Here is a 72,089-nt window from a genome sequence, read left to right on the forward strand (position 1 = left end):
TCCATGAAAATTATGTTATACCAGAATAATATGATTTTTTTTTCTAGAATAAGCGTGTTATGACAATTTTTAGAAAAAACCATGAAAGCAGTACAAAAACTATGGTTTTAAATATTATGTTAAATAGTGCAGAAAGTTCATGTTCAGTAAGTTAATGTATGGCCGATGTAGATGTCATGATTTATATATTATGACATGACCGGCGTAGATGTCATAATTTTTGATCGGCGTAGATGCCATAATTATGTATGATATGTTAGAATTCATGAAAATATGATCATGTCAGACATTACGCAGAAATATGAAACAGTTATGTATCAAAAATATGAATTATACTCTATGTTATCAGAACCAGGATGTCTTAGTTTAGTATTTTAGAGCACGCTACCGTAGCTATACGTATAAGTTCAAGTTTATGTTAGTGCTATCACACATCTCACATAGAGTGTGGGAGATGGCAGTCGATGTGGCTTCAGTGTAGTGCAGATGTTCCCCTAGTAGTTTGGAACAGGTGGGACAAGTCCATCATACTTACAGACGTATATTGACTTAGCGTGGTTAGGTAGCCTTTGTTTGGTCCTACCTTCGGGCTGCACAACCTTGTCTTGTGGGGTTAAGACATGGCACTAGCTATCTATCCATCCTGGGTATTATTTCTGTATTGTACAGTTATAGAAGATCTTTTACATGATTATAGAAATTAGTACAATATTTATTATGAAATTTATGATGATATGATGAATCATGTTTTGCTTAGAGTTTGTACAGCTAGTTTTTATCAGATATGCATATTATGTATAGTTCATATTTAAGCATGATAATACTCATGTTGTCACGTACTGATATTAGTTTATTTCCCTTACTAAGAGGTGTCCGGCCCCAACATTACAAACATTTTAGAAAATCTAGATAGAAAGGCATATAAAGCTCTACAGCAGTAGAGGTTGTCCGAACTACCCTATCAGAAGGGTAAGTAGTTGAGTTACGGTCAGAATGATTGTTTTTGTTATGATCCTAGGGCACTTTTCGATCCTTTTATGGATGATTGTACCTATATGAAAATTTGAGTAGAATTTTGGAATTGTACTTGTTGTTGTATGTAATTTATGTTTTCCGCTGCTCAGGTATCAGAGATGTATCACATGTATATCCTCATTACCCATGGGTTCAATTTGATCATGACTATATTACTTTAGAAGGATATCAGAGTTATTATGTGTGTGGTTATGTTGAAAAAAATTTTATATAGTAAAATAGGCAGTTCATTACAGTTTGGTATTAGAGCCTAGGTTATTAGATTCTATAGACTTTAGAGTGCAGACTATACCAGAATATAGGAAAAAAGATTCGAGGTTTTGTTCTGCAGTGTTGAGGTAGGAATTTTGTGGTGGTTTTTGTGTCTTTCCTGGGATGACGATTTTAGGAAAACCACAGTAAACTAATGCCGAGTTATGGTTCTATAGTGTAGGACTGAATCTTGATTTAAGATAAGGATTCCAAGATAGTGCTTAGATACGTAAATTTTAAGGATAGGGTCCCTAAGCTATGTTTATTGTCTTTTCAGGATGGACCTTGGGGGTGGCAATGCTCATGCGAGTAGTTATGAGGGTGCAGGGTCCTCGAGTGCAAACGGGGCTGATTTAGATGCAATATTACACAATGTAGCTCAGTAGTTCATGAATGAGATTGTACGAAGCTCCTGAGAACATGGAGGTTCGTCTGCAAGCCGCGGATGTACGATAGAGAAAATGACCAAGATGAATCCTCCGGCATTTTCAAGAGGAGCTGATCCTGCAGTTGCTGAAAATTGGATGTAGGAAATTGAGAAAGTGTTGGTGGTGTTGCAGTGCACGAAAGAGCAAAGAGTCTTATTTGCCACCTATAAGCTGACAGGAGAGGCCGAGAGATGGTGGAATGTTGTAAGACTATTGGAGGAATGGAGGGCAGTACTTATAGCTATGACCTGGTGCTGGTTCGGAAAGTTGTTCTTTGACAAATATTTTCTGACCACCACTAGAAAGGCCAAAGTAGAGGAGTTTTTTAATTTGAAGCAGGGACAGCAAACGGTCTAGTGGTACGTGGCAAGGTTTATAGAGTTGTCCTGCTTCACCCTGTATATCATTTCCAATGAGGCAAACAAGCGAGACAGTTTGAAAGAGGTTTGAGGCAAGCAATATATAAACAGGTAGCAGTGCTGAATGTGCAGGACTTTGCAAAGTTGGTAGACAGAGTAGCTGTGGTAGAGGCCAGTGAGTGGATGGGTGCGATGGAGCAGGGACAGAAGAAGAGGTCCACACCTTCAGGTTTTTAGTAGAGATATACTCATGGCTGATGGAGGAGAGGTAATTATGGCAAGGGATAGAGGTAGGAAATGAAGGGTTGTGAAGCTCAGGGTATGCAAATCTACCCAGTTTGTCAGACATGTAGAAAAAAACATATGGGAGAGTGCCGAACGAGGAAAGGCGTATGCTATCATTGTGGTGGACCAAGACATTTAGCACGAGATTGCCCTACACCACTTGATACTGCTCCTGCTCCCAGACCTTACTGGGGAGGTTATGAAGCCCCCCATGGAGGTCAGCAAAGGAATGTAGCCCTGACGAGGGTTTATGCACTGGCGGCGGGAGACGCTGAGACCGCAGGTGACATCGTGACAAGTACCCTTACTACTTTATCATGTCAAGCTATTTTTTTATTTGATTAGGGTGCCACCCACTCTTTTGTGTCTGCAGGATATGTTAAATTGTTTGGTGTTGAGACACAGATATTAGATGTTGACTTGTTTGTAACTACACTGACAGGGTTAGTGGTGAAGTGTTGTAGGGTGCTCAAAGGCTATCTAGTGGATATTCAGGGGAGAGTATTACCAGCTGACCTAATTGTGTCAGACATGCACAAATTCAATGTAATAATGGGTATGGACTGGTTGGCAGCTAACTATGCTAGTATCGACTGTCATTTGAAAGAAGTGATATTCAGACCATCGGGAAAGCAAGAATTCATATTTTTGGGGTCGCGAGTGCATTCCCCACCTCAGTTAGTGTTAGCAATATGAGGGAGAAGACTACTCCTAGACGAATGTTAGGAGTTTATAGCCTATGTAAAGGAGGTGATATAAAATGAATTGAAGCTTGTCAGTACACCAGTAGTGAAGGAATTTCGAGACGTTTTTCTACCCGGGTTGCCTCCCGGCCACGAGGTAGATTTTGCTATTGAATTACTTCTAGGGGCGGCACCGATCTCTAAAGCTCCTTATCAAATAGCTCCAGCGAAATTGGGAGAATTAAAGGATCAGTTACAAGATTTATTGAATAAAGGGTTTATTAGGCCTATTGTATTGCCCTGGGGAGCTCCAGTCTTATTTGTGAAAAAGAAAGACAGGACTATAAGGATGTGCATAGATTACATGGAGATAAACAAAGTAACAATTAAGAACAGGTATCATCTACCATGTATAGATGATTTATTTGATTAGCTTTAGGGTACATGGGTTTATTCAAAGATTGATCTACGCTCTAAGTACCATCAGGTAAAAGTCAGGGTAAAGAAGATCTCTAAGACAATGTTCCATACTTGGTATAGCTATTATGAATTTTCGGTTATGTCATTCAGACTGACGAATGCTCCTGTTGTATTTATGAAATTAATGAACAGAGTCTTTCATCAATTTTTAGATCAGTTCGTTATGGTTTTCATTGATGACATACTAGTCTACTCAAGAAGTTTTGAGGAGCATGAGATGCACTTAAGGCTAGTACTTCAAATTCTTAAAGAAAAGAAATTCTATACCAAGTTTAGAAAATGTGAATTCTGGTTAGAGAAAGTTGCATTTTTAGGGCATATTGTATCCGGAGATGGAATCTTAGTAGATCCCAACAAGATAGAGGCCGTGGGAAATTGGGCTATGCCGAGGAATGTTTAGGAAATCAGTAGTTTCTTGGGACTAACAAGTTATTATCATCGGTTTGTAGAAGGATTTCCAGGATTGTCAAGGCCTTTGACGCGATTAATGCAGAAAAATGTTAGGTTTGAATGGGACATCGAATGTGAGAAGATCTTTCAGGAATTGAAAGAGAGACTCGTCACTGCACTTGTAATGACCATTCCATTAGAAGGTGATGGATATGTAATCTACAGTGACCCTTCTTTGAAAGGGCTCGAATGTGTGTTGATGCAGCGGGGTAAAGTTGTAGCATATGCTTCCAGACAGTTGAAAGAATATGAAAAGAATTATCTTACCCATGATCTAGAATTGGTTGCAGTGGTTAACACATTAAATTTGGAGGCATTATCTGTATGGAGAGAGATGTGAAATATTTTTAGACCATAAAAGTCTAAAGTACTTCTTCATGTAGAAGGAGTTGAATATGAGACATAGAAGATGGCTGGAACTTATTAAAGATTATAACTACACCATCAGTTACCACCCAGTGAAAGCGAATGTGGTGGCTGATGCTCTGAGCTAGAAATCAAGGGAAGCCGCGCAGTTGGCAGTAGTAATTCAACACCCAATCCTGATGGATTTGGAGAGGCTCGATGTGAAGCTAGTAAAGAGTGATCCTCAAGCATTTATTGCCCACTTAGTGGTACAATCTACTCTACAGGAAATGATTAAAGCTGCTTAGAGAGATGATGTAGAATTAGCAGAGCTGATAGCTAAAGTGTAGGATGGATAAAGAGAGGAATTTAGTATTTTCAATGACGGAGCTCTGAGGTTTCATACCAATTTGTGTGTACCTGTAGATGTAGATATCAGAAGGACGATCCTGAAGAAGGCTCACAGGTTTCTGTATACAGTTCATCCTTGCAGTACTAAAATGTATAGGGATCTTTGAGAGTCTTTTTGGTGGAGCGATATGAAGAGGGAGATAGCTAAATTTGTGTAGTATTATTTGATGTGCTAGCAGGTGAAGGTTGAGCATCAGAGATCGACGGGACATGACTCACTCGAAAAATGAGCAGCTCGGAAGTTATCCCAAGTATAGGAGTTCTATCGTGTAATATTTAGCCCAATGGCCAGATCGTCTCCTCAAGGAATGCAGTTTAAATCCAAATTTTATGTAATCTATAAAAAAAACAAGAAAAGAAAAAGTTTACTAAACACAGTTCAGATTCAGTTCCTGGGATGTTTGAGATTTTTTTTTTTTTTTAACGAAATTAAAACAACATGAAATTTAATTTATGAATCCTAACTAAAAGATTAACATGCATAAAAATAACTAAATAGATGTCAGACTCAATACCAGAATAACGAAGTAAATAAACCCTACAATCATCTGACTGGAAAAAAAAAAAAAAAAGCAAACTAAACTAATTAATAAATAAAACTCAACTAAATAAAAATACTGAATTTAATAACAAGCCCAAACAAGATTAAACAAAATAAAAATGCCGACTTTAATAAAAAGGATACTTAAAGTGAATATTCAAATCCTACAAAGATGTTTAAATAAAAAAAAACAAACAAACAAATTATTGAATAAGCCAACCACAATTTGAAGTTCAATAATTATTTTAAAGCAAGAAAGAACAAATTGAAATTAACAATACTCCAATAAATATTTAAGTAACATAGAGAGAGAGAGAGAGAGAGAGAGAGAGAGAGAGATTAAATAAAAATTAGTCTACTAAAAGGATTCTCCAACAATAAATTAAAATAAACACAATAATTTTAAAATAAACACTGTTATTCAATCCCAACTTTAACTTTAAATAAAAAAAAAAAAAAACTAAAAGCTTAAACACAAGATTAAATTCAAGGAGAGAGAGAGAGAGAGAGAGAGAGAGAGAGAGAGAGAGAGAGAGAAAGAGAGAGAGAGAATAACAACCCGTAGCTGCCTCCCCCCCCCCCCCCCCCCTCTCCTAGCAAAGCCTCCTTTTCCTAAAGAGAACTAAAAAAAGAAGAAAGAAAAAAACTAAAGAAAACCTTACTTTTTTACCTTACCTCCGTTTAACTTTTCAAAATTGTTTTTCAATCCAATTAGGCACTTAACTTGCACACACACACACATGGCCTAGCACATGGGAGAGGACGAGGACCCAGCTGCATGGCCAAGTCAAATCAACTTATTTTATTAGTTTTTTTCTTCTTTCTTCCTGTTGTTAACACATAATCGGTTCTAAACTTTCAAGACTAATTTTGACCTAGTAAACGTTCATATCTCTCAAAGCTCAAAATACAAAAGTTCTAGATCTCTTTCTTGGCTTTCCCTATAATTTTGAATCGTCTCGATCAGAGCTTAGACCAGAAATTTACGCTTAGATTACAGAGTAATGCTGAAATAGTCCATAAAAACAGCTTATGGTAAATTTACATCTGATTTCAACCTTGATGCAGCCAGTATTTCTCAAAACGAAAAACATGCAAATTGTAAAGTGTTTTCTTATCTTTCTACATCATCTTGAATCATCAAAATTAGAGGTCGGATGAGAGATTTACATATAGATTACGATGTACCATCGGTTTTTAGCTTCTAATAGTTGCCCTATAATAAAAAATACCAAAAATTTATAAATTACTCAATAAAACCTAGATATTATAAATAGGACACAATGTTAAAATATTTAGAGTAATTAGCCATTTAATTAAAAATATAATTCATAATGCATGAATTAAAACACCTAATTATGCAATTTAAGCTCATAATCACACCCCCTAACTAAAGTTTTGCTAGTCCCTAGTAAAATAAAAAAGATGAGAAAGCTACCAAATCCTATCTACCTCCTCTTTCGCAGGAAACACGGTTGCATTTACCAAATGCAACAAAGCTTTAAACCCCTAGGTTGATCCTAGTGGACGAGTTGTAGTCTCATAAGGGTTTCCAGGGCGACACCCACAAACACCAATTCCAGTAAATATTAAATGAATTCACATGTAACACAAATATATCATTTCACATGCATGAATATTACCAGATTACGCATAAGCTCATATACAATTCACACAATTCCAAAAAAATTCATTCATGCAAGTTTCATTATTATATAGTCGTTAAGAACAGTATACTCGCGTACAATTAACTAACAATTACAATTCAAAGTTAATGTAGCCACATAAACAGACAAAATCTCGAGGTATGTGTAATGTGTATGACTCGTTACACCCAGGATACTAGTGGACACCTATAGAATGGTCATTTTGACTCAACCTAATTAGTATACCCTAAAAAATACTAAAAAAAAAAATGGGTTCACTCATCATATGTGAGGAGGAGTGTCGCGATCAAACATCCCACATATTGCAAGGAACAAACGCTAAATGTATGGAGTAGACTAGTCTGAAAAGGATCCAGCCTATTTGTGAGGTGTCAGGTCCTTCACCTTAGCATCTCCTTACCCACTCGCCATATCCAACGAAACCCACCCTAGATCAACTTATTCACAAACCAAGCACGAATATATCTAAAGCATTAAGCGGTTGAAGAGTCTTTATATGTGGAGAACATGTGTCGTGTCCCTGAATTTTTTGTGCATTTCTATGGAGTAGGTATTAATTTTTCACCTCATTCTGGTGCATTTCTATTTTTCTTATTATTTTTTTTCTGCTCATTCTTCAAAATTTCTTCATTTTCTTGGTCAATTAGGACAATCATTACACTTCTTTTGTTGTCTTCATACCACCAACAGGAATAAAGCTTGAACAGTAATCCATGAACTAAGTCTATTTCTAGCAGTGGCTCAGCCTTCACATCTTGAGTAGGCTACAAGACCTAAGTTTCTATCTCCCCACTAAATGTTACCTCTATACTAGTAAGTCAAAAACCAAGACTAGTGTACAAAGAGTATCCCGAAAAAAAAAAAAAAGTTGAGTTTCATGAACTCTGAACTGACGTAAAAAACTCAAAAGAATGATAAATGGCTCAACAGTACCTCACAAGGTGTCATAGTCGCCACGGACGCTCTCTTAGTGCTCACAAGGAACCCTAAGTGCTACAAGTCATGTGAACGTGTACTTTCAGCCTCATTAGATACCATGTAAATATAAGAGTTTATATAGTCAAACTAAAACAAATGAACTACTGGTCAACCTACATAGAGTTATAATTCCTAGATTAGCCATATAAAAAGAAACTACACATAAATAACCCACTATACAGCTTAAGTGTGTAACTCTTAGGTTATATGCAAGTATGTAAAGGGTATAAGTCAGTGTTAATCATGGCATAATCATCCATATTCAATTTTTTTTAATGTAATTTATCACCCCCCCCCCTAACTAAAGTGGAACATTGTCCTCAATATGAAAGCATAGGAGATATAGAAAAGATGTGCATGAGGGAAGTGGAGTGTATCTGGGTGGAGAAGTAAGGGGAAAGAAAAACTGAAACTAAGGAAAAATGTACTTGAAAATTAACTAAAAATAAAATGAGGTAAAAAAAATGAAAATAAAGGAAAGAAAAACATCACAGTCTGTCTGGCGGAGGCTCTAAAGGAATTTCATCTAGTGGGTGCAGGTCTATAAATTGAACAGGCGAGTCTCCAAATTTGAGTCGCCAAAGTAAATATGTCTTGTAACATGCACAAAAGTTAATCTCAAATAAATCAATATGTTCTAAGGTACCAGACAAAACATGTGCAGATTGTTTTCCTTGTTTTAACAAGAAAGGATCTTCATTCAGCATATTTTCTAGGAAATTCACTTCTTTAAGAGTGGGTCTTTGAGGTGCAAGTGTCAGAATAGTTACTTTTGGTTCGTAAGAAGCATTAAAATTAAAAGTTTTACCTAGTTCCTTGAAATTTAAATTTTCACCAGTTTGCTCACCCTCTTTATCAGGTGTACCTATCACCATATGACTGGGGGATTCGCTTTGACATTGTACTCCTTAACATTTACTCCAGTAAGGAATGATGGTTCCACGGCTGTTGGTACTCTTTACTAGTCTCGGTCTCCATGTTAACTGACTTTGTCAATTATGGGCTCGCTTCCTCTGATTTTTCTTTGACCTCATCTATCTCAATTGTAACTTCAAGTGTCGAGACAACTGTTGGTCTGTCGATGAGTATCTCAAGTTGGAAAGCTTTTTTTCCACTTCTCGAAGTAATAACGACCTTCGCTGTCTCAAGAGAAACATTATGTATTTGTTGTTGTTGGCGCTGGTATTCTTGAGGATTAGGCTGAGTTTCTACTGAAAATTCCCCTTTTTCTAAGATATTCAACTGCGTGCTCATCTCATTAATGGTGTCCCGAAATTCATTTATGGCATGAGTATACTGATTGTTAGTTGTGATGTGAATCTATATGAATTGTTGAAACATATTTGCCATCTGCCTCATGCTATCATCAGGAGATTTCTTTTTTGGAATAGGAGCTAAATTTGGTTGAAATGTTGGAGGTGCGTAGCTTTGAGAAATCTTTTGCGGCTGATATTGTAACTACTATGGAGGGGCTGCATAAGATTGAGGAACTTGCTGATACTGTGAGGAAGATTGACCAGACTGATCATTCCTCCACGAGAGGTTAGAGTGATTTCTCCATCTAGGATTATAAGTGTTCAAGAATGGTTGATTTTGGGATTTGTTGACCCAATTTTCTGATTGTACCCAATCATATCTACTCTCCTTCCAAACTTGTAGTAAATGACAATCCTGAATTTTGTGGTCTGATTTCTCATATATAAAGCAATCCTCAGCTTTCACCTTTTTTTATTCCATAACCTCTATTTTCTTAGACAACACAGCAACAAAAGCCTATAGACTAGTTTCCTCTTTGACTTCGTATCTGCCTCCACCACTGATCTCTCTGAGAGGTTGTGCTACCATTGGTTCCTATTCATGTCTTGTATTCCATTGTTGGGCACTCTCAGCTAAATAATTGAAGAATGACAAAGTCTCATCTGATTCCTTGCTAAAGAACTCCACGTTGCACATAGTTTGGACAAACTGTTTACATTTAGGGGTTAAAGAAGTATAAAAATAATTCACTAACCTCCATGATTCAAATCCATGATGTAGACATATATTCACTAAGTCATTGAATATCTTCCAGTAAGCATGGAACGTCTCGTCACCTTTTTGCATGAATCGACTATTCTGTTCCTGTAAAAATTGAATTCTCTATAAGGAAAAAAATTTATACAAAAATTCATTTTGCATATCAACCCAACTAGAGATAGAATTAGGCCTAAGAGAATTAAACCACGTCTTAGCCTTGTCTTTCAACAAAAAAGGAAATAGACGCAATCTAATTACCTAATTAGTAGCAGTCTCATCTATGAATGTAACACATGCAAGCTCAAAATCAAACAAATGTTGATACAGATTTTCACACTACATCCCATAAAATTGAGGTATCACAGATATCATTCCAGGCTTAATGTTAAAATTCTACGCATTCTCATCCAAAATAATGCAAGATGGTTATGAGGTTTGTATGGGTTGTAAGAAATCTATAAGCGTATGTGGTGCAAGTGCAGGCATATATTTTTTTTTTCAAAACATAATTTTTTTTCTTTTTTTTTCTTTTTCTTTTTCATGAGAAAAATTAAAATAACGGTAAAAATAGTAGTTTGGAACTAAAACTAACATTCTCCAGTAACGTTGCCAAAAACTTGACTCACTTGAAAAATGAGCAGCTTAGAAGCTATCCTAAGTATAGGAGTTCTGTCATATAATATTTAGCCCAAGGGTCAGATCGCCTCCTCAAGGAATGCAGTTTAATTCTAAATTTGGTGTAATCCAGAAAAAAAAAATAAGAAAAGAAAAATTTTAATGAACACAGTTCAGATTCAGTTCCCTGGGATGTTTGAGATTTTTTTTTATGAAATTAAAACAACGTGAAATTTAATTTATGAATCTTAACTAAAAGATTAACATGCATAAAAATAATTAAATAGATGCTAGACTTAATACCAGAATAATGAAGCAGATAAACCCTCTAATCATCCAACTGAAAAAAAAAAAAAAAAAAACTAACGAAACTAATTAATAAATAAAACTCAATTAAATACAAATATTGAATTTAATAACAAGCCCAAACAAGATTAAACAAAATAAAAATGCTAACTTTAATAAAAAGGATACTCAAAGTGAATATTCAAATCCTACAAAGATGTTTAAATAAAATAAAAATAAATAAACAAACTACTGAATAAGTCGACCACAACTTGAAGTTCAATAATTATTTTAAAGCAAGAAAGAACAAATTGAAATTAACAATACTCCAATAAATATTAAAGTAACATGAAAAGAGAGAGAGAGAGATTAAATAAAAATTAATCTACTAAAAGGATTCTCCAACAACAAATTAAAATAAACACAGTAGTTTTAAAATAAACACTATTATTCAATCTCAACTTTAACTTTAAATAAAAAAAATAACTAAAAGTTTTACCATAGGATTAAATTCAAGGAGAGAGAGAGAGAGAGAACAGTAGCCCATAGCTACCCCCCAGCCAAGCCTCCTTTTCCCAAAGAGAACTAAAAAAAGAAGAAAGAAAAAAACTAAAGAAAACCCTACTTTTTTACCTTACCTCAAGCCCCCTCCCTTTGACTTTTCAAAATTGTTTTTCAATCCAATTGGGCAACCAACTTGCACACACACACAAGGCCCAGAGCATGGGAGAGGACGTGGACCCATTTGCATGGTTGAGTCAAATCAACTTATTTTTATTATTATTTTTTCTTCTTTCTTCCTTTTGTTAACACATAATTGGTTCTGAACTTTCAAAGTCGATTTGGACCTAGTAAATGTCTGTATCTCTCAAGGCTTGAAACATGAAAGTTGTAGATCTCTTTCTCAAATTTTGTCATAATTTTGAATCCTCTAGATCAGAGCTCTTATGAGAAAGCTACGCCTAGATTACAGAGTAATTCTGAAACATCCATAAAAACAGCATATGGTAAATTCACTTCTAATTTCAACCTTGATATAACTAGTATTTACTAAAATGCAAAACATAAAAATTGTAGAACATTTTCTTATCTTTCTATAGCATTTTAAATCATCAAAATCAGAGGTTGGATGAGAGAGTTATGCATAGATTACTAAGTACCATTAGTTTTTAGCTTCTAATAGTTGCCCTACAATAAAAAATACCAAAAATTCATAAATTACTCAATAAACCCCAAATATTATAAATAAGATACAATGTTAAAATATTGAGAGTAATTAGGAATTTAATTAAAAATATAATTCTTAATGCATGAATTAAAACACCTAATTACGCAATTTAAGCGCGTAATCAGGACAGTTGCAGCCTCTTCACAACCCTGAGTGGAAGTGGGACCACATTTCTATAGATTTTGTTACAAGTTTACCGTCAATGTTGCATGGGCAGAATGCGATTTGAGTAATTGTAGATAAACTAATGAAGACTTCTCATTTTATTCTTATTAAAGTAAACTATTCCATGGACAGGCTGGCAAATTATACATTCAAGAGATAGTACGATCACATGGTGTGTCAATGTCTATAGTATCAGACCAAGACCCACGTTTAACGTCACAGTTTTGGAGGAACTTGCAGGAAGCTATGGGGACTCAGTTATCATTCAGTATGGCATTCCATCCATTTACTAATGGGCAGACAGAGAGGACGATCTAGATCCTTAAGGATATGATATGCGCGTGTGTGCTAGATTTCGGGGGTAGTTCAACCCAGTATATGCCGCTGGTTGAGTTTGCATATAATAACAACTATCAAGCCAGCATTGGTATGGCACCTTATGAGGTGTTATATGGTAGGAGGTGCCATTCTCCATTATACTTGGATGAGATGGGTGAGAGGTAAGTTTTGGGATGAGAGTTAGTGCAGTAGGCGTACGATAAAGTCCAACTTATTAGAGACAGAATTAGTGCAGCTTAGAGTCTGTAGAAAAGTTATGCTAATACTCACCTCCATAAATTGGAGTTTGATACAGGAGATCATGTGTTTCTAAAAGTAGTACCACTGAAAGAAGCTATGAGGTTTAGGAGGATGGGTAAGTTGAGCCCTAAGTTTATTGGCCCATTTGAGATACTTGAGAGAGTGGGGTCAGTTGCCTATCGGCTAACTTTACCACCATTTTTATCCAAAATACATGACGTATTTCATGTTTCCATGTTAAAGAAATATATCTCAGATCCCTCCCATGTGATCAGTTATGTGGGATAAAACTCAGTTATACTTTGACATATGAGGAAACACAAGTACAGATTTTGGATAGGAAAGAACAAGAATTGCGCAATAAAAAAATTCCATTAGTAAAAGTCCTATAAAGAAATCACGCAGTGGAAGAAGCTTCATGAGAACTTGAGGAGTAAATAAGACAAAAATACTTATACCTTTTCTGTAGGAACCAGCGGTAATCAAAAAAGATCAAGTAAGTAAGTAATATTTCTTTTATAGGTTAATTAGTGCATGCATAGTTTTTATTTTGGTTGGGTATAGGAGAATTTTTGTTCAATTATTGTAATCTCCCATAACCAAATATATAACCACAATATTCCTCCACCATAAGTGAGGGTAAGTAATAAAATAAGAAGCCAATTTTTCCTCAAGAGATGGTGTATAGTATGGATAGCAAATTTCGACGATGAAATTTTTATAAGGAGGGGAGAATGTAGAGACCCTGAGAGTTATAGCAATTTAATAATAAAGGAAAAGAGAGAAAAAAGATTTTTCCAGGGGGGCTCAGCAAGGACTCGTCGATGAGCACAGAATATTCATCGACGAGTGGCCTTTTGGGAACGTCGATAAGGACATGAGTCTCGTTGACGAAGAGAAACTGAAAGGGGTTATATTAGAGGTTGAAGTTCGTCGATGAAGGTTATGAGCTCATCTACAAACTCCCTTCTTGGACTCGTCAACGAGGTGATGTGTCTTTTTGATGAGGCCGCACTTTATAAATATCCTAAAATCAGGATTCAATGAAATTATTTCATGCAACCTCAGTTTCTCTCTCTAAAAATCGCCCCTCTGACTTCTCTCTAGGTTTCTAGCTTTGATTCTCACCATTTCGACGATCGGAAGCCGTCACATTACTCTTAGGAAGATTTTCTACAATACTGCCGAATCAGAATTTTAATTTGGAGTATTTGGACACCATCCCAAATTTTGGGTAAGTTGGTTATTTTAAGTTTTATAAGTTATTGGGTATTTCTGGACTAAGAGGAATGTGTTTGAAGGTGTTATACTGGTATATGTTGATTTGTTGGAAAATGTAAATTTCAGGGTGTTGAGTTGGGAACACACACAGAAGTAGGTTTATTTAGATTTGTGGACTTCTCAGTAAGCCGGGTAAGGGGCTAAACCAAGTCAGCATTTTTTTGTGAAATTATTTATGAATATATAGCATTTAATTTCAAAAATTATATATGTATAGTATAGGGTTTGAAAATACTGTTGTTGAACAGGAAATTAGATTTAGTACATTTTATCAGGAAATATGATTTTAGATTAGATTTTATGTTGCGAATATTATTCATATTTGTGTGGCATTGGTATAGATTTCCATGAAAATTATGTTATACTAGAATAATATGATTCTTTTTTTTCTAGAATAAGCATGTTATGATAGTTTTCAGAAAAACCATGAAAGCAGTACAAAAACTATGGTTTTAAATATTATGTTAAACAGTGTAGAAAATTCATGTTCAGTAACTGATGATATGGCCGGCGTAGATGCTGTGATTTATATGCTATAACATAACCAGCGTAGATGTCATGATTTATATGTTATGATATGGCCAGCGTAGATGTCGTGATTTATGATCGGCGTAGATGTCGTAATTATACATGATATGTTAGAATTCATGAAAATATAATCATGTCAGATATTATACAGAAATACAAAACAGTTATGTATCAGAAATATGATTTGTATGATATGTTATCAGAACCAGGATGGCTTAGTTTAGTATTTCAGAACATGGTACCATAGCTATACGTATAAGTTCAAGTTTATGTTAGTGCTACCACACATCTCAGATATAATATGGGAGATGGCAGTCGATGTGGCTTCAGTGTAGTACAGATGTTCCCTTGGTAGTCCAGAAAAGGTGGGACAAGCCCATCATACTTACAGACTTATGTTGAGTTAGCGTGATCGACCAACCATTTCTAGGTCCTGCCTTCGGGCCGCACAACCCTATCATGTGGGGGGTAAGACATGACATCAACTAGCTATCAATCCTAGGTATTATTTTAGTATTGTACACTTATAGAAGATTTTTTACATGATTACAGAAATTAGTACGATATTTATTATGAAATTTATGATGATATAATGAATCATGTTTTGTTTAGAATTTATACAGCCATTTTTTATCAGATATGCATATTATGTATAGTTTATGTTTAAGCATAATATATTCATGTTGCCACACACTGATATTAGTTTATTTCCCTTATTGAGAGGTGTCTCACCCCAACATTGAAAATATTTCAGGAAATCCGTATAAAAGGGTGGATAGGGCTCCGAAGCAGTAGAGGTTGACCTAACTACCATGTCAGAAGAGTGAGTAGTTGAGTTAGGGTCAGAATGATTTTTGGGTTATGACCCTAGGGTACTTTTCAGTCCTTTTGTGGATGATTGTACCCATATGATAGGTTCAGTAGAATTCTGGTATTGTGCCTATTGTTGTATGTAATTTATGTTTTCCGCTGCTTAAGTATAAGAGATGTACGACAAGTATATCCTAGGTATCCAAAGGTCCAAGTTGATCATGACTATATCAGTTTAACAAGATATCGGAGTTATTATATATGTGGTTATGTTGAAAAAAAAAATTATATAGTAAAATAGGCAGATCGTTACATGATGCATTGTGGAAGCCAAGATAGAACTTAAAGATCACATTAACTTGGGCATTCCATGGACATACAGCGAGCAAGTACTGAAGACTTTACCATGTTTAAGTTGTAATAGTAAAATAGGCTTGTTTGTGCATGCATTTCCTTTGGTTTTGAAATTGGAATAGCTTTCCCAAAAGGGGGGTGAATTGGGATTTATAAATTTTATTTCTCCTTTTTAATACATTTTGTGTTATAACAATAATCAATGCTCAAATACAATCAAAATTAATTCAGAGTAATCACAATCAAAGTAAAATTATCAACCACTCAATTCTTATAATAATAGCCTTGTATCAATATGAAAATTTGTTGAACTAGTATAAGCCTTGTATCACAATTACACTTCTTCCCAATGTTCAGCTTTCTAAATAAACTTTCAATATAATAAGTTAAGGAAGATCAACCAACGTAGTCCCTTTCGGTTTTTACAATCAATGCTGATCAAACCAAAACAAATTACCTTCTGGTCTATTTAATAACCAAACACTCAGAATTTATTAATTTTGAAGCAACCACACAGATTGTAACTTTGGCTGAAAAATAAAGAGTGGGGAAGAGAAAAAAGAACACAGGGTCTTACGAGGTTCGGCTTCAACACAACCTATGTCCTCGCCCTTGGCAAAACCACTAAAAGATTCACTATCACCGTTCCTTTACCAGGCGGAACAATACCAATTACAACACTCCTTGGGTAAGGCTAGAGCCCATCTTGTCCAAACAATATCCCCTTGTTTGGTCCAAAGATTTAGCACTCAAACCGTCAATCAATCTATTACAAAGATTCAAAACAAGGCATACAAGAACTTGCTCCTCAAAGAGCTGATTAGTACAAATTGAAAAACTATATACTTTAGTAAATTCAAAATATGAAAATTCAATATGAAGCTCTAAAGATTTTTCACCGTAAGTATCTTTCAATAGATGAAAGAATCAACAATTGATGCACAATCATAGTGATAAACTCGGCAAGACTTTAGAGATTTTTGTGAGTGATGAGAGCAATAGAAAGCTTTCAGAATTTCAGTAAGCTTTGAGAGAGCATGAGCGTTGAATTGATTTCTTGGTATCTAAATTAATGAAACTTGAGGGTATTTATAGATGTAGAAACGCTTCTTACTTGTTCCCCAAGTTTACTTGGAGTAGGGTCCAAGTTTTAAAATAATTTGGGATTCAAGTAATTAAAATTTTAAAAATATGCCCGTTGAAAATTTTGAATTGTTTCGCGAGCCAGATGACCATGTAGTCACTGGCAGTCGGCTGTCCATGTATTACAACTACAAAATTCATAAACAGAGAGGTGGCAGTCGCCTATCCTTAGGTTGGCAGTCGTCTGTCACCAGAACAACTCAGTTTTAAAACACTCAGAAGGTTGGCAGTCGGTTGGCTAAACATACTCAGTTGTCTCAGTTTTCACTAGCAGTCATCTATCAGTTGGTTGGCAATCGTCTATCAGGCTTCTGTCTTATTTCTTCAGGTTCCTTAACTTGCCAATCGTCTATATATTGATGGAAAATCAGCTGTCAATTAATTGTTTCTCAATTTAAGTCATTTTTTATTTCTCTCTCTTTTGTTTAATTAACCTTGGAATTTTAACTTGTTTTAACTTTGAAAAACATATTTCAAGACTTTAAAACTTCATAATTTTTAGTATGTCGTTTCCTAATGAGCTTCAAAATGGAAAATCATATTTGAATAAACTTTGAACTACTTACAAAGCTTGTTCTATAAATACATTTGACACTTCTTTGCTTTGAGTCCTTTTGATGTTGATCTTGGATCTTTCATACTTCTCTAAACTTTCATTATAGATCACTCGAATTAATGTAAAGTTTTCCTTATTCTTTGATCCTTGAGAGCTTTCATGCTAGGGTATGTGAATTTTGAGCAAATCATCTTTGCGTGAAATAATATCATTTGGAAACATATTAGATAACTTTACTTTGTTATCATCAAAATCAAAAGTTTGTAAGCCTAACTAGGCCAACAGGTTTCAATTGAAGCTCTACTAAGACCATAGATTGACCATAGGAACCCTAAAGTTTAAACACTTTCCCAAAATGCTGAAACTATTTTTGGAATCAAAATATTGGCCAAAATTCATTTTTGCTAAGGTCAGCTAACCAGCCAGTAAAGGTTAGTCGACCGACGTGTCCTTAAAGGCTAAAATAACATTTTTCATATTAGGTCAATCATTGTTCACTTAGTCAACCAACCATTTTGCTCAACTGATTGACTATTACAAATTTTGAAATCGCCTGAGGGTCAGTCGACCGGCCCTTTTGGTCAGTTGACTGTACCTCGAGGAAGTTCAAAATTTTGGGCATTTAATTGTCAAAAAGTTCAAATATTAATATTATTTTAATGCCCAATGGTCAAATAACGGCCACATTCTGAAAAAGTCTATAAATACTTGGCTAAAATATCTTTTTACGATTAGAAAAATAGATTGAAAGTTATATTACTTATTGTTTAATTCTTTCTCATTTTCTACTCCTTATCAAAAGATCGAATCCATTTTTTCCATACTAACTTTTTGAAAAATATTTTTGGGAAATCTTGAGATTCATACAAGTTGACTTTGAGCATTTATTCAAGTTATATATCTTTCTTGAAAAGCCTCTTGTTCTTAAGATTTTAAAGAGCAAATCTTTTCTCCAAATTTCTTTGATTTGAAAAATACTTTCTTGGAGGAAATTTCTTTTGGGTTCTTGAAAAAGACTTGAGCATGTATTCAAAGTTTCACATACTTAGCTCGAAAGTCTTTATTGCATTTTGTGGTTAACCTTAAAAATCAAAATCTCCTATATGCTTCATCATTGAAAATTCATTGTGGAGATAATCTTTAAGTAAATCAAGAGTGCTTGAGCAATATATGAACTTATATATTCTTTGCTTGAAAAGCCTCTTGTATTTTGGTTTTATACAAGGTCAATCTTAAGGAAAGGCATCTTCCAAGACTCTCAGTCTTTATTTGACAAATATTTTTGAGAGAGAAATTACATACTCTACAAAGCTTCATTTGTAAATCATCTTAGAGTGCATATTAGTGCTTTAGATTGCACACACTAGCTTATCTTGAGAAGCATCTTGTTGTATACAGAGCTCTACTTTTACCATTGTATTCTCGACGTGTGGTAGGAAGAGGAAGTCACCATCCTGTAAGGTGTACTAGTTTGGCTCAACCTAGTAATTGAGTTGAGTTGACTCTGCCTAGTAAGGAGAACTGGTTTAGTTTCATCTGGTAAGTGAACTAAGGAGACTTCATCTCATAAGGAGTACTAGTTGTGGCTCAACCCCGTAATTAAGCTAGGGAGTCTTCGCCCCGTAAGGAGAGTTTGTAAATGGCGTCGCTCCGCCCGATTAAGTGAGCATTTAGTGGAATCCTCAAGTGGGTTGGCTTGAGGCAAGGATGTATGCAGTATTGGCCGAACCTCGATAAAAACCTTGTGTCACTCTTTCCCTATTCTCTTTACATTCTTGTATTTGCATGCTTATATTTATCTGTTGATACAAATGCTTAAGTACTTAAGTATTACATTGTGATTGATTTAAAATACTGGAACAGTGACACTTGTATAAATTGTTTAAATATTCATTTATCTGCTAGATTAATTTTTGGATTAGAAATACTCTAGGTTGGGTAATACTGATCTTAATTTTTGTGTCACCTAGAAATTTTAAAATATCCAATTTAGCCCCCCTCCTCTTGGGATTCACCTAAAAGCACAATTCTATTCTTATTAGGAATTTTTATTTTATTTTATTTTTTTTAGTTTATTCATTCACTTTTCTAGAATTTCATTCCATTCTTAGTCATTATAAATGTTTTAAAAATCCAAAAAGACCTCAAGAAATTTTCAATAAAGTTAAAAAATTTTCCATTTGTTTATCATTAGTTTATTTGGGTTTTGGGACTATCTTCGGCTTAAAGTGACTTTGAAATGGGTTAAAAGGATTGAATAGTGTCGAAAAAGAGTATTTTAGGATAAATATATCCTCAAAATTTTTACATAATGCCAATTATTCTTACTTCGTGGGCATGGGGCCTTAGAGCTAGTGGTGAGCTTTATTTCATTCGTGTTATATAAAGTTGAATTGCATTGATTAAATAGTATTCATGCTTTCTCAGTCGATCTTGTATTGCTTTGATAAGATGTGTCATTTCATGTATATGCGTCGTGCTTGGTTTTGTGGTGGCATAACTATTGAAATTTCATTTGAACTAAGGTTGAATTAATCAAATGAAATCCTAAGCTTGAATAAACGAATCCAACAAGGGAACCTTAAAGCAACATGATATTTTTCTTTATAGGATTTGTGAGGTGAAGGAAGTCTTAAAAATCTAATGAGGTACCGGATGATTGAAAGATTGAACAATATTTAAAGGAAATTAAATCTAACTCACTAAAGAATCAAAGACCAACTTGACTAATGTTTGAACATCCCAAGTTTACCATGACACCATTCAAAGGAATAGTTATGTAGGAGGTCATATTACCTTCCCCTCACATAACTGAACTCTCGAAATCAACTTTAGTATGTAGACTATGGACTATCAATTCCTTGAACCCTAGGATTGGCTAAAGACCAATTAAGTGATGGTTAATAGGTAAACTTAGCCATACCTAGGTAAGAAAAATGTTAGTGGAATTCCATAAACCCATAAAATGCAAGAAAAAAGTTCATAAGCACATTTTTGTGTTGTTATCATTGTCGAGACATTGGATCTTGGTCCGCATGCATTGACACCATGACCTTCATATTTATAGAGAATTACTTTCACATTACAATTTTAGAAATAAGTACAAATAAATTAAATAAAATCTTGTCTCAAATCTTCAACTTGAATAGCTTAATCTTGTCATAACAACTTAAGTACAAAACCATTAGTACCAAATTATTTATTATCATAAAAAATAGGATAACAAAACAGTGGGGTTAATAGGCTAGACATTTTTTATAGGTATATACTTCTACAAAACTGTGCACATTGTTGCCTAGTAATATCTATGCATTGTAGCCACCACGTCATAGATATGCCATTTTGATGCGCATTACATATACCTTCATGAATCTCGTTCATCATCATAAATGCTTCATGTGGACTGAGGCATCCTAATGAGATGCCACACTTATTAACTCCAAGGTTTCATCAACGTAGTTTTGATGATAAAAACTACTATGTACTAAATGGCTTTGTGTTCAAGTTGTTTTTATTAAGATTAAGCCATTGAAGTTGAAGATTTTAGAGAAAATTTAATGACTTTATTTCCTTTTATTGTACTTATTTCTCTTAAATTGTAATGTGTTTTATCTTGTATATTGTCAATAGTCATTTCTTGCCCCACCAAAAAAAAATCAATTTGAATTTATGAAAAAAATAATCTAAGACAAAATGAAAAAGAAAGAAAGAATAGCCATGACAATTAATTGACCACTTTTCCCACCAAATTAGCTTAGTGCCCCAATAGGTGGCTAATTGGCTCCTTCTTTCGGTTGGCTATCCTCTCCAAAATTCAAAAAAATTGAGTCTTTAAACTTGATTTTAATCTCAATTTTGCATAGCATTCATTGAAAAATCAATTTTCTAGTCAACAAATAAATGATTTTTTAGTAAGGTTTCAAACCTGTATAAAACGGTTTCAAAGTGAGCCCAAGAGATTCTTTCATAAATTTTCAACAAAATTATTTTCTAAAACTTGTTTTGAAAACGTTTATGAAATGACAAGTGGCTTGATTAATCTATTAGAGGATATGTAGGCAATCTATCTTGGTAGATTCAGCCACAAATAAACTCCATGTTTTTCCTCACTTATGTCATTGTCCCTTTTCCATGTTTGTTTTGTGATTTTGTTTGAGGATTTTTTGAGGTATAAGTAGTGAAATTTCATAGGACTTTATTCCTTTAAATTAATTCAATGAAAGGAATTTCATTTTTTAAGGGAACACACACAAACTCACATAGGGTAGGTGCTGCAACTATTTGTAGAATGAGGGCTTGAGGGTGCTAGGTCTTGCAAATCTCAAATGGAAGAAATTTGAAAGCCTACTTTCCCTATTCAAAATGGTACTCCCAAACCAAAACATTGGAAACAAAAATGTTTTCCTTTACTTTATGTTTCTAGAAACAAAATTAAGTGGCAACTCCATTTCAAATAAAATCGGTAAGTAAGATAACCAAAAAAGGTTATGCTACTTTGGTTTATTATAAGTTACCATATGGCAACCCAAATTAGGTCTTCATAACATGATGTTGACAAATATCTCTAAGAATATAAATATCATGGCACTAAGGCACTTAAACATGGAAAAACACAATTTAAGAGACTACTTGAGGATGCTTTGCTAGAGGGTGCAATCGAATGGTCCCCACGGTTGACCAGTGTAGGCAGTAGCTAGGAGTGGTCAACTTGTCTCGAGGAAGCAATCAACGATCCACTCTAATTTGGCTACAACAATTTAATTTTCTCTCGCAGCTAGTGCTAGGTCAACCAGCCTCTATAAATGATCAATCAGCCTAACATATAAGATGTTAGGACCAGAGGAACACATGGGTGGGCTTGATACACATAGGTAAATACCAACTTGACCCAAAAGATTAAACTTATTGAGTCTTGATCTCAACCATGTATATAAGCACCCATCATCCACTCAAATTTTAAATGTGGGACAAACTCACAAGTTGAACTCTCAGTAATCTCCTCCTCACTTATGAGTTCCAACTGCTCCCCCTTGAATGGAAATTGTCTCCTTTATAGGAGTAAGCCCAATTCTCCAACAATTGCTCAAGTAGACCTTACCACTAGCATATTACGTGTGTCAGATTGCATTCTATGTGCCTCCGAACCAATCCTACTTCTCACGTCTTGATCCTATTCGGATCCATCCTTAGCCTAGGTTATCCTTATTGGCCTCGGCTACATACTTCGTCCTCTAACTATTATCATGTCAAGAGAATTAGCTTCACATCTCAACTTTTTACGATATCGCTCACCTAGAGTTACAAACCGTCAGCTCTGATACCACTTGTTAGGACCAGAGAAGCCCATGCGTGGGCTTGATACACATGGGTAAACACCAACTTGACCCAAAAGCTTAAGTGTATTAGGTCTTGGGCCCAACCATTTATATAAGCACCTATCATTCACTCAAATTTTTCAATGTGGGACAAACTCACAAGTGCAATTCTCATCATATGAAACCCCCCAATGAGTATAAACTTATTTGTTTTACCCAAATATATATATACATGCGTATACATACATGGCTTTAAAGCTTAAGGAACATTAAAGAACATGTTCATACTGAATTGCCAAATATCTAAGCTTCTAATTATCTCTTAATCGTTTTTATGATTCAATTTTATCACTATTATGAGATCATATACAAGACTTTTGGTAGGCTTGCCAAGGCTTGGGTTCTGCACTACCAAAGATAATATTTATAAACCTAACTAATCCCTAGCTCAGTAGAACAATGAGTAAGTCGGGTATCGATCCTTAGGGACTCCAATGCAGTTATTTGTTACTTCTAACCTAATTTACTACACTTTGTGTAAAATAAAAAAGGATGAGATTGTTGATTTTTCTATCAACTACGAAAGCATGTAAATTATATTAATACTACTCCTACAAAGCAAATCTTAAATCATAAATCAAGCTTAGGTTGACGCTTGTGATAGCTATGTCAAGTCATCTATCCGTACTAGGCTAAACGGTTAAGTGAACCATTCGAGTGGTATAGAATAATGAAGGTGCACCAATTGTCTGGAGCACGATTGGGAACTAGGGTATAACCCATCCAGCAATCACAAGAACACCCATTAATGAACCATAACCTATTAAGTATATGTGATTGAATCCCTAGCTATGCTGTCCTATACTCAGAGGGTCTCATCACAATCAGAGAAATAAAAGTGCATGGAAATTAAATACATGAAATTTAATGTGCAGGTATTTAAATGAAAGCAAAGTAAAAGAACATGTACTAAAAAATGGCTTCAATTGCAGCTCGAAGGCCTGTCACTAGCGATTAGGAATACAATTAAAAGCTGGCTAATCTATGCACTAGAACCTAGAACTCTAAGGTTGTCATAGGTCTTTGAATAACCCAAGCACAAACCAGTACAAGGAATTGAAAAGAAAGTAATAAATCTACTCTAAATGGCACCCAAAGACACTCTAAGTCTGTCACTAACCAAATAGGGGCCAAAGGGGAACCCTAGGCACATAGTCAAAGCTAGGTTTTATATTCAGAAGGGTTTAGAAGCGTTCAAATTCAAATCAAGAAACTTTTAAATAAAATCTCAAAATAAGATTGTTTGGCTTGCGTTTGTCAAGCAAGTCGCACCTCTATCTTCCCATGGTCGCGCTCTGGTCGAGACTCTCTGGAATTATGAGGTTTAGTATTTAGGATTTCTTAACCTCGTCACATCTATATGTGCTCATGGTCGCGTTGATGGTGGAGACTCTTATGATCTCTAGGTTAGTCAATCTCAATTCAGCCAGCTTGGTCACACCTCAGGGTCACCTAGTCGAGTTGTTGGTTGAACCCTGCAGCATCTCACTTTCAATCTGAACCTTGGACTCTTCCTTCTATGACTTAATCGTCCCTTGCGCTTTCTGGTCGCACCACATGGTCAAACCAAGTCTTTTTTGCTTTAATGAATTAAGGCCTTGAGGGCTTGGTTGAGCATCTGATTGAGCCTTTTGCTTCCCAATTACTCCTTTGGCTTCTTATTGCCTAACTCCTTGGTTTTAATCTGATTTTTCTAAAACGTGAACAAACCATGCATAACTCCGAACTATGATAAGAAAGGGTAAATACATGACAAATGAGGAGAAAACATAGGTAAATGGGGGCCTAAATTAGTGTATTTTAGGGACACATCACAACTCCCAACTTACACTTTGCTAGTCCTCGAGCAATGTAAAACTAAGAAACTATAAAAGATAACCCCTAGGTGACCCAAGTGGATGAGTAATAGTCTCGTGAGGGTTCTTAAGGTAGTACCAACAAACATCAATCTCAGTGGATATTAAATAAAATCAACATGTAACACAATCATGCCATTTCACGTATTGGAATATAACCTAATTACAAGCAAGGTCCTCCATACATAACTTTATTATGCAAACACCTTCGAAGCAAATCACTCACACGAGTCTCAACAGTGTATAGTCATCAATGAAATCATAACTCATAGAGAATCAGCCAGCAATTACAATTTAGAGTTAATATCATCATATAAATCCAAGTATAAATCTGAAAAGTCACAAGGCATGTGTAAAGTGAATGATTCATCACACTTAGGTCACCCTCGAACACCTACAAATTGGTCATCTTGACTCAGCCTCACCAGTATATTCTAAAAACCACTCAAGAAGATGGGTTCACTCTTATATGTGAGGAAAAACATGCATAATCAAACATATCACATATTTCGAAGAACTAATGCTAAAAATGGAGTGAACTAGTCTCATAAGAATGGGATCCAACCTATTATTGAAGTGTCGGGTCTTTCGCCCTAGAATGATAATTCACAAACCATGTGTGAATACATCATGTGCACTGGAGCACCTAAAGAAGCTTCATACATGTAGGGATATGGTGTGTTGTGTCCCTAACTTGAACCTTTTGTATTTGGAGCAGGTATTCTATGCATTTTTCATTTCTTTTTCATCTATTCATTCTTTTCATTACACATTTTTCTTTTGCGATTAGCTAGGACAATCATCACAAGTTTTGTCATCTTCATGCTACTAATAGGAAACTAAGCTCGAAAACAGGTTCATGAATTATGTTCATCTCTAGGGGTGGCTTAATTTTCACGTCTTGAGTAGGCTACAAGACCTAGGTTTATATCTTCCCACTAGACATCACCTCTAGGCCAGCAAATGAAAATATAGAGACTAGCATGCAAATAATATCCAGAGAAGGAAAGTTGAGTTCCATGAACTCATAGTTCATGTAAATGACTCTCTTAAAAAAAGAAAAAAAAAAAGGGTTCAACAGAACCGCACAAGGTGTCATAGTCGCCATGGTAATTCTCTCAATATTCTTAAAGGACCCTAAGTGCTACAGATCATGTGAAAGTGCGTCCTAGCATTGTGAAATGCCATGTGAATACAAGAACTTATACAATAATATTAAAATGAATGAAGTCCTAGTAAATCCCTATTAAGTGGCAAAATAAGGAATTTTGTTATATCATGTGAAACTACGCACAAGCAACTCACTACATTGTTGGTGAGCATAACAAAGTCATCTAAATGATACAACCTAAGAATGTAACATACAAACTATATAAAAGTATGTAAAGGGCATCACATGTGTTGACATGGCATGAAATAAGCAATGTTCACTAAAAATTTTAAAAATTCTGTCATTTTTGTACCTCAAATCTAAAAATGTGTCGTTTAGTGCTTTCCTAACCCCCTAACCCCAATTTAAAACTTTAGTGTCCCTACTAAAGTATGGACATAAAGAACCTAGAAAGCATAAGAAGGAAGCCCTGTACAGTGACTAATAATCTAATTAGTGTACCTACAACAGTAACATCCACATAAAATCAAGAAATATAAAGAAAAGAGCAATGGAACACTGAGCACAAAAGACAGGTAGAAACAAAACACCATGAATTCATTAAGCACGGAGGTAGTACAACTGAAAATAGATACATGATAAGCACAACTACAACCACGCATAAGCATGGTGATACAAAATAAAATTAAAATACAAATAAAAAATAAAAAAAGAAAGAAAAAAGTGTGCATGAGCATAGTACAATGACAAAAGAGAGCGCATTAAAGGATCCCTAATAGCCAGCCCTAATCAGAATCAGAATCAGAATCGCCGTCGATGGGGGCAGACAAGGAGGCAGCTACCACGGCGGCCATCTTTCGTAATAGGTCCACCACCAAGCAGTGCAAAGAAAGGGTAGGAGGGGAGGGGAGGGTGATCATTTGGAGTGGCATCGGCTAGGTAGACGTGACATTCAGAGGTGCTATGGTAGCATCCAAGGATGCCAAAGTATCGACTTGCTCCGTGGATGGCTGATCTGAAGTAGGTGGCACAATAGATCACGCCGAAGGCAACTGAATATCCTCCAAGGTCATCCTCAGTGCCCTATTTTCCCTAAAAATTCATGCCCGCTCTCTCAAGGTTGCTTGACCCCTCGATCAAGACTCGTCCCTTGGCAGGTCCTAAACCCTCTTTCACTTGGCAGCGGATCGTGACGATTAGGCTTGCTTTGAGGCAGCCCAAGACTTTGATTGACGAGGTATCTTTGAGGGAGGTCGAATGAGGTGGAGAGATATAAAGACAAGAATGAAGATGGAGGGTGGAGAAATTGAAGAGACACAGACACAAGGAATGTGAATGTCCAAAACCCTAAAGTGGGCTAGGGTAAAGCATCACATAAAAAGGGGATCAACTGGAGCTAGGGCAGGTTACCAAGGAGTCACTAGAGCTTTAGAGAGGTGGAGGAGGCTCGTGCGACTAGGTCAGAAGGGGGTACGATGAAGGAGGTACAAAGGAACAATAGAAAGTGGGGTTCAAGCTTCGCAGGAGTACGGGTTTAAAAATAATTTTTTATAGGTTTGACCCGGTCGCACTAGCTTTGTGTTGGTCGCACTTGATCACACCCACAACTGAAATAGGAAAACCAGCTGTCGACTAGGTTGCACGAAAATGGAGTGTTGGTTGCACGCTATTCGAACTCCTTAGGAATTTTGAAATTCATAAGTTTTAGAGGCTCAGCTAGGTCATGCCAAGGTAGTTCTAGTTGCACCCCTGGTCGAGCTTCTCAAGACTTTAGAAGTTCAAAAGGTTCAGGGATTCGGCCAAGTTGAACCTGTGACTACTGATCACGCCTTAGTCGCACCTTAACTGACCTATAACCTATTCTACGGACCCTAAACCCTATCTACTCCATAGTATACAACCTATGGACTTAAAGAAGAAAGAAAATAAGAAATACAATTGGGTTTCCTCTAGAAAGCGCTAAGTTTATCGTCTTCAGCAAGAAGCAAAGAAAGCTCAAGGTGGATACACCAGGTCATAGAGGAAAACTTTCTCGATGAGTCCGTCACTAACCCCCTCTACTTATGGCTTTAGGCGCTGACCATTGACCTTGAAAAGGGAGTTAGTCATTAGATCCTTAATTTCAACCGCACCATGGGAAAACACATGGTTCATAACATAGGGACCATGCCATCTAGATCGCAACTTACCTAGAAATAATTTCAATCTCGAATTTAAGAGCCATACATTTTTTGTGAGGCTCGAAAGATTTCACAACAATGTGCTTGTCATGAAAGGCTTTCATCCTATCTTTATAGACCTTGGCATTCTCATACGAGGTATTCCGAATCTCCTCCAAGTCATTGAGTTTGAGGCAACGATGAGCACCAGCAGCAACCATGTTGAAAGTGAACTTCTTAATTGCCTTATAAGCCTGATGCTCTAACTCAACCAAGAGGCGACGGGCCTTACCATAGACTAATCAATATAGGGACATACGATAGGGGTCTTGTAGGCCATCCTATATGCCCACACAATATCATCTAACGGAGATGACCAATCTTTTCTATCCGGTCTCATAATTTTCTCAAGGATGCTTTTGATCTCACTGTTTGAAACCTCAACCTACCCACTAGTTTGTGGATGATACTGTGTGGCGACTTTATGAGTGATGGAGTATTTTCGAAGGAGGGTTGCAAAATGACGATTGAGGAAATGAGTTCCCTCATCACTAATGATGGCTCGGGGACAACTGAAGCGACTAAGAAGACCCTTAAGAAATCGAAAGACCACTCAATGGTCATTGGTCTTAGCCGCAACCGACTCTACCCATTTCGAAACATAATCCACAGCAACAAGTATGTACATGTATCCATAAGGAGGGAATGGACCCATAAAGTCAATCCCCCACACATCAAAGGCATCATGTCATGCCGAGAGATGCTCCCTAGTATGCTAACACTATAATCATGCTTTGCAAAAATCTTGAGCATCCTGAAAATGTGTGGGCCAAAAGAATCCACTTTGAAGCACCTTGGCTGCTGTTTTCATCCCACTAAAGTGACCACCACACTCTAGGGTATTAAAAAACTCCAATATATTGTGATACTCACTCTCAGGGACACATCGTTGAATGATTGAATTCGGGCTGATTTTGATAAGATTCGGATCTTCCCATATGTAATGGCAGTCTTAGGAGAAGAACTTGTCCTTCTCCCACCGTGTCCAATCATAAGGAATGCCTCCCATGACTAAGTATTTAGCAATCATAACAAACCATAGGAACTGAAAAGACATGGCAAAAAGCTACTCATCGGGAAAGGAATCATGAACTGGATAGGGGTCGGTAGATTGCTCAACTAGAATGTGGGGCAAATGATCAGCTAGGTGATTTTTCATCCCTTTCCTATCCCAGATCTCATAATCTAACTCTTGTAAAAACAAAATCCACCTAATGAACCTAAGTTTGGTCTTTTTTTTTTTTTGTAAGAAGGTGCTGCAAAGAAGTGTGATCGGAATACACAATGACCTTTGACCTTAAGAGGTGGGAGCGGAATTTATCAACTGTGAAAACTACTGCAAGAAGATCCTTTTTAGTGGTAGTATAATTCAATTGAGCTCCTTGAAGAATCTTAATAGCGTAGTAAATCACATGAGACAATTTGTAAACCCGTTGTCCAAACACAGTCCCTACAGCGTAATCCGATGCATCGCATATGATTTCAAAATGGAGGGACCAATCGGGTGGCTGCATGATCAAGGCAGAAAAGAGCAACATCCTAAGAGTTTCAAATGTAGTGAGACCATTTTTATCAAACTCAAATGGTGCATCTTTTATTAACAAGTTAATCAAGGCTGAGAAATTTTGCTAAAGTGTTTGATGAATTTCCGATAAAAACCAGTGTGCCCTAGGAATGACCTCACCTATTTAACATAAGTAAGGGGAGGAAGTTTGGAAATTAGCTCTACCTTAGCCCTATCTACTTTGATTCTCATAGCGGAGACAATATGCCCCAACACTATTCCCTCTTGAACTATAAAATGGTCTTCTTCGAGCTTAACACTAAATTCGTGTCCACACATCTTTCAAGGACTTTGGACATGTTTTCCAAGCATACGTCAAAGGAGGATCTGAACACAGAAAAATCTTCCATAAATACCTTAAGGAATTTTTTAACCATGTTGAAAAATATGGCCAGCATGCACCTTTGAAAGGTCGTCGATGCATTGCATAGCCCAAAAGGCATCCTCCTATAAACAAAGGTCCAAAATGGGCAGGTGAAGGTAGTCTTCTCCTAATCATCTGAGTGGACTACAACCTGATTATACCCAGAATACCTATCCAAAAAGCAATAAAAATTATGTCCCACTAGCCTCTTTAATATTTAATCTATGAATGGTAATGGGAAATGGTCCTTATGAGTGAGGTTATTAAGTTTTTGATAATCATTGCACACCTACCACCCACTAGTCACATGTGTCGGGATACCTTCACCCTTATCATTTTCAACAATCATGATTTTCGATTTCTTGGGAACCACTTGTGTGGGGCTTACAAGCTCACTATCAAAAATGGGAAATATTATCCTAGCATCTAAGATTTTGACCACTTCCTTCAATACCACCTCCTTCATATTGGGCTTTAACCTCCTATACATCTCACGAATAGGCTTAGGATTTGGCTCGAGGTGAATCTGATGCATACAAACGGATGGATTTATACCCCTAAGGTCCGCCACTGACCACCCTATAGCTCACATATGTTTTCTTAGGACATGAAGAAGCATAGACTCCTGTGAACTATCCGGGTTAGATTATATGATAACAAGTAGGGTCTCTTGGGGGCCTAAAAATGCATACTTAAGAGAAGTTGGCAAGGGCTTGAACTCAAGTGATGGTGGGGCCTTAATGGAGGGATGTTCGGGAACACTAGAGAGAGTAAGAACATTTTTGAACTTAGCTTTCCAGGACCTTTTTTCTAGGTTAAAGGGTGATTCACAAACTTCGGAGACATGCGCACAAGGATCCTCTAGACCTAAATAGAAGGCTAGTCAAATGGAGGCCTAGCCTCGAGAGAATTTCCCAAAGAGTCGAAAGGGCATCCTTCCCAACACCCATATCAATCATGTCTACTTCCTCAAATGGAATGTCATAGGATGGGTGTTGGGAGGTGTGAAACACATTCAGCCGAAGCTACATGATGCCGAAGGATATATCCATAACACTGGTCCTACGCTAGATGCATGCATTAGCCGTGGCTAAGAATGGTCAACCCAGAAGGACCAAAATTTGTTTCTTGGTCGAGTCAATAGGTTCGATGTCTAAGATAATGAAATCAATGGGGTAAAAGAACCTATCGACCTTTACTAAGACATCCTCGACAACACCTTAGGGCTTTTTTATGGATCGGTCGGCTAAACTCAAGGTTACCGGGGCGGGCTTCATTTTTCCCAAACCAATTTTTTTGTAAACCGAGTAAGGAAGCAGGTTCACACACAGTCCCAAATCTAAAAGAGCCTTATCAATAGTGTAGTCAGCAATTACACATGAGATGGTGGTAGCATCGGGGTTCTTAAGTTTGGGGGAAATAGAACCTAAAGGAATTTAGCTCACATTCTCGGTCAATCTGACTCTTTTGTTCAAATGCACCTTAGATTTGTGCTTTTGGGTGCATAATTCTTTAAGGAACTTAGCATAAGCAGACATTTGCTTAATGGCATCTAAGAGAGGAAGATTAATCTTTACTTGCCTAAAGGTGTTCATTATGGACTCTTCAATTTCTTCCTTCTTAGGCTTAAAATTTCCTTAAAGGGCTGTAGCCTACGGCACTTGAGGGACATAATGGGGTAATGCTCCTTCAACAAAGGGAGTGAGAATCTTGGGATTACTCACCACATTAGAGGAGAAGGGGATGCAAGATTCAACATTGGGCTCTACCCTCACCTTCTCGTTATCCTTACCCTGGCTTAATGTTTCCCCAACCCTATTATTTACCTCCCTACCACTCTGAAGAATGGTTACAACTTGGGCTTGCTCAGGGTACGATGAAGGTCCAATAGTCGGCTTGCAATCTACCCCATAATGACCCTTAGGATTCACTAGAGGCAAACTTGGCAACTTACCCCCATCTCTCCTACTCAAAGAGGTAGCTAGTTGGCCCATGGTGGCTTCTAGCTTAGCAATATACTAGGAGTGGGAGTGGAGTAATTGTTGATCCACTTGGCTATCAGCCTCAATGCCCTTAAGAGATTTCAACACTGTCTCCTGAAAAGATCCATCATAATGGAGCTTAGAAGGAAATGGCTGCTGAAATGCTAATTGTCTAGGGGCAAACATAGGAGGATTTTGAGGGTTTTGGAATGGGTGAGGAGGTAAAGCAGTGCGTGATTTTTTAGGTGTTTGAGCTTGGAAACCTAGAGCTTGTGGCCTCCATGAGAAGTTAGGATGTTTACTTTACCCAAGATTGTACTTGTTAGAGTAAGGATCATTGGTTGGCATGTCTAACCAATTATGGGTGGCCTTAACTTCCTCCTGCACAAACTCATGCGGGGGAGGCGCATGGGGGCAATTATAACAAGTGTGTGAGGGATCAAAGCAGATGACACACACCTTTGCACACACCACAAGTTGAGGTTTCTGCTCTAAGGACAAGAACTGATTTAATTTCTTCACAATGGTGTGAAGTGTGGGCACAAGGCCATGGCTTGTGGCTAACTTATAAACGCCCTTAGGATGGGAAGAGGAAGGTTGGGATGGTCTACGAGCAGCAATAACATATTGCTGAGAATTCTCGGCGAGGTCCTCAAAGAGAGCCCATACCTCATTCTCGTGTTTCGTAAGGAAAGTACCTCCACAAGATGCGTCTACCATGACTCTATCACACTCAGCTAATCCTTCATAAATGGTCTGAGCTAATTGCCACCTAGGGACTGGATGGTAAGGGCATTTATGCAAGAAGTCCCTAAAGCGCTCCCATGTCTTGAAAAATTGTTCCCTATCCAATTGGAAGAAACTAGTGATTGCCTTCTTTAGCTGGTTAGTCTACCTAATAAGGAAATAATTTTTCAAGAACTCATATTGCATGTTGGCCCAATTGGTCACCAACTTTGGCTCTAAGGAATTCAACCAATATTTGGCTTTGTCCTTCAGAGAGAATGGGAATAGCCTTAATCGGAGGGCACCATCACCAAAGTTAGGTATACGAATAGTGGAACAGATTTCAAGAAACTCATTTAGATGATTGTATGAATTTCCAGTCGAATTCCCAAATAAGTTGAAAAGCATCGAGATGATAGAAGTCTTCATTTCAAATTGTGAGGCATCGACCTCTGGAAATTGGATACAAGATGATGAGGTGTATGTGTTGGATGTAAAGAAGTCTCTAAGAGGATGTAGAGATTGCTTTTCAACCACAAGTTTGCGAGGAGCTTGGGTTTCCAGGTTTTGAAAGGCGGGAATCGGTTGACATTCAGCCATGACTTTGGGTTCAGAAGAGTTGGCTAACTTGGGACTAGAGGTAGACTTATTAATTGACCTATGGAATCTCTCAATCTTAGGGTCTATAGGTACTCACTCAGGATCCAAAGAGCGCAAACCTAGCATATACAGGTGCAACACACAATCAAGACTTTGGAGTATCAAATAAAAATAAAACCAAAAGAAAACAAAGAAAAAAAAGCACATAATAATCTAAACTAGAAATTGGCTTACTATCGTAACAGAGTCCCTAACAACGGCGCCAAAATTTGGTAGGCTCGCCAAGGCTTGGGTCCTTAATTACCAAAGATAATATTTATAAATCTAACTAACCCCAAGTTAAGTAGAACAATGAGTAAGTCGGGTGTCGATCCTCAGGGACTCCAGTGCAGTTGTTTGCCACTTCTAGCCTAATTTACTACACTTTATGTAAAAGGAAAAAGGATAAGATTATTCATTTTTCTATCAATTACGGAAGCATGCAAATTATATTAACACTACTCTTACAAAGAAAAACTCAAATCATGAATCAAGCTTAGGATGTCATTTGTGTTAGCTATGTCCGGTCAGCTATCTGTACTAGGCTAAATGGTTTAGTAAACCATTCGAGTGGTATAAAGTAGCGAAGGTGCACCAATCGTCCAGAGCACGATCGGGAACCACAGTATACGCTACCCAGAGATTACAAGAACACCTACACATGAATCGTAGCTTATTACATATAAGTATCCTATACCCTAGGGTCTCACCACAATAAGAGAAGTAAAAGTGCATGGAAATTAAAGGCATGAAATTTAAAGTGCATGTATTTAAATGAAAGCATAGTAAAAGAACATGTATTGAAAAATGGCTTTAATTGCAGCTTGAATTCCTATCACTAGCGATTGGGAATACAATCAATAGCTGGCTAATCTATGCAGCTGCACCTGGAACTCGAAGGTTGTCATAGGTCTTCGAAGAATCCAAGCACGAACCAATACAAGGAATTGAAAAGAAAGCAAAATCTACTCTGAGTGGCACCCAAATACACTCTAGGTCTATCATTAATCAAAGAGGGGCCGAGGGGAATCCCAGGCACATAGTCGAAGCTAGGTTTTATGACCAAAAGGGTTTACAAGCATTCAAATTCAAATCAAGAAACTTTTTGCAGAAAATCTCGCAACGAAGATTGCTGGGCTCACGTCTGTTGACTAGGTCACACCCTATCTTCCCATGGTCGCGCCCTGGTTGAGACTCTTGAGAATTCTCAGGTTTAGTCTTCAGGATTTCTTCTCGACCTCGTCGCACTGATGGTCGAGACTCTTAGGACTTTTGGCTTAGTCAGTCTCAGCTCAGCCGACTTAGTCGCACCTCAGGGTCACCTAGTCGAGCAGTTGGTCGAACCTTGCAGCATCTCACTTTCAGTATGAACCTTGGAGTCTACCTTTTCTGAGTTGGTCGCCCCTTGTACTTACTGATCACACCACATGTCAAACCAAGTCTTTTTTGTTCTGATGAATTAAGCCATTGGGGGCTTGGTTGAGCATATGATTGAGCCTTTTACTTCCCAATTACTCCCTTGCCTTCTTACATTGCTTAACTCCTCGATTTTAACTTGATTTTCCTGAAACATAAACAAACCATGCATAACTCTAAACTATGATAAGAAAGGGCAAATACATGATAAATGAGGACAAAACATAGGTAAATGGGGGCCTTAAATAATGCATTTTAGGGACACATCAGCTTTTATGCCATCTTTTGAATATTCTTTGAGAGTTTTGAGCTTCAAACTATATATCATTTCTTGTGAGGAAATTTTCTATTGTAAGCATTCTTGTAAATTGTTTGTCTTATTTTTGAAAAATAATGAGTTGTAAATTGGTTGCTTTGTCTTTAAAACAACAAGAAGTGTATTTGTTTCCTTAGACTTTTTAAAACAAGGGGAACAGTGAAGCTTCAAGGTGTTTAGCCTTGAGAGAGTAGATGTAGGCTAGTTTTTGAATGACTATAAAGGAGGTTCGGAATTTCTTTTCCCTTCTTTAATTTGTTTTTATTGCTTTATTAGTGTGTATTTTCTTAGGGTTTTTTTTTATGTACTTTCAATTTGGTACCAAGCACTCTAATCTTTATTAAACCTAATTCACTCCCCATCTTAGGTTGCCACTTGGGCTAACAATTGGTATCAGAATAAGGATTCTTTCAATTTTTGACTTAACTATCTATTAATGATCCATGGCTACCATCAAAATTAGCGTTGAGGGATTTTCTACCGTTCAACCTCCATTCTTTTATGGAGAATATTTTTCTTATTGCAAAAATAGGATGCCCATTTTCCTAAACTTCCTTGACTTTGAAATTTGGGATGTTATCCCAGATGGGTACACTCCCTCAACCATTGTAGAGAATGGTAAGACCAAACCAAAACTTAGAAATAAGTGGAATGATAATTAGAAATGCATCTGCCAAATAAATTCTAAAGTTATGAACATCTTGCATTGTGTACTAGACCAAGGAAAATTTAATCACATCATTGGATGTACCTCCATTAAATAAATTTGGCACACACTTCATGTGACCTACAAGGAAACCTTTAAGATAAAATTATATAGGATAAATATAACTACAATGGAATAAAAAAAATGTTTGAAATGCGTCAAAATGAGAATACTAATGATATGTTTACATGGTTTACTAATATCATTAATGCTTTGAGATCTTTCAGCGAGAATTACACTAATTTTGAACTTGTGCATAGAATACTTAGATGCCTTCAGAAATAGTGAGATGCCAAGAAGTATGTGATCGTGGAGCCAAAAAACCTACGAGAACTTCCACTTGAGGAATGCGATAGGTCTTTGCTTACACATGAAATGGAAACAAAGAGGATTGCAGATACAAAAGACAAGAAGAAGAAATTAGCACTCGCCTTAATAGAATAAAAAGAGGAAAAAGAAGATAGTGATAAAGAAATTGTAGTCATCACAAAAGATCAAAAGATTCATCAAAATAAAGAAAGATGAAAAATAATGAAGAAAAAAAAGAAAAAAGAATTTTCTATGAGTGCAAGAAGTTAGGGCACCTTCAATTTGAATGCCCATATCTCAAGAAGGAAAAGAGGAGGTTCAGAAGAAGACTTCCAATGCCATTTTGGGAAGATAGCGCAATTCAGACTCTGACAAAGAAGCGACAAATCTTTGCCTCATGTTTGTTGAGGAGAAAGATGAGGTAAGCTCCTTCTCCTTGAATGAAAAATTTTCAAAATGATTTGCTTAACACCTTAAAATTTGGAGTTTTGTTGAAAATGATTTTCTTTGAAAGATGAGTAACCATTTACGCTTTTTCAAATTTGTTGCATTTTTAAACTAATTGCTTTTAAACTAAGGGATAAAAAAAATTTTAAACTTTGTTTTTTGTTTTTTCCTTTAAATAGTATATATGCTTGTTTGTGCAAATATTTTGAAATATGATGAAAAATTTATGAAATGTTGATTTGTTATGATTTTTTTAGGATAAATGAAAAAAAATTTGAATGTTTGAGCATGTTGATTAAAAGTTGAAGATCTCTTATGTTGAAATTATTTTTTCTAAACCATGCTTGAATCTTGAGTACATATACATTGTTTTAGGGGGAAGAAGCTATTAAACTTATTATGCTTGATTGAATATTTTGGTTAAGGTTAATTGATCATATTGAAAGTTCTTGTTGGTGACAATTCTTGTTGATGATAATCATTTTGAGAATATTGAACATACCTTGTTATGAAAATTGAGTTTGATTTAATATCTTGTGAAAAATTTGAGCATACTGAACTTGTTATGAAATTAAGTATATAGAATATCTTGATAATCTTTGTAAAATTTGAACATGTTGGATGATTTTGATTATTGTGAAAATTAAGTTTATTGAATATTATTATTATTATTATTATTATTTGATAACTCGGGGACTCCAGCCATCATCATGCCACTTTAGACACTATGGCACAACACCAAACCTGGGGGTTAGTGAAAGCCACCCACCCACTGACGCACCCTTGGTAATTCACTAGGGTAAACTCTTAAGGGGGAATCAAAGTCGTGACCTTGGGGTCACCAAAGTCACAAGTCATCTTTACCACTTCAGCCAATCCAACTGGACAAGTTTATTAAATATTTTTGTTGTTGATCCATATATTATACCCTATAGAATATTTTTTTTATTAAAATCTATATGTTATCCATATACATAACATAATTGAAAATATTTGAATGATGATCACTTTGGAATATGAATATGTTATTAAGGAATCGAGCATGCCGACTTGAGCACATTGAATATTTTTTAATAAGTATTGAGCTTATTGTAAATTGAGCATCTTTTTTTATTGAAATTAAGCTTGATAATATATTCTTTTGTTAAAATTGATCATTTTGAATATCTTGATAATTCTTGAGAAAATTGAAATTTTGTTTAGGTGGATTTGATTTGTGTGACATTATCCCTCCCAAAATTCCTTTTGATTTTATGAAGTACATATCATGACATTGATAAATTGTGAACCATTGTGAGAATGGGACACTTTCTAAAATAATTGTTCTTGTGGACTTTCGAAAAATCTTGATTGATTTGTGAATGTTGAACACTTTGATATTGATTCTACATTAGGTTTCATACTTAAAATTTATTTTTGATTGGAATTTAAAATTAAGAATATTCTTTTGCAAAATTCATACCCAAACTTTTCTTTTTGATATTGATGAAGGGAGAGAAATTTTTAAGCATGGAAAATTTTTAAGTTAATTGGTGTCAATTTTTTTTTAAAATACCAATGATCGACAACAATTAGTATCAAATATTTTTAATGACTTATGATTGTGCATTAATTTGGTATCATCATGTTTCATAATTTTAACCATGCAAAGTTTTTAAATGAATCATATTAGTATATCATTTTATGATGAACTTATAGCTTAAGATAGCTTGAAGTTGTGATTATCATTGAAAATCGTAAAATATTTTTTGCTTAAATGATTTATCTTTTTTTTTTCCCCTCATCTCTCGTATTTTGGTTTTGGTTTTGATGATGTCAAAAGGGGATAAATATGAAAAATATGAACTTGTGTGTGATTTAAATAACTTATATTTGTTCTTTATTTTTTCTAAATAGTTTATCGACATAAAAAACAAGGAGATTGTTAGCCCCAATGTTTCATTAACTTGGTTTTGATGATAAGAACTATTGTGTACTAAAGGTTTTGTGTTTAAGTTGTTTGTAACTAGATTAAGCTAATGAAGTTGAAAAATTGAAAGAAAATTTAAAGACTTTATTTGCTTTATTTATTCTTATTTCTCTTAAACTATAATATGTTTTATCTTGAATATTTTTTAAGAATATAAGGTCATGGCACTAAGGCACTTAAACATGGAAACAACACAAAATGAAGAGACTATTCTGGGCTATTCTACTAAGGAGGTGGTTGTCCAGTCCCCAAAGGGTGGTTGACTAGTCTAGGTAGTAGCAAGGGGCGATGGATCGGTCCCCAAGAGGTAGTAGGCCAGTCAACCAAATTTGACAACTACAATTTGATTTTATCTAATGACTATGTCAAGTTTATCAACCTCTGTAAGCGGTCAACTGACCTTAGCTACTCTATGTATATGCCCTCTAAAGCTTAAGGAACTTTAGAGAACATATTCATACAAAATTTTCAATTTCCCGAACTTCCAATTCTCTCTTAATATCTCTTGTGCTTCAATTTGCTCACTCTTGAGAGATCACGTACAAAACTATTGTGTCATCTTTTGAAGATAGTTTTGAGCTTCAAATTGTATAGGGAGTTTTATGTTGTAAACATTCTTGTAAATTGATTACTTTATTTCTTAAACACAACAGGTTGTCAATTGGTCTTTTTGTCTCCAAAAAATGAAGGATGTATTGGTTTCTCTGGTCTTTTATTAAAACAAGGCAAATAGTGAAGTTTCAAGGTGGCTGCCTTAGGAGACTGGACATTGGTTGGTTTGCATACCACTATAAAAAGAGTGCAATTTTTCTTCTATTCTCTCCCTTGATTTTATTGCTTTCTATTTCTGTATTCATTTGATTTGTTTAAATTGTGTCAACATAGGACTCAAATCGCTTATTTCGATTGCTAACATTTTGGTTATTGAATAAAAACTAATTAAAGAAAAACCCAACAATTGCTTCCTTAAAAAAAATACTACATTTTAAAAATTTTTATAAAGGGAAAATAAAGTAAAACCTTTTTAAAAGAAATTTGGTCAGGTAGCACTGTTGTGAGTAAAGAAAGTAAACTTTTAAACCTTCATTAAATAAAAGATTAAATACCCTAGAACACTCATTCTAAGAATGGTAATTGCACTTACCTTTTGTGTGTGTGTGTGTGTGTGTGTCTTATTTTTAAGTTCAAAGTTTGAGGTAAACATTGAAAATTAAGGAAAAAGTCAATTTTCAGCAGTTGTTGGTTGATCGCCTACAAAGAACTTGTTAACTGCCTACTGCATTTGCCATTTGGATTTTATTATAATTATTATTATTATTATTATTATTATTATTATTATTATTTAACAAAAGAATTTCTAGCCTTAATCCTTTTTGAAAAGAATTTCATAAAGTTTATAGAAGACTTGTCTTATAGAAACTCTACTACTTTTATGTCTTTTCAAAAACCTTAAACATTCACTCATAATAAAAAAAATATATGAAAACAAAACAAATAAAAAAGGAATAGAGTAAAAAAAAAAAAAAAAAAATTTTAAAAGTTAAGGTTGAGTCTACAAATGTAGATATCCTCCATGGAAGAATCAAGTCATTTGTAGTTTATCAAAAACATTTTTAAAAGGAGATTTTAGAAACATTTTGATGAGATTTTGAAAAGTCACTTGAAATCATTTGGAATCACTTAAAAAGACTTGAAATTACTTATAATTTATGTTGAAAAATCTCTCTTTTTAATTGAAAATTTTGATTTTTCAATAAGAAATATGTAAAAGTGAAATTAAAATCAAGTTTAAGTTAAAAAAAAAAAAATTATATTTTCCACTCTCAAGCCAATTCATGGATGATTACTTTGAAAAAAATTACCAGTTTGCTTAAACTTGAAGAAAATATAGATTTTTAGTAGAAGAACCACAAACTCGCTTGAAACCTTGTTATTTAATGTCAAAAGAGTTCTACAGAACATCCAAAAAGCATATCATGGATGTATGACTCTAAATTTTAATATCATGGAAAACTTCTCCAATGTGAGGAAGAAAAACTACGGGACCTAATCCAGTTGAAACCTCCACTATCAACCAAATAATATGTACATCAAATCTTCTCTAATCACAATTAGAGGCTATAAATATATTTTATCAAGATATCAACAATCTCGACAAATACAAAAGAGAATTGAAGAGGATATACCAAAATCGCGGTTACTGTTCATGGGGAAAAAATCCCAACTCAGGAGCTCAAAATCCGATCTCCACCGTTCAAATTGTAGGCTCCTTGAGTTGTGAACCTATCCTCCAAATCACGTTTTTCTCTCTTTCTTTTGAGAAGTGACGGCTTCTCGCTTCTCCTCTCTCTTTTTATAGCTTCCCTTAAGTTATCACACTAAAGGACTGGACTTTGGGCTTTTAATATAGCCCACTTGGACATTCCTCCACATGGAAGGAAATAACCCAACAAATCTCCCTTTTCTAACTATGTGGAGAGAATCGCCATCTTGGCGATCGAACAACAAACTTCAAGTTTTTCCCTTGGTAGTGTGTTTGTTAACATATCAGAACCATTATCGTAAGTGTGAACCTTCTCAAGTTCCAATAACTTATCGTTCAACACATCGCTAATCCAATGGTATCACACATTAATGTGCTTTGATCTTATATGGAAACTGGAATTCTTAACAAGATGAATAGCACTATGACTATCACAAAACAACACATACCTCTTCTACTTGAAACCAAGTTCTCTCAAGAACTTCTTTGCCCATAGCAACTCTTTAGTTGCTTCTATTGCTGCAATGAACTCTGCCTCTGCCATAGAAAGAGCAATACACTTATGAAGTCTTGATTGCCAAGCTATAGCCCCACCTGCAAAAGTTAACAAATAGCCCGAAGTAGACTTACAAGTATCCACATCCCCAGCCATATCTACATCGGTGTAGCCAACTAACAATGGTTGTATGTTTCCTAAACCAAGTCTCAAACTAGAACTGCCTCGAAGATACCTCATGATCCACTCTATTGCATTCCAGTGCTCTCTTCCCAGATTTGACAAGGAGCAGCTAACTACACCAACTGCATAGGCTATATTTGGTCTTGTGCAAACCATTGCATAGATCAAACTTCCTACTTCTGAGGCGTAAGGAACTCTTTCCATGCATTCCTTTTCCTTATCTGTAGAAGGACATTCCTTTAAACTTAGTCTGAAGTGGGTAGCAAAAGGAGCTCTAACCACTTTACCTCTGTCCATATTGAACTTCTAAAGCACTTTCTCAATGTACTCCTCCCGTGACAAATATAACTTCTTGGCACTCCTGTCACGACCGATTCTTATGCCAAGAATTTTCTTTGTTGGCCCCAAATCCTTCATAGCAAATGACTTACTCAATTGCTTCTTCAACTGATCAATCCTTGAAGCATTCCTGCCAACAATCAGCATGTCATCCACATAAAGCAGTAAGAAAATAAAATCATCAAAGAATTTATGAACAAATACGCAGTGATATGAAGTTGTCTTCTTGTAGCCTTGCTCCCCCATAACATACTCAAATTTATTATACCACTGTCTCGATGCTTGTTTCAAACCATATAGGCTTTTCTTTAGCTTGCACACATAATCCTCTTTCCCTTTCACTCTGAAACCCTTTGGCTGCTTCATATAAATCTTTTCCTCCAAATCACCATGAAGGAAGGCAGTTTTCACATCCATTTGCTTAACTTCCAAGTCAAGACTAGCTGCTACGCCGAGTACTGTATGGATCGATGACATCTTTACAATTGGAGAGAAGATCTCATCAAAGTCAATACATTTTCTCTAATCGAACCCTTTTACAACTAGTCTAACTTTGTACCGTGGCCGTGAAGAGAACTCATTTGGCTTCTTCTTGTAAATCCACTTGTTCTCCAAAACTCTTTTTCCTTTAGGTAGCTTCACTAACTCAAAGGTGTTTATCATGCAATGACTACATCTCATCTTACATGACCTCAACCTACTCTATCTTGTGTTCATCTTCCATGGCTTCTGCAAAATACAGAGGCTTTCCCTCGTCAGTCAATAACACATACTATTCTGCTGAAAATCGAGTGGAAGGATGTCAATCTCTGGCTAACGTCCTGGATGGAATCTCTAGCAATGTCAACTGCTCATCAGTCTCAACATCTCCCTTGACCTGTAAGGAAGCATCCACATCACCTCTACCCTGGTGGTCATCCTAAACATCATTCTCAACCTGGGATGGAAAATTCTTCAAAGGAACTGGATCCACATCAGTCAAACTGTCACCCTACTAAGACATAGATTTCTCTGTCTTCTCAATATCCTGAATCGTCTGATCTTCTACAAACACGACATCTCTGCTTCTCACAATTTTCTTCTTAATTGGATCATAAAGCTTGTATCAAAACTCATCTTGACCATTGCCAAGGAATATACACTGTCGCGTTGATGAGAATCAACAAACACCATTAAAGGATCCATTGAAATCCGAGATGGCGAGATGGGACTAAAAAAAACCTAGAAACATCAAAATGAAGATACCATTGTTCTAAGGAAAAAACGATCCTGAAGCATACTTAGAATGGAAGAAGAAAGTGGAGTTGATTTTTGAGTGCCACAACTACTCCGAGGAGAAAAAGGTAAAACTCGTTGTCATTGAGTTTACTGACTATGCTATTATATGGTGGGATCAACTTGTGACAAACAAAAGAAGAAAGCATGAGAGGTCTATTGAGATGTGGGAGGAAATGAAGGCCATCATGAGGAGGCGATATGTCCCTAGTCACTACTATAGGGACTTGTATCAAAAATTACAAAGTCTTACGCAGGGCTATAGGAGCGTGGATGACTACTACAAGGATATGAAAATTGCCATGATTCGAGCTAATGTAAAGGAGGATAGGGAAGCTACCATGGCAAGGTTTTTGAATGGGCTGAATCAGGACATTGCCAATGTGGTGGAGTTGCAACACTACGTGGAGTTGGAGGACATGGTGCACATGACAATAAAGGTGGAACAACATGTTAAAAGGAAAGGAACTCGGTCATTTCAAAATACAGGCTCTTCTACTTCATTGAGATCAAATTGGAAGAAAAACGAAGGAATTGTTTTAAAGGCAAAAACTGAACCACCAAAAAGGAGAGATGAAGTTCCCAATGTCAACAAAGGTAAAACCGAATTACAAACTCGTAATCGTGATATTAAGTGTTTTCGTTGTTTAGGAGTAGGTCACCTAGCCTCACAATGTTCAGATAAGAGGACCATGGTCACACGTGTTGATGAAGAGGTGGAAACCGAAAGCGAAAGCGATGATGACCAAATGCCACTGCATGAGGACACTTGTGATAATGATGTGAAGTATCCAGTGGAGGGTGAGTCACTTGTGGCTAGGCGTGCTTTAACTGCCCAAGTCAAAGAAGATAACATGGAACAACAAAGGGAGAACAGTTTTCATACTAGATATCATGTCAACAACAAGGTATGTAGTATGATCAATGATGGGGGAAGTTGTACTAATGTGGCTAGCACTACTTTATTTGAAAATTTGAATTTACCTACCTTAAAACACCCTAGACCGTATAAGTTGTAGTGGTTGAATGATTGTGGGAAAGTTAAGGTAAATAGGCAAGTGCTAATTTCTTTTTCAATCGGGAAGTACAAGGATGAAGTACTTTGTGAGGTTGTTCCAATGCACACGGGTCACATTTTATTGGGCAGAGTATGACAATTCGACAGGAAGGTCACTCATAACGGGTTCAAGAATAGACATTCTTTTGTAAAAGACAATAAAATCGTTACTCTTGTACCGTTGACTCCAAGACAAGTGTACGAAGATCAAATGAAATTGAAAAGAGAGAATAAGTTTTAAAAAAAAATAATTTGTGAGACCAAGAGTTCAAAAAAAGATGATGGAAAAAGAGAGTGAAAGAAAAAAAAAGAGTGAAAAGAAAAGAGAGAGTGAAGAAAATGAGAAAAAAATAAAAAAAAAAACAAGTGAGTTTTTATGCTAAGGCGAGTGACATTAAGAGTGCTTTTTATACAAACCAGCGTATATTTATACTCTTGTACAAATAAGCATGTTTTAATACTAATGAACAATGACGAATCTTTGCCTAGTGTTGTCGTCTCTTTGTTGCAGAAATATGATGACGTGTTTCCAAATGAAGTGCCTAGTGGATTACCACCCATTAAAGGAATAGAGTATCAAATTGATTTTGTGCCAGGTGCAACAATTCTGAACTGACCAGCCTATAGGAGTAATCCCGATGAGATAAAAGAACTTCAAAGGCAAGTTGAGGAGTTGATAGCCAAAGGATACGTAAGAGAGAGCATGAGTCTGTGTGCTGTACCGGTGCTACTTGTGCCTAAGAAGGATGAAACTTGGAGAATGTGTGTTGATTGCAGAGCTATCAACAACATTATGGTAAAGTATAAACATCACATTCCTAAGCTAGATGACATGTTGGATGAATTGCATGAGTCATGTATTTTCACAAAATTTGATTTGAAAAAGTGGGTATCATCAAATTAGGATGAAAGAGGGTGATGAATGGAAAACTGTCTTTAAAACTAAATATGGATTGTGTGAGTGGTTGGTAATGCCTTTTGGTCTAACCAACGCACCAAGTACATTCATGAGGTTAATGAATCATGCATTGCATGAATTTATAGGTAGATTTGTTATGGTATATTTTGATGATATTTTGGTGTATAGTAAGAACTTAAATTAGCATACAGATCATTTGTATTGTATGCTTGATATCTTGAGAAAAGAAAAACTATATGCCAATTTAAAGAAATGTTCATTTTGCCTGAACAAAGTTGTGTTTCTTGGCTATGTTGTTAGCGCGAAATGAACAGTAGTGGATGTAGAAAATGTGAAAACTATCAAGGAATGGTCCACACCTAAGTCAATCACAGAGGTAAAAAGTTTTCATGGTTTGGCTAGTTTTTATCAGCAATTTGTCAAAGATTTTAGTACACTGCCTGCACCACTCACTTAAATTGTAAAAAAGTTCGTGGGTTTTAAATGGGGTGGTAAGCAAGATCGTGCATTTATTGAAATTTAAAAAAGGTTATGTGGTGCTCCTCTATTAGCATTACCTAATTTTTTTAAAACTTTTGAGATTGAGTATGATGCATCAGGAATAGGTATTGAAGTTGTTTTGATGCTAGAGAAGCAACCAACAGCCTATTTTAGTGAAAAGCTAAATGGGGTAGCTTTGAACTACCCAACATATGACAAGGAGCTTTATGCATTGGTGAGAGCATTGGAGAGTTGGCAACATTACATTTGGCCGAAAGAATTTGTCATACATACCGACTATGAGTCCTTGAAACACTTGAAAGGATAGGGTAAGTTGAATAGAAAAATGCCAAGTGGATAAAATTCATTGAGACCTTCCTTTATGTAATCAAATACAAACAAGGTAAGGACAATATTATGGCTGATACATTATTAAGAAGGTATGCCCTTGTCTCTAATTTAAATGCAAAGTTATTGGGATTTGAATATGTTACAGAATTGTATGCTAATGATGATGACTTTGCTAGTGTATGAAGTATGTGAGAAGGCAGCATTTTGTATGTTTTATAGACTAGATGGGTACTTGTTTAGAGAGAATAGACTTTGTATGTCTAATAGTTCTATGTGTGAATTGCTTGTGCGTGAAGCACATGGAGGTGGTTTGATGGGTCATTTTGGTGTAAGGAAGACTTTAGACGTGTTGCATGAACATTTTTTTTAGCCAAAGATGAAACACGATGTGGAGGGAGTTTGTGCTAGATGTGTTACATGTAGGCAAGCCAAATCTAGAGTCTTGTCATATGGATTATATACTCCTTTGCCCGTACATAGTGTGTCTTGGGTATATATTTCTATGGACTTTGTTTTGGGCTTGCCTAGGTCAAGGAAAGGTGGGGAATCAATTTTTATGGTTGTTGATAGGTTTTCTAAGATGGAACATTTCATATCTTGTAATAAAATCGATCATGCAACCCACATTGTTGATTTATTCTTTAGAGAAATAGTACGACTCCATGGTGTTCTTAGAAGTATTGTGTCTAATCGTGATGTTAAGTTCCTTAGCTATTTTTGGAAAGTCTTGTGGGGAAAGTTTAGGAACTAAATTGCTATTTTTGACTACTTGTCACCCCCAAATAAATGGACAAACTGAGGTAGTGAATAGAACTTTATCTATTTTGTTGCATACTATAATTCAAAAGAACTTGAAAAATTGGAAGGATTGTTTGTCATTCATTGAGTTTGCATATAATCGGAGTGTTTATTCTACTACTGAATTTTCACCATTTGAGATTATTTATGGTTTTAATCCACTAACTCCTTTGGATTTGCTACCTTTGCCAGTTAAAGAAAGGTCTAGTTTGGATTGCCAAAAGAAGACAGAGATGGTGAAAAAACTCCATGAAAGTGTACGGCAACACATAGAGAAGAAAATTGAGTAATATGCAATCAAAGCCAATAAGGGTCGTAGACAAATCATCTTTGAACCGAGTGATTGGGTTTGGGTGCATATGAGAAAGGAAAGATTTCCAACCTATAGGCGGTCCAAGATACATCCTCAAGGGGATGGTACATTTCAAGTCCTTGAGAGAATCAATGATAATGCATACAAGTTGAATCTTCCCGATGAGTATAACATTAGTGCTACATTTAATGTTTTTGATCTTTCTCTTTTTTATGCAAGTATCGATTCGAGGTCGAATCATTTTGAAGAGAGGGGGAATGATGAGAATCAGCAAACACCATCAAAGGATCCATTGCATGTTCATGTTGGGTCTATCACTAGAGCGAGATCCAAAAAGATCGAAGAAACACTTCATGGGTTGATTCAAGATATTTGAGCTTATTAAAAAACGGGGCACTCCAGGCTTGGCCCAAAGAAAGATGAAGATTTAATAAACTTAATCCAAGTTTTTTATGGAGCTAATCTTACTTAATGGTTGTAATCTCCTTATTAATGGTGTGTTATTCAATTGTGGGATTTGACTTTTTGGCTTTTTGTCTTTATATTTAGTTTGTAATTTGCAAGACAACTTAACTTGCATGGGTTTTTAATAAGTTGTGAGTCATTAATGTGTCTAGCAAGTTAGTGTATTTAATGTCCTTGTCTCCCATATTTGTATAGGAATTGTTAAGTGTTTAATATCCTTGTCCCCCGTGCTAGCAATATATATCTCACCATTGTAAGAGAAAAATTGATCATTGAATAAAAATCATGAAAAAAAAGTGAGGATTTGTTTCTTCTTTTTGTTCTTTAGAGAACTTGCAAACTTATCAAGGATTCTTCCTTGTGACGTTCAAATTTTATACCTTTGATTCATGATAAAGCTATAATTATTGGGTCGGGGTTTGTTACTTTATACTTTCGGTTCACGTTTTATTTATAAACGTTAGGTCGAAATTTCTTATCAAAAATCTCAATTTTAGATTTCTTGGGCAAGCATTCCAATATTGGTCGTTGGGTCTCAATGCGTATCGATTGAGGTTCACATCACGCGTTTTCTCGTCAAGTTTGGACCTTTCATCTTTTGGCATATGCACAAATGCTTTGCATCCAAAAACATGCAGGTGATTATATGAAACATTCTTACCTGTCTAAACTCGGTCTTGCACATCAAACTGTAGAGAAACACAGGGTGTAAGATTTAACACATGAACAACAATGCTCAAAGCCTCCCCCCAAAAGGATTTTGGCAATCAGGCTTGTGAAAGCAAACATCTCACTCTCTCAACCAGTGTTCTGTTTATCCTTTCTGCTATGCCATTCAATTGCGTAGCTTTCGAATGAGTCTTTTGATGTCGAATACCCTATTGTCTGCAATACTCATCAAATGGACCAAAATACTCTCCACCGTTATCAGTCCGGATGCACCTCAGTTTCTTCCCACTCTGTCTCTCAACTAGGGCTTGAAATTGCTTGAGCTCAACCAACACTTGATCTTTTGACTTGAAGGTATATACCCACAACTTTCTTGAATGATCATTTATGAAGGTCACAAAGTATCTAGAGTCACCAAGTGTTCTCGTCTTCATAGGGCCGCACATATCTGAATGTACCAAATCCAGTATCTCTGACTTTCTCGAATGAGGGGAATTCTTGAAGGAAACTCTACTATGCTTCCCTGACAAACAATGAGTACACTTTTTCAGAAGTGTACTTTTTAGTCCACATGGTAGACTTTTCTGCCCCAGTACAGCTAATCATTTCTCATCCATGTGAGTTAGTCTCTTGTGCCACAACTTTATTGTAGCATTATCCTCCATTGCATTAACTATGTCGTTGGAGATCTTTGCTTGCAGAACGTACAATGCAGAGTGCTTCATGCCTCGAGCCACAACCATAGCACCCCTGGTGAGCTTCCACTGGCCATTACTAAAAGTGCCGCAATATCCTTCGGCATCAAGTTTACCTGCAGACATCAAATTCAAACGAATGTCAGGAATATACTTCACATCTCTAAGAACTAAACTCGTGTCATTATTTGTCTTCAGATACACATCCCCAATTCCAATGACTTTAACCAAGTCATCATTTCCCATCTTTATTGTTCCAAAGTCACCAGATCTACAAGATGTAAAGAAATCCTTCCGAGATGTAGCAAGAATGGATGCACCACTGTCAATCACCCAACTGGTCTCATGGTATGCAACATTTATTATCTCATCATCATAAACAATGACGAAATCTGTAGGAATTGTGGTAGCAACTCTATCATCACCATCTTTGTCATCTCCATTCTTCGTCCCTTCCCTTTCTCATTATTGTTTTCTTTCTTCAATTGCCTACAATATTTCTTGATATGTCTCTTCTTCCCGCAATGATGACACTCAACATTTGCAAACTTGTTAGACTTGCTTCTGCTGTTATCTCTATTCTTTGGGCCTCTACTCTTACTTCTCCCCCTCTTTTTTGTAACCAAGATCTCTAACTGTGAAGAGGATCTCTATGTTTTTCTTTTCATCTTTTCATTTAGCAAACAACTCTTTGTCATATCCATTGTGATTACACCTTCTGGAGCGGAGTTAGACAATGAAGTTCTTAGCGTCTCCCACGAGTCCGATAATGAACTAAGCAACAATAACCCTTGTATCTCATCATTAAACTTAATACCCATTCCAGCCAACTGATTAATAATTCATTGGAATGTATTCAAGTGATCAGATAAAGGAGTTCTATCCTGGTACCTCAAAGCCATCATTTGTTTAATCAGAAATAACTTATTATTTCCAGTCTTTCTAGCATATAACTGTTCAAGCTTACTCCATAGAAAACATGCATCTGTCTCTCCACTAATATGGTTCAAAACATTATCATCTACCCACTGCCTGAAATACTCACACACCTATCAATGTAACAAAGTCCATTCCACATCGGACTTTTTTTTTCTGATTTTTCAGCACTAAACACCGGTAGGTAATAATTTTTCACATAAAGAAGATCCTCCATTTTTTTTTTTTTTCCATATGTGATAATTTGAACCATTGGGATTAATCATTCTACTCGAATTTGCTTCAATAACTCAAACTGTCAACCTGACAATTTGTCAACCGGGCTCTGATGCCACTTTGTTGGGGGAGATATCAACAAACAACCACAACAGAATAATTCTTCTCCCTATATGCAAACAAATATAGTGTATCTCTACTTTTATACGTGCTAAAAATAATAAGAAAAATAATCAATCACACAAAAACACAAGAATACAAGCAATTTTTTACGTGAAAAACCTCCATAGTGTGAGGAAGAAAAACTACGGGACCTAGTCCAATTGAAACATCCACTATCAACCAAATAATGGGTACACCAAGTCTTCTCTAATCGCAATTAGAGGCTACAAATGTATTTCATCAAGATATTAACATTCTTGGCAAATACAATGAGAATTGGAAAGAATATAACAAAATCGCGGTTACTGTTCACAGACAAAAATCCCAACTCTCGAACTCAAAATCCGATCTCCACCATTCAGATTGTAGCTCCTTGAGTCGTAAACTTCTCCAAATTTCAGCTCAATCGGAGAGCAGACGAAACGGGATCAAAGTCTTGATAAAATCTAGGCAACATGAGAAAAATCACGTTTTTCTCTCTTTCTTTTGAGAAATGACGACTCCTCCTTTCTCCCCTCTCTTTTTATAACTTCCTTTAGGTTATCACACTAAAGGGTTGGGCTTTTGGCTTTTAATAAAGCCTACTTGGGCTTTTCTCCACATGAAAGGAAATAACCCAACACACCGTCCCAGATTCCTTTTCCTCATAGAGAAGGCAACCTATTCAAAATTATGTAAGTGACGAAATGGCAAGGTGGGAGTGCGGCAAACACAACAATGTACATAAATTGGACAATGGGTTTATATAATTACACATGGCACCTACCGTAGGGCTGCAACAAGCAAGCCGAGCCAAGCTTCAGTATGTTCAGATTCGACTTGATAGGATAAGAACTTGGTTGGGCTCGACTCGGTTCGAGCTCAGGACGTCGGGCTCAAGCTCGGCTCAGGACAAACTATTGGCTTGGGCTCACTCAGGCTCTAGAGCCCCCAAACTAGAACTCAAGCTCGGCATATTTTGCGAGCTCGAGGACTCGAGCTCAGGGTTGAGCAAAATTCTGTCCACACCTACTGTGAATCCCATTTGTAGAAGTTGATGGCCTGCATCTAGTTGATCTACCATTGTTCAGAATTCAGCAAACACCAAAGAAACTAGGGCAAAACCATGGAGAACACCTCATGGCATTGTTGCTCAGAAAATTGACATGACTGCTGAGGGTCATTCTTAGAATCTTAAGTTGCAATAGAATATTAACACAAGAAAAACAAAGCTCAACCTAGAATAACCTATAACTTAAAAAAAAAAAAAATTACTAATTAATTGTAGAAAGATTAATCACATCTACAGTAACCTTTAAATTAATGAGGCTGTGGGTTGGAGATTGGAGTGAAGACATAGCAGAGGGAAGGAGTCGTCAAAATGTTAGGGGAAGAGTGAATAGGTTGTGTGGGGAGAGTCAATCTGGGATGTGATGGGGTGATTATCGCTTCAATGTTCAAAAGTTGGATAGATTATGTGTTTTCCCTTCTTCTTTTTCCCTTTTCCAAACCAAATCTAAAACAGAGATCGAGAGGAGAGGAGATTGACGGCAAACCAAATTTAGTGTAGAGATCAGAGAAGTTACCTCAATCACATGGCTGAGGCGCTATGCGCCTGCGTCTATACTGCCGGCGTGCTGCTGGGCTCCTGCAGGCTACGGATGGCAAGAGATGGCGAGGAAAAAGTGAGAAGTGCAACCGTGCAAGAAAATAGCAAATTCAGTGATTTGTAGCGCGGTGAAGCTGTGATTGCCGAAGCGTGTGTGATTCTGTGTACTGAAGTTGTGAAGCCGTGAAGGGGAAATTAGATTTAGGGTTTACAAATCACAATTGGGCTGGGCTGGGCTTTTAGTAATGGCTTTGGATTTGGGCTGGGATAGGCTCGACGGTTGGCTTTTAGGCACTTGAAGGTTGAGCTTCAGCGAATCTTGGTCCATTCGATTTTTGGCAGCACCAAGTACAATTCAAACTTTTTATAATTTAAATATAAGTTATTAAATTATTAAAGTTGGACTCAAAATTTTGCATTCAAAGTTGACATTGAATTTATTTAGATTTCGAAATCAATATATGCATTTTCACATTAAATTTTATTTAAATCTACACAAATTTAAATTTAAAATCTAAAATTTAAATTCTTATGGAGCATTATCTTATATTATCTTAAAATTATGTTGTATATAATTCGCCATTTATATTTCCAACACATAGCGTTGAATGATACATACATTGTCGCTATGTAAGATGATCAGTAAGATGATCAACTTGGATTCTCTCTATTTACGACATAAATATTACCTTGTTCTCCAAAAATCACATTACAAAGTTAAATCTCAATCATTAATTTTTGTAACTCTCACATGTCATTCCCCCAGCCAAGGAGAGGATTCCAACTCATAAGATAATGAGTAATAATAATAAATTCGTAATTGTTGCTAGCAATTCCAATTAGGGATGTTCATGGTTGGGATGCCCAAACTGAAGTTCTGAAAACTAAACTGAATTAAAATTTTCATTTCAACGTTTTTGTGAATTGAAACTTTTCATAAATTGAAATCGATATGAACTAACCAGCTAACTGATAGTCCGATTAACTAATGGCCGTTTGGTTGTCCAATCTGAACTAAGTCTCACATGTTAATTTTTTTAAAGAAAATAAATTTTTCCTTGGATTTTGATATATTTAGTGCGTTCAACCATATTTTATTAATATAAACCAATCGCCTAAAAATATTTGTACATTTTATTTTGTTACTTTCAGAAATATATAATACATATTGTTATATATTAATATATATATATATAGGTTTGATTTAGCAATAATCATCGATTCATAAACATTAGAGGATTAGTGGAACTTTCACAAAATGATTTTACTAAGCAACTTCACCAGGCATACAAGAACAACACACTCAAAGATCTCATCTCATTAGATTAGACAAGTTGTTTGATTTCATTGCTTTAAAATGTGAATCTGTGAGGGATGGTCATGCTTAGTGGCTAATCATCCTACATCTATTCCCTTAAAATATGTTATCCTTTACTAGCTAGTTGAGTCTTGGTGATGTTTTATTTCAATGTGGTCCTAAAACTATAGTTTTATTTTTGCATGTGCGTCAAGTTTTAACTGGGAAAGGATAAGATTCAAGATGACAAGAGACCCTCATTTCAGCTATCCACATATTAAGTAGAGACTCGAACCTGTAAATAAGGAAAATAAATAAGAAAAGGGTAAAAAGGGGATTTCAGCAGGGTTCGTCGACGAAGTCAGTATATTCGTCGACGAAGTCCCTTTAGTTCTTCGTCACTGAAATTCAAAGCATCGTCGATGAAAAAATACCGAGCGAACCAAAGAAAATATCTGAATGGGGTTCATCGACGAAGGAAAAGCTTCATCCACGAAAAGTCCAGGTGGTTCGCGACGAAGGCACCGCTTCGTCAAAAAATTTGACTCGGTCAAAGGCTCTATAAATCATCTTTGGTTGCTTAAGAGGTAAGAAAACCCAAAAGCTCTCTCTCTCTCTCTCTCTCTCTCTCTCTCTCTCTCTCTCTAGAACCGTCGATTTCTCCCTCTCTCTCTACGATCCTTTATCGTTCGTCGTCTATTTCTACGATCGGAAGTTTCTACGTGGATCAGGGAGGAAACTTTACAGTTATAGCGGATCAAATCATCGTTTTGAAGAGTTTCGAGATTGTCCCTAAAATTGAGGTAAGGATCTGAATTCATTTTCGTTTTGGTAGATCTTTAGTAGATTCAATAATATTGAAGTATTGTTCTTTGATTTTTAAGTTTTGAGGATCCTGTATCGTAGTTTTGGATCAATAAGCTCGTGTTTCAGTTGTCGAGAAAAATGTAAGGGGTTTTGTTTACATCAATATTTTTAGAAAAAGAAACCACATGATTTGTAGCTTATATTTATATGTACTTATTGATTGCTTATTTGCAAATTTTTATCGGGTATAAATGCCAATTTTTACAATTTTCACAATTTACAGTTTTGGCAAAAATGAGATTTTTGGCATATGATCTCCAAATTTCTTAAACTACTTTATTTGCACTAAAACAAAAGTAGGAGATGCTTGAAATTCTTAATAGCAGTAGAAATGATATTTTACGAACCAGTTTATATGAAATGTATATATATGATCAAATAAGTGTGACGTATGATATGAATTGATTCTATACTGAGTTGAGATGCATGTATATGAACTATGGAGACTAAGGTTCCAAGTGGTTATTAAAAATTGCATAAAATAGGTGTCGCTTAGATACCGTGCCAAGTGTGAGAAAAGGGTAAAACCGAGAGGTTACAAGCTGATTTTTACCACAGTATAAATGAAAGTATGCATGAATGAGATTGTGAAAGTAATGGAATAGTAAAAGTTATTATGTTTTAATGTAAATTGTATATATGATATAGGGACCATAGCTTGTCTCCATAGTATATGAAGCCTTAAAAATCTTATATTATGTAGGCTCAGTACCGTTGCCAAACCAGAGGTACAATGCAACCACACGTAGTTATTTTTCAGTGTGGGTACCTTGGAGTAGGTTTGGTAAGAAGGGCCACTAGTCAAAAGGGATCAGGGTGGTGATGGCCAAGTTGGACTACAGTATGTTATGATGCCTATCGAGGCCTGTACGTACAGGGCTTGATAAGTGTTTTCTTATCGCACAACCCTTGCCACGGGGAGTTACTAGCATAGTTATGATAGTTTCAAGCTGGACGGTGTTCTAAATATGCATATACATGATTTAAAAGCTTTACTGGGCAGAGTCACATGTCTAAGTATCAGGCAGAGGGATCGCACAGTGTATGGGCCTATACCCTACCCTAACCTCTGAAACTCTCACTTGTAATGATGCTGGGTTTTACATTATCAAGGATTATATATGTACTATATATACATTACAGGATTGAGAATATGCAATCTATGTAAGCGTTTTCAAACCAGAATGTAACTATACACTCACACACTAATGTAATATCTTTCTCCTTACTGAGAAGTGTCTCACCCCAATCTTACAACCTTATTTTCAGGAGCTACAGGAAATTGGTCCTAGTCGTCTAGAGAGGCTATGGAGGATAAGGTTCTGTTAGTTAGCGTAAGTTTCTATATGAGTACTGGGTTGTTAGCTTGGTTGGTTTTTAGGAATGTAATATAGTTTATGTTTTACGTACGGTTGAATATATGTAAGGAACATTTAGATACTTTGGTATGTCTATTAGAATCCATATGACAGTTTTTGTTTTCCACAATATATGTGAGTACAGATCATTATGAAATACCCGTATGTCCTTGTTTAGGGTGGGTAGTTATGAATGTCTTAGGATTTGTACATGATATGTATATATAGTAGCACTCTTGGGCTGTATTAAGGGTCGGGGCATTACAGTTTGATAACGAAGCCCATAGCCAGCCGAAAGTGTGACGTGAATTGCACTGTCTGGTTATGGATATGCTCAGAGCTTCGGTTGCTAGGTTCTGTAGATTAGACTATACCAGAGTTTAGGATGTGAGTATGATTTTTGAGTTTAGCTTAGTATACCTGGGGACAGAAATCCATTGACAGACCTCTATGCTTTTCTGGATCATTCAATGGGTTTGAAAAATCATGGCAATCTATTGGTAGTTTTATTTCTAAGTGGAAGGGCGGAACTCGAGTTAGAATGAGAATGTGAGTCATTAGAGTACATCGATACTAGGAATGTTATTATGGGAAGTGAGTTTATAGTAGTGTGGTATTAGTTGGTTAGCTTCTAATTGATTTCCTCATTTTATTTTCAGTATGGAATCTAGGGATATTACTGCCAATGTTGGAGGTAATAGTAGTGAGGGTGCTAGCCATGAGGCTGGCAGTGACTCTACTAGTGTGCTATGGAACTTCACTCAGTAGCTTATGGTTGAGGTTGTCCAGACAAATAAGGGTGAGGATTGTTCCGTTGCTATGTTGGGATGCTCCATTGACCAGTTCACATGATTACAACCGTTGACTCTATGAGTCCAATCCCATTTCGATAATGACAAATCACTTGGTATTTGATTTGTGCATTGAGTTTGTGAACATGACTTATATTAAGCATGCACGGGAGGATAACGAGTCATGGAAGCCTTAAAGTAAAGCTTATAAATCTTGACAAGATCCATGGAACTCAAAGAGTACGAGAATCAAGATGCAAGTGGCAAAGTTCAAGCATATCTTGGGAATGGGTACTTAGACCTCATGTAGTTACATTTTCGTATGATCTAATTTAAGGCTCAACATAACTTAGAATGACTTTAGGATTCATGCTTCTCATGTATATCATTAGGGGACTTTCATGAACTTGGAAAAACTTTTAAAATCATGAAAAATATGTTTTATAAAAGACCCAAGAAAGAAAGCAAAGCAAAGCAGAATTTTAAATTAGGAAAGAAAATTTAAATTGGGGACTTCAGTTGACTGAACTTTAAGTTCGGTTGACTGAAGAATTTCCTCAGACGTCTAATGAATAAGCTCAGTCATCTGAAGATTTATGGGTGACAAACAGAATTTGGCAAAAGCACCTCAGATGACTGAACCTCAACCTCGGTCGTCTGAACTCGACACTTCGGTCATCTGAACCTTGACCTCAGTCGTCTGACCCTATGTCTAGGATATTTTTTCAAAGGTTAACAATGACTTCGGTCGTCTGCACCTTTGGCCTCGGTCGTCTGAACTTGCTGGAAAAATTAAAAGTATGATTTTTATTAAGCAAACACACGTGAACTATCTCATGATCCAACGGTTGAGATCAATTCTAAAGGTAAAACACTATAAATACTGATTATCTAAACCATAGTACGTATGCAAAACACAAGAAGATCAACGTAAAGCAAAGAACACATCTTGTTGAAAAGAAAATTGAGATTCTTGAGCTGATTGTTGTACGTTTGCCTATGCTTTAGCTTCTACACGTCATATTTGGGAAAATCTACTCAGAATATCTAAGTGGAACTTAGCTATTCATCTAGTTCTCTCATTCTAGTATTGAGGTTTGATAAATCATATTTTTTATAAGAGTTAGTTGGATAAAGTTTTTCTTATATAAGCTTATCTACTTGTTGATATCCATTTTTCATAGAGTATATCATTGCAAAATCTATTTTTGAATTCATGTTAAGAAGTTAATCTTATGTGTGCATATAGAAAATCATTTCATTAAGAATTTTACCACTTGAGAAGAGCTTTCGGTATTGATTAAACACTTTTGATTCAAGTGAGATTTCATTCAAAGAGTTGATATTTTCAATATAACAAACCTACTTATTTGAAGATCATTTATGTTTGTAACTATATATATATATATATATATATATATATATAAGGATATTTTTAGAAAATCATATAGTAAGAGTGTTGATCCTTGGTATCATCATCTTAGAGATACATATACATATACATCAAGTCAAATAATACCTAGATCACATTGAGATTGAAATATTATTGAGGTTAACATATTTCGTGAAATAATTTTTACAAAGTGGGTGTAACATCTTTGCAATCTACAAAGCTATCTTTATATTCAATGATCTAACCTAAGATCTCCAAAGCATTGTTTTATACAAACATTTTTGGGAGAATTGATAAAAAGGGATTTGTGTGTTAAAGCATATTATACATAAACGATTATATCGTTTCATACATTTTGTGCTTGAGATTATATCATATGTTAATGTATTAGAAATTTGAATTGTACTCACAAGCTTTTGTTTGGAAGCATTTTTGAGTGTTTTTACAGATTTTATCATATTCACAAGTTGGTGTGTGAACTAGTGTTTGAGGAGAGAGTTGTATCTCTTGTAAGTAGCGGAGTAAGAGGGAGTTGTGCCTCTTGTAAGCAGCAGATTGTAAGGGAAGCTCTGTCCCAATTTAAGGAGCAGAGATTTTAGTGAAATCCTTGAGTGGTTGCTCAAGGCAAGGACGTAGGCCGAGTTGGCTGAACCTCGTAAAAATTGCGTTTGTCTTCTCTCTTCCCCTTACTTTTTACTTTCAACACTACATTTCAACTGCTCATATTGCATGTATAGGTTGAATAACATTGCACACTATTAATTGGGAAATAAGAACTCGTTGCTAAATATACAAGTAGGGAGTAAGTGGTAAAAAGATTCAAAGAATTTTCAAAATACCCAATTCACCCCCGCCCCCCTTCTTGGGATTACACCTAATTCAACATTTGGTATTAGAGCGGGTTTACATAGACTTAATAGTCAATTTGTAAAAAGATCACATGACACGCATTGGTGTAACTCCATTTGGTGAGGGACACTCATCCACTAGACCACCCATTTTCTGTGGTGTGAATTACACCAATTGGAAACGTAGGATGAGCATATATCTACTGAATGTAGATTAGAAGGTTTGGAAAATAGTGACTAAGGGAAATTACATTCCCATGAAAGTAATTGATGAGGTTAATGTACCTAAAACTGAAGATGAATATACTGAAGAGGATTGGAAGTCAATACAAATCAATGCCACTGCCATGAACTTACTTTTCTGTGCATTAGATGTAAATGAATTTGATAGGGTAATGGCATGTAACTCGGCTAAAGAAATTTGGGAAAAATTAGAAGTTACATATGAAGGAACTAAGGAACTCAATGATAGTAGGATATACATGCTCACCAGTGAATATGAAGCATTTAAAATGACTACTGATGAATCCATACAATCTATGCACACTAGATTCACACACATCATTAACTCTTTAAATGCTCTTGGAAAAACTTACCCTACATATAAGTTGATTAAGAAAATACTCAAGGGATTGCCTCTAGTGTGGGAAGCGAAAGCTACGACAATAGCTGGAGAGAAAAGTCTCAGGAAGATGTCGGTGGAGGAACTCATTGAATCACTCATCACTTATGAGCTAGCAATAAACGAGAGGAAAAATGAGCAAAGCAAAGCAAAGAAGGTCACTGAACTTAAGGCATCATCAAGCTACTTAAGTGAAGGAAGTGATTTCGAAATGGATGATGACATGGCCTTGCTAGCAAAGAAGTTCAGGAAGTTCTTGAAGAATAACAAGAAGTTCAACAAAAAATTCTGGAACTCTAAATCGGAAAGAGAAGAGTCTAGCATGAAGAAAAAGAAGGAGGATCCACCAACATGCTACAACTGCAGAGAAGTTGGACACATCAAACCAAAGTATCCCAAACTCGTGAAAGCCTTAAAGAAAAAGAAGAAGGCCTTGAAAGTGGGTTAGGATACTCATAGCACTAGTGGTTCAAAATCTGAATCTAGTGACGACGAGGTTGTCAATCTGTGTCTAATGGCACATGATGACCTAGAGGTACAATCATCATTTTCATCATCTTCGTATTATTCTAGTGATTTTGAAAATGAAAATGATATCATATCATATAATGAACTGAAACAAGAATATCTATAAACTATTAAAATGTTTGAGAACAAAACAAAGAAAATTTCTAAGTTGAGAAGCAAAGTCATAGAACTTTCAAATCTAGTTGAACGCCAAAATGAATCCCATGCATTTTCATAAAAGATAAAGATTTGAAAATTGAGGAGTTAGAAAAGGATTTGAAAGATAAATCTAAAATTATTTGTAAGTTTACTGAGGGACAAAACAACTTTGAAAAGCTCCTAGGATCTCAAAGAAATTCCCTGGAAAAGGAAGGGCTTGGCTGTAATGGGAAGGAAAATCTAAAGAATAGACTCCTTTACATGGGTTATTTTAGAAGAGAGTCAAAGTCATATGTTCCAACTAAGAATTATTTTAGAAATACTACATGCTTTAAATATAGAAAGTTAGGTCACATACAATTCGACTATCCTTTCAAAAATAAAGATGTAAAAATTAGAAAAGTATGGAAGGTCAAAGGTAAATCTAGCACTAACCCCCCTATACCCAAGAAAATATGGGTACCAAAGCTAGTTGTTTGCATCTTGCAGATATGCTTAAGATCAGCATCCTTAAAAGATAGATGGTATATGGATAGTAGATGTTCACATCATATGACCAGGGATAAAGCAAAGTTCACATCCATCACACCCAAAGATGTAGGATTCGTCACTTTTGGAGACAATGCTAAGGAAAGGATCATAGGTGTAGGTAAAGTCGGTAATGATTCCCTACTCATTATAGATGATGTTTTATTAGTTGAAGGTTTAAAGAACAATTTATTAAGCATAAGTCAACTATGTGATAAATGTTACAAAGTGTCTTTTGAGCATGATAAGTGCATAGTTGAACACAAAACTGATAATAAGATATTGTTTATTGTTAAGCGTCATGAAAACGTATATACCACAAGTTTTGATAACTTAACTTCATAGAGTGCGACATGCTTATCTGCTATGAATGAAATAAGTTGGATTTGGCATAGGAGACTAGGACACGTTAATATGGATTTAATCTCAAAACTTGTTAAGAAAGAATTAGTTAAAGGTCTGCCTAAGACTAAATTTGTGAAAGATAAAATCTGTAATGTGTAGACACCCTATTTTTGTCCTAACCAAATAGAACAAGGGATCCCCTCTTATTTTTATTTTTATTATTATTATTATTATTTTCCTATATTATTAGTACTTTACTATTATTTTGCTAGTATTTTTATTATCATTATCATTATTATTTTTCATTTTTATTATTATTATTATTATCTTTATTTTATTTTTACTTTACTATAATTATTTTTATTTTTCATTTATTTTATTGTTTTTGATATATTATTATTATTATTATTATTATTATTATTATTATTATTATTACTACTACTACTACTACTACTACTATTATTATTATTATTATTATTATTATTATTATTATTATTATTATTATTATTATTATTATTATTATTATTACTATTTACTATTATTATTATTACTATTATTATTAGCATTAGTATCTTATTTTGGCTATTATTATTTTTATTATTTTTAGTAATGTTATCATTATTATTATTATTATTATTATTTATTACTTTTAATATTAGTATTATTACTTTATTTTTTATAATTATTATTTTACCAATAGTATCTTAATTTTTATTTTTGCTATAATTATTTATTATTATTTACTATTAGTAGTAGTATTATTATTATTATTATTACCTTGTTGATACTTATATTATTATGATAATTATTATTATTATTATTTCCATTTTCATTATTACCATAAGAATAAAAGCATAAAAAAAAAAGAAAAAAATAAAAATAAAATCAAAAAAGGAAGTTTGTTTTTAGGGTTTTCAAAAAATTCTTTTATAAAAGAAAGGCCAAGGGGCCAAGCAAAGGGGGGGGGGGGGGGAGAGCAAAAAAAAAAAAAAAAAAACCTAACTCTCTCATTCTCGCCGGCATCACTGCCAAAGCCCCCCATTCGCGACTGCAGAGGCTCTCCCTCGCAACCCAGCTCCTTCTCTCTCGCACCATCACCATCTTCGCAAAGCAAACCATTCCTTCCACAGCCTCCACCCCTGGAACTCCCTCATCCTCTTGCTCCCTTCCACCATAGACAGCCAGCAAGCTACAATCTGAGCACGCCATATCCGAGCTTCTGCATCTCCGTCTCCGGCAACCACCCCGAGCCCAACTTCATCAGCCCCACGGCCAGTGACATCGCACGGGGCCATCACCGCCCTCTGCCAGCGATCACCATCTCACCGCAGCAGCTCCACGTTAGACCTCCATCTTCTCCGACAGTCCCCGCTGCACCAGCAACTCCGCCTTCCAGTGGTCATCTCCATCTTCATCCATCCCCACTCTGCAACTCCAGCGTAGCCCCTATTTCCAGCATCACTCAACACCAGCCACGGCCTCCTGCCTCTTGGCCATCCAGCAGCAACGACCACAACTCCATCAAGCCACAACACCAGCCACCGGTGGCCTCCCCTGCTGCGCCAACCACCCCCACAGCAGCCAATCACCAGAAGCCTTAGCATTCACCCCTCTGTAAGCTCCCCTGTACACACACCTGCACGCACACTCACTCACACACAGTACACACACTCACTCGCGCACACACACAATATACATATATACATATATATATATATATATATATATGTATTAGTATTATTTTAATCCTTAAAGTTTAAGTTTTTAAATTTTGTTTTTTTTCTCTGTTCATCTTTTATTTGCATGTGAGTATACTAATATGATATTTGTTATGGTATTTAGTGTGTGTATATTAATATGATATTCTTGTAGTGTTTAATTAATTTAAGTGCTATGTATCTATGTATATTAATATACCATTTGTTGTGATATTTAGTTAACATTTGTATATAGGCTATGTATATATGTATATTAATACATTATTTTCTGTAATATTTAGTTAATGTTCATATCTAGGCTTCTATTGTATATATGTTAAAATTCTAAATATTGTGTTTATAATTTCATTTTATTGCGGTGATATTCGTTTAGATTTCTTGAAATAATTACTGTAAATACTAATTGATTTTCTCTCATTTTTGTAGGTTTCCTATTTGTTGAGGCTGGTTTCAATTTTTAAATTTTGAACTGTATAAATGTTAAATAAGCAGTAATATGGTTTGTAGACACCCTATTTTTGCCCTAACCAAATAAAACAAGGGGTCCCCTCTTATTATTATTATTATTATTATTATTATTATTTTCCTATATTATTAGTACTTTACTATTATTTTGTTAGTATTTTTATTATCATTATTATTATTATTTTTCATTTTTTATTACTAGTACTTTTATTATCTTTATTTTACTTTTACTTTACTATACTTATTTTTATTTTTCATTTATTTTGTTGTTTTTGATATATCATTATTATTATTATTATTATTATTTTTTTTTATTATTAGCATTAGTATCTTATTTTGGCCATTATTATTTTTGTTAGTTTTGGTAATCATTATTATCATTATTATTATTATTATTTATTACTGTTAATATTAATATTATTACTTTATTTTTATTAATATTATTATTATTATTTTATCGATAGTATCTTTATTTTTATTTTTACTATAATTATTTCTTATTATTTACTATTAGTAGTATTATTATTATTATTTATTACTATTATTACCTTATTGATGTTATTACTATAATAATTATTATTATTATTTCTATTTTCATTATTACCATAAGAATAAAAGTAAAAAAAAAAATAATAATAATAAGAAAATTAGAAAAAGGAAAGTTCATTAGGGTTTTTCGAGGAGATGCCTATTTAAAGGCATGTTCACGGGGTGAACAGGGGGGGGGGGGCAAAAAGAAAAACAAACCAAAAAAAAAAACCTCACTGTCTCTCTCTCTGGCTCTCGCTCTCTCCGGCAAGTCTCCTTGGCACTCTCACATCCTCCCATCTCCCTCACGCCCCAGCAGGGCCATCCATCCTCTTCTCAGCAAACATCACCGCCGCCTTCGCCACAGTCACAACCGAGGCCACCATTCCAGCCCTCTGCTGCCAATCCAACAACCCCATCCTCTTCCCGGAGAGCACGACCCACTCCTCTCATCTCCATCTCACCGGCGAACCATTCTCCTCCTCTCCAGAACCTCCAGCAACAGCCGAGCAGCATCCCAGTCTTCTTCGGCAACTCCTCCTCCAGCAACTCTCCACCAACCTGAGAGCTTCCAGCCCAGCCTTCGTTCCAGCGTTCATATCCCTCCGAGCACCACTGAGCGGCCATACCAGTTGGTCCCGAGCACACCCGCAGTCCAGCCATCCTCCAAGTCCTCTGCCGAGAACCAGCCATCGGCCTTCTGCAACTCCGGCCGACCATCAACTCCGAGCCACCACTGCTCCGCTGCCTTGCCGTGAGCGCTCCCACAACAGCACACAAATACACATTGCACACACCCAGCACTTACACTGCCAACACACACAGTAACACACACAAACTCACGCACACAGTAGCACACAAACACTCACTGCGCGCACCCAGCACTTACACTGCAAACACACACAATAACACACACAAACTCACGCACACAACACACACACGGTAAAACACACACAGCACACACCTTTTTATTGTAAAGTTTAAATTTTTCTTGGTTATTGTTTTTAATAATTAATGTCCATATTTATAAATACTAATTGGTTTGTTTTCATTATTGTAGGATTTTTATTTTTATTACGGAGGTAAGATTTCCATTGTTTAATATTTAGATGTAATAATTTTTTTTTTGTTGTCGTATTTTTAATGCGCAATATTCAAGTCCTGTATATCCATGTAGGGTTCCAGTTTATCATTGTGTTAGGGTTCTTATTATTAGTATGATATTATATTACTATGGTATTTGGTTGTGTTTTAGTATTTTAGTGTATATATAAGATATTATTATGGTATTCTTAGTATTATGTATTACGTTATATATTTGGTATGCTCACATGATAGTAGTTATTATGATAATTATATATGTATATATATATATTATTGATATTTTAGTATACGTAACTCATTATGGTATTTTAGGTATATATATGGTATTATTATTATGTTTACATTTAGTATCACTTATTAGGGCATTTTTAGAATTTTAACATATAGGGAACTATTTAATATGGTATTTTTAGGACATCTAATATTACCTATTAGGGTATTTTTAGTCTTTTAATATATAAGGTATTACTTTTTTATAGTATCTTTTGTATATTAATATGTATCTTGTTACTTATTTTGACATTCATAGTATTTTAATAGGTATGTGTCACTTATTACCCTATTACCATACATTAAAACCTCCCATATTAGTATTTTCCTATAAAAAAATCCTATAAGGTTTCCAAAATTTGGGAGTGTACTTTCCTAAGTATTTTATTGATTTTAATCCCTATGATTTAATTGCGGGGGGTATTAGCCTTTGGGCTTCACGTACCCTAAGCTCTGAGGGAATATATATATATGTATATATTTATTTATTTATTTATATTTTACATGTATTTATAAATTCACAAAAAGGAATAATTTAAAGAATTATTAGATTAACTTAGGGATAATTTCTAATTAATTAGGTACCGTTCGTAAGAACGGGCGCGTAGGGGGTGCTCGTACCTTCCCCTCACGTAACCGAACTCCCGAGCCTAACTCTGGTAATGTAGACCTATTTTACCCCTAACGGGGTAGTTATCACGTGTTCTAACCACACTAAAGGTTAGTGGCGACTCCGACATTCCATGTTTTTCCTTAAAAATAAAAATGATTTTTAATTTCGCCGCCCAGGGCACACGTGCGCCCGGGTCGTCGCGACAGCTTGGCGACTCCGCTGGGGACATTAGAGGGTCGAGCCATTAATTAATTAGAAATTATCCCAAGTTCAAATTTAATAAATCTTTTAATTACTCATTATTTTGTGAATATTGTAAATAACTTTGATTAATTGTAAATATATTTTGTTTCCTAATTTTATTTTATTTTATTTTTTATTAATTTTAGATATTTTGAATAAGCATGTTAATGATAGATATTTTTTATACTAATCGTAAATATTTTGTTTCCATAATTTTTTTAAGTAAGCATATTAACTAAAAATATTTTGTTTCCAAATTTTTTTGAATAAACATATTAATTGTAGATATTGTGTTTCCATATCTTTTGAATAAATATATTAATTGTAAATATCTTGTTTCCTTATTTTTAATAGCATGTGAATAAATGTGGGGATAGTGGGATTAGGTTACAATTTGAATGCACACACTCTCACTAGCCCTCTACCCGGGCTTCACCCTTTAGGATTAGAAAGGAGTACAGTACCGTTAGCCCTCATGAGACAAGGTCCTTGGGGGCGCGCGAACCACTCCGCTCAGTTTAAACTTTGTCTAAGCCCATTGGGTGAAGATAGGGTTCAGGCTGGGAACCTATTGTCTATAAGGAATAGAGCCTACCCACACATACTTGTACATAGTTTTCCTTAACTAGGATAGTGCCATGACGAACCCTGTATATACATACCTACCCTGGGTTGGGACATCCTTATCCCCATACCGTCTATTGTATATATGCTGTGAGATACCTTGTATTATACTATGCATGCTGCATCCATTTTAGACTTACATACTACTTAGCCAGTATTCTAAAAAAGCCCAATAATGAGACCATGGCCCATCCTTTCAAAAAAAAAAAAAAAAACGAAGCACTTGGCCCAAACATTTTAAAAATATGGGTCAGCCCAACCCTTTTCAAATAACTCGGGCCCAATTCTTTAAGAACAAATCTTGGGCTTGACCTTTTCCTAAGCAAAAACTCGGCCCATGCCTAAGTTTCAAAAAGGGGCAAACCCAGATTTCAAAAGAGGACTTCAACCCCATTGCCTAAAAATTTGGGCCAACATTTTTTCAAGTAATCCAAGCCCAATTCCTTTTCAACTAGGGCCTTAACCCATCATGAAATAGCTCGAAGCCCATATTTTAAAATACTTGAAGCCCAAGTGCACACTAAAGTCCACAAGGAATGAATCCAATGGGTTGACTAGCCTGGGTCAACCCCAACCTCAGAACATAATTTGACCCTTTATAGAATCTGAGGTACATGGACCATCATCAAGGAAATGAATGGGTAAGGGAGAAATTGAATTGAAATCGTGGCCCATCAATGGTCATGTTAATCCTGACCCGTTTCATTAGTGGGTTTTTTCTAGAATTCTAGCTAAGTAGTAATTTAGGACATCATATTCATGCATTTCATTTCATACATAGTCATGCACGATAGGCTGCATGCACGTTTATATCTTTGTTTGTATATGTAAGTGCACTAGTTGCATTCATGCATAAACACCTATTGCATACCCTAATCATGCATCAAAACGCTTTCACTTATGCAGTACATAATTGTGCATTCATGGTTCTAAAAAAGGAAATTTTTTGGTTTTCAGTTCCTAATCAAAGATTTGGTTTGAGTAATATAAAGCAATAATTGAGACCACCACGCATCAGTACAATACCAGGCGAAGAGCGAGAGAAATGAGTGAACAATTGGAAAATAGAGTCCTGGGTCTAGAACAAGGACAAGAAGAGATAAATGACAAGATAAGTAAGGTTCTGGAGTTACTGATGAACAAGGGAAAGGCAGTGCATGTTGATCCCAAAGTAGATGTGGACCCCGCTCATCCCCCAGGGTTCACCCCAGATCATGGACAAACATCAATTCCGCCACCTGGTGTTATGGGGGGTCCACCGCCAAATATGCCTCCTTTCATCCCTGCTATGCCAGCACAGGGGTTCCCAGTAGTAGGAACTCCTCCATTAGTACCTTCTGATATGGGGATCAGCAAATCTGAGGCTGAGCGTCGCTGTGACGTATTAGAAGAGCGCTTAAAAGCAATGGAAGGTTCTAATACTTTCGATTCAGTTAATCCAAATGACCTTTGCTTGGTGCCTAAAGTCACCCTGCCGCCAAAGTTCAAAATGCCAGACTTTGAAAAGTTTGACGGGACCCGGTGCCCTCGAACACATTTAGTGATGTACTGCCAAGCAATGGCCGCATACTCAGACGATGAAAAACTAATGATGCATTGCTTTCAAAGCAGTTTGACTGGGTCCGCTATCCGTTGGTACATTCAGCAAGATAAGGCTCGGGTCTGCACTTGGAAGGACTTGGCCAATGCCTTTGTTACTCACTATCGCCATGTAACAGAAATGGCGCCTGATCAGATGATGCTACAAGAAATGGAGAAGAAATCCACCGAAACATTCAGAGAATATGCTTACAGGTGGAGAGATATGTCAATCCAAGTGGACCCCCCGGTGAGTGACCGAGAGGCCATCTCCTTGTTCGTGAGCACATTAAAAGACCCCTACCGTACGCACCTTCGGGGAGCAACTCCCCATGATTTTATGGACATTGTGGCTGCGGGAGGAAGAATTGAAGGTGATATCAAGGCAGGCCTAGTCAAGGATAATGGCTCGGAAACTGGGTTAGGCAAAAGGTGGACTAATAGGAAGAAGGAGGAAGAAGCACAAATGATACAGGGGTAGTTTAATTGGAAGAATCAGTATAGCAGAGGTGGGAACCAATGGCCCAAGAGAAACTTTGATTTTGGGCCCATGGTAAATCAAATGGCGCATACAGGCACAAGGCCCCAGATTGTTCACTCTGGTCCACCGAATCAGCAAACACAAGACAGGTTTGTGACCAGAAACTTCCGAAGGGTGGACCCCATTCCTATGACATATGCCGAATTATTTCCTCAGCTGCGGGAAAAGGGGATGGTATCTGCAATCCCTGGGACGCCCATTGCGAACCCTCCTCCGCAGTGGTATGATCCTGGGGTTCGTTGTGAGTACCATGCTAACTCTCCCGGCTATACTATTGACCGATGTTGGGCCTTCAAGCATAAAGTGCAATCATTAAGAGATGCTGGATGGTTAGCATTCGACGACAAGCAACCGGGAATCCAGGGGAATCCTTTGCCCAAACACGAGGAAGGAAGTAGTTGACATATCCAAGAGGTTCCCAAATCAATGGTTTCAGTCGTTATCCACCGAGGCTAAAATGATGGAGTAGTGACCTTTTGACTATCTAATCCTTTTCAATTGATGTTCTTTTGTTTTCCCCATTGTCATTTGCTTTTTGTAATCCGTGGACGCCTGTGTCTCGGAATATTTTCTATATTCAATAAAATGAGTTATGCATTTCATTATCTTACTTGCATCATGAGTCCAGTTGCCAAATTTTGTTTACTTATGTTTCATGTCGGAATAGGGAAAGTAATATTGCCAGTGTTCATGAGCTAGAAAGAGATGTTAAAGGATGAAACAATCATTGAATTGAGATGATATGAAGAAGTTTTTTGTTACTTTCAGAAGTGGTCGCGATGTTCTGATAATTTCCTATCAATTAATCACTCATGCTTTGATCAAATGATGGATGGCCCTCTTTGGCTGACCAGTTATCCCTAAAAGAACCCAAACAATGATTTACCATTTGTTAACCAAATTGAGCCTGAATGTTAAACCAGCTTTTTCTTAAAAGTCAGATCATCAAAAATCCAACCTGGGTTTGGGTCCCTTAGCGTTTGGCAAATCATTTGAGACAATAGTCATTACCAAAAGGATGGCAGGCCATTGTTCTGCTACCCAAAAGAAAATCAAAGAAGAAATCCCTTGCAAACCCTTTTTGAGCCTAAAAGATTTATTTCTTGATTAACCCGTCAAAGGATCACACCCCACACTGGGGCAGTTTTTAAAAGATTGGTCCCAATTGAAGTTCAAATGAAAAAGAAGTCAAGATTCCTTTATAAAAGGAAAAGTGAAAGTTGCAATAAAAGAAGGAAAAGAAGATTAAAAGAAAAAAGAAGGAGGAAGAAGAAAGAAAATAAGAGACTTGCTACATATGTGATCTTTGACCAAACTACCCTTGATGAAATTGATGATTTTTGAGCCTTATGTAACTCCTTTCTTCCTTAACCCATATCCTTAGCCTACATTAAGGTCCAAATGAAAGTCCTGACCAGATTGGTATACATTGTTGTCTTAAATGATTTGTCAGACTCAATGTTGAGTCTGAACTACGTAATGACCTGATCCTGAAAAGGTACGTAGGCAGCTTGTTTAAATAACAAGTTCGGTCAACATCTTGCAAAACGCCTCAACTCGAACTGGGAGCATAAAATATTATTTGGGGTGGTATTTTTGAGCCTTAGTTTTCCTTTTATTCTGAAATCCTACATCCTTAAGCCTACGTTTCGTCCCGAGTCTTAAAGACCATCTTGAGATCAAAGCATGAGTTGATGAAACAGGGGCAGTTGAAGAGAATGACAGTCATCTAAGCTGGGAAATTAACGTTACATGACTTTTGAATACTGGCATGAATTTTTCCTATGATAGCATTGAAACATGGTAAAACATTTATTTAGTGCAGACGGCCTTTTGATTTAGCAAATTAATGTCATAGTTGCATAATCATTCCTCGTTCCTTAAAAAAAAAAAAAAAAAAAAAGGATAAAGGAACCCTTCTTATTCTTTAGAGCATTAAAAGAGGATGGATAGTCAAAGAGTTTCAGAATCACTAGAAATTTCTATAAAGAAGATCCTTGTGGAGAAAGAACAGCAAATGTTATGTCAAGTTCAAAAGGAATCCAACAATACAGTCAAGATCGGTGGCAGATAAATTTAACTGGGGCAAATTCCGAATTGAGTCTCAGTAGGTCCCATTCAAGCACTTTCTTATCGGATTGGAATAGGAAATCAGAGTCAAGATCAGTTGTAAGTCCATTCAACTGGGGCAGATTTTGCGATTTTTGAGTTGAGTCGATCACTTTCATGACTGGATGAATAAAGAAGATTAAGCCAAGATCAGTTACAGATCCATTCAAATATGGCGAGTTTCATGTGGAGACCAAAGATGAGGTCATTGACCACAAGTGCATTGGAAGAAAAGATTCATGCATTGTCATGCATTACCCCAAATTTTATGCATTGTCATACATTTCATGCATTACCTAGATTTCATATATTGCCATGCATTCCATGCATTACCATACATCTTATGCATTGCCATGCATTAACCTATATTTCACACATTACCACACATCTCATGCATTGTCATGCATTTCATGTATTACCATGCATCTTATGCATTGTCATGCATTTCACGCATTACCATACATTTCATGCATCGCCATTGTGCGTTTCATACATTACACAAAAAATAAAAATGCATACATATAATCACAAGTTAGTAACATGCATATTAATAGCAACATATCACTGCATTATAAGTTAGCAACATGCATACATATAGCAGCATATCATTGCATTCTAGCATCACAAGCAGCAATAAAGCACCCTTCACACTTGTCTTGAGCTTTCAAATGATTATTTGACATCCTTGATGGAGAGATTTTAGTTGTATTGGGGTAACTGACCCTAAGCACACATTGATTTACTTGGAAAACTAGGGCAAGTTGACCCCAGACACACGTTGATTTATTTTGAACTGGGGCAACAAATCCCAAAGATAGGGGATTCATTCGTTGACATTCGGATTTTTACCCCAAGTGCATTTTCCTAATAGAGTAACAACTTTCCCGACTTTGCATTCACATCTTGTTACTGGTTGAGATGGCTGGATCATCGTATCCCTACGGCTCGATTCTTACATTCGAAGCAAGCCATCATTGTGTCTCATGGCTGGATCATCGTGTCCCTACGGCTCGGATTCTTACATTCGAAGCAAGCCATCATTGTGTCCTATGGCTGGATCATCGTGTCCCTACGGCTCGGATTCTTACATTCGAAGCAAGCCATCATTATGTCCCATGGCTGGATCATCGTGTCCCTACGGCTATGATTCTTACATTCGAAGCAAGCCATCATTGTGTCCCATGGCTGGATCATCGTGTCCCTACGGCTCAGATTCTTACATTCGAAGCAAGCCATCATTGTGTCCCATGGCTGGATCATCGTGTCCCTACGGCTCGGATTCTTACATTCGAAGCAAGCCATCATTGTGTCCCATGGCTGGATCATCGTGTCCCTACGGCTCGGATTCTTACATCCGAAGCAAGCCATCATTGTGTCCCATGGCTGGATCATCGTGTCCCTACGGCTCGGATTCTTACATTCGAAGCAAGCCATCATTGTGTCCCATGGCTGGATCATCGTGTCCCTACGGCTCGGATTCTTACATTCGAAGCAAGCCATCATTGTGTCCCATGGCTGGATCATCGTGTCCCTACGGCTCGGATTCTTACATCCGAAGCAAGCCATCATTGTGTCCCATGGCTGGATCATCGTGTCCCTACGGCTCGGATTCTTACATTCGAAGCAAGCCATCATTGTGTCCCATGGCTGGATCATCGTGTCCCTACGGCTCGGATTCTTACATTCTAAGCAAGCCATCATTGTGTCCCATGGCTGGATCATCGTGTCCCTACGGCTCGGATTCTTACATCCGAAGCAAGCCATCATTGTGTCCCATGGCTGGATCATCGTGTCCATACGGCTCAGATTCTTACATTCGAAGCAAACCATCATTGTGTCCCATGGCTGGATCATCGTGTCCCTACGACTCAGATTCTTACATTCGAAGCAAGCCATCATTGTG

At 36.2% G+C, this 72,089-nt stretch overlaps 1 long non-coding RNA gene across 1 annotated transcript; it reads right to left on the reverse strand.

Annotated features, from left to right (window-relative positions):
• Positions 1 to 34,110: 34,110 nt before the first annotated feature.
• Positions 34,111 to 51,877, reverse strand: LOC131159811 (uncharacterized). The gene is made up of 2 exons (XR_009137868.1): positions 51,656 to 51,877; positions 34,111 to 34,874 (listed from the first exon to the last, which is right to left on the reverse strand). It is a non-coding gene; the product is annotated as an uncharacterized LOC131159811 (long non-coding RNA).
• Positions 51,878 to 72,089: the final 20,212 nt, after the last annotated feature.

This window comes from Malania oleifera, chromosome 7 (genome assembly GCF_029873635.1).
Source record: "Malania oleifera isolate guangnan ecotype guangnan chromosome 7, ASM2987363v1, whole genome shotgun sequence".
NCBI classification, from domain to species: Eukaryota; Viridiplantae; Streptophyta; class Magnoliopsida; order Santalales; family Ximeniaceae; genus Malania; species Malania oleifera.